The sequence below is a fragment of the Gigantopelta aegis genome, chromosome 2 (assembly GCF_016097555.1).
Source record: "Gigantopelta aegis isolate Gae_Host chromosome 2, Gae_host_genome, whole genome shotgun sequence".
Taxonomy (NCBI): Eukaryota; Metazoa; Mollusca; class Gastropoda; order Neomphalida; family Peltospiridae; genus Gigantopelta; species Gigantopelta aegis.
This window is the reverse complement of record NC_054700.1, coordinates 20,107,150-20,179,238: the sequence shown is the minus strand read 5'-3', so window position 1 is coordinate 20,179,238 and position 72,089 is coordinate 20,107,150. Positions and strand designations below refer to the sequence as shown.

Sequence of the window (72,089 nt, the reverse complement as noted above, 5' to 3'; positions counted from 1 at the left end):
GGTGACGTTGTCTAACGTTAACGTCAGCGAAGCGCTCCCCAGGACGTCTGTAGACACGAACCCGACCGTCGATGAACTGGAGACTAAACCTGGACTCATCAGTGAACATCACTCGACCCCACTGAACACGTTGCCACCGCAGATGAAGTGTGCACCAGTGACATCTGGCCGTTCTATGACGTGGTAGGAGTGGTGGTCAAACAGCCGGGCGATGGCAGCGTAGATTATTGGCTCTCAGACGATTGCGTATGGTTTGATCAGACACTCGAGTTCCAGTCGCAGTCCGCAGATTGTCACGTAATCGGCGTGCAGTGGTTGTGCGTTGACGTAGAGCCATATTGGTGATGTAGCGGTCCTCTCTATTTGTAGTGCTTCGGGGTCTTCCCGAACGTGGACGATTTCGAACAGAATTCGTTGCTTGGTACCGTTGCCACAGTCGGCCAACGACACTCTGACTGACACCAAGTCTCAGAGCAACATTTCTTTGCGTATTGCCATCCTGAAGCCAAGCAATAGCCCTTCCTCGATCTTCGATAGTCAGTTGAAGTCGTACCATTGTCGAATTTGGAGTGTGCACCGTACACGAACGCAAGCTCCAGTTATACGGAAATTCAGCATTGGGAACATTGAATACACGTGCAAAGCGTTGAAAAAGCAAGTTATGGGCACTTAGCAGACCTTTCGCTTTCGCCCTAATTTACGTGCAAATGTAAGCATGTTTTCGCCATTAGAACTAGTTGACAGTGTCAATGACCACTTTTGTCAAATTCAATACCATGCGTGACATTATGGTCTAGCTAATATAACTGACATTCAGAAAATAATGTCGAAAATATCGTCTGACCCTTAAATTCTTTTGAGTAGTATACAATAGAGCATACATTATGTCAATATTTGTATGTGCTTGAATCCTAAAAGTAATATGACTTGTCATTGTGAGAGCCCGGTCTATTTAAGAAAAACATTTGGTACTGCATGCAACGAACCATTTGGCAACAGACAAGAATGGTGTCTGTATATATAAATAGGAATTGTAGTAACATTAATGTTGTATGGTTTGCTATTTTATGTGCACCATAATTATAATAATATACATGTTTTGGTGAATTTTCTTGAAAAACAAATATCTATTTTGAAATGTTTTTAATTGAAGCAAAGTTTCCAACATGTAATTTGTATCTGTAGATATGGACTATGGACACGTTAAGAATTTATTAGCAATATCAATACACACTTACTTCAATCACTATCGGTAATTCTCGATGATGAATTTATCAGTATCCCAACTCGTGTAAACCAAACAGTCGACACGCTGAACAAGCTATTTTTATACTCGGCCAACTCAACATTCGGCCACGATCTGGATTTTCGCCGATTAATAACCGACCCTGGTTTAAGCGGCCCTCACATATCAGCCGGCATCCGCGCGATTTTTCTAATCGCAGGAGTCGCTGGGGGATTTAGGTTGGACTATACCAATTCAAATCCCATAGGCGACCATGTTAACGTTTGTGTTTAAAAACACTATATGCAATATATCAACCAAACTATGACCCATAAATATCAGTACTACAACCCCTACCTCAAAGTATTAACTGCAGAAAATGGTACCTTTCATGGCTCATTTTCGGTATAACCAGATGTTTCTACAACACCCCTAGTTTCGCACAAAATTTTATTATTTGTTTTACAAGTACCCCATGCATGTTCCAAGCACAAGACTACTTGACACGGTGGTACCACATCAAATAAAATTGCATATATTTTTAGCCCAGATGAAACTAATTTTTTTTACAACCAACACACTCACATTTATAACCAATCACAGGACTTGTGGTGTTAATTTTTCTATCAAAAGTTGGGTGCACTTCGAACTTTGAACCAGCCGGATGATATTTGGTTTAGTACAGCCATTAAAGCTGTGACGGCACATGCTCTTATTTTTTTCGCCTGTGGCGATGTTAATTGTTTCAGAGGGCTGTGTGCACTTTGTTACGTAATACCTCCGCGCGACCGTACCCTCTAATACACACTTAGACCAGGTGTGAAGGCCATGTGGCCAGTAGTTACGTAATACCTCCGATAGTACGGTTTATGACCGGGGTATTTCTGGCGAACTGGCGACAGTATGTCTGGTCATCTAAGAAAATATATCGACTCTGGGAGTGGTGGAAATTCACATGATAAGATTCGGTCGCGCGTACTGTCTCCGGACCAGTCTGGGATTTTATAATAAATAGCTAGGATTTTAGATTTATCGAGGAGAAACATATTGGAAGGCTTCCAGGGAACGTTAGTCCGTTTGAACTTGGTAAATATTATTTCTGCTCTGTTGTATAACCTTGATGTGATTGATGTGACTTTAAATATTTTAATACTGTATTATACCCATATTATTTAGACAGTGTTTCCGGTAAACTGACGAAGTAAATTGTAGGCTTCACTGTGCTAAAATTATTAAAGCTTAGCCAGTTACCCTAGAGGACCTAGGTAAACTGTAGGTTATTGTCTTTATTGTGATAGGTACCAGTATTAAGTCTGTATTACAAGGTTACTGAATGAGTAGTTAAGGGTTAATTAAAAATTAACCAGTTAGGAATAGAGTTGTAATTCCTTTATTAATTAAGTTCCCCTGGAAGCGTTTCTCAATTATCACACGTGTGGGTGTTGTGTCACGGTGAAGTGATTAGAATATTGTGTAAACTAGACACCTAGTGATTAACTAATTAAGTGATTAGTTCTGGGTTGTTATTATTATTGTTTTTCTTAATTAATTAACTGCGGCAAATATATTTGTCAGCTTAAGGCTAATACAGATTCCAAAGTGTATTGTGTTTTGTTGTGTTTTCTAGTGAACTAAACGTGCTATATTACATATACTTTATATAAGATCTTATCTCTGATATACCTAGAACCGAGCCACGCGGGTATTGGACTGCCTGTTACAGAGAGATCTAATAGATATACAGTTAGGAGAGATATTTGGATAATCGTGTTTTATTCAGTTACGGGTATTATAGGATCCCCGTGACAAAAGCCCATATAGATTGGATGCGGTGTGTGCGTGCGATCCGGCTAAAAAAAAAAAATTCGAATGAGAGCGTCTAGACTAGATGCGTGCGTCTGCAAAATGCATATGGCCAGTCGCAATGAAATAATCGTATATGGTGTATATGCTGAAAACGCAAACCGCAGACGCAAGAGTCTGACCGCACGAATATGTAGTATATACGAGCCTTTCAGAGGTAGGATCGCATGACAATTGAACTTCTAAAGGCAGAGTGCAACACGGCTAGCGTTAAATAAAAATAAACGAAGTCCCCTTTTCTTTCCGCTTTACCACCGAGTTAAAGGTTTATTTTGTTTAACGACACCACTAGAGCACATTGATTTTTCAGTCATAGGCTATTGGATGTCAAACATTTGTAAAGTTTGACATATAGTCTCGAGAGAAAACCCGCTAAATTTTTCCATTAGTAGCAAGGGATCTTTTATATGCACCATCACACAGACAGGATAGCACATACCACGACATTTGTTATACCAGTCGTGGTGCACTGGCTGGGGCGAGAAATAGTCTTTGCCACTGAACTACACCCTGGTCAGCGCATGTGGATCTACCTGGCTTATAGCCATTTGTGAGCGGCACGGGTGGGAGTGGGGCGAAATATCCCAGTGGTAACACACAAAATTAGAAGATAACTGGTCTTCGTGGCGTCGTGGTTAAACCATCGGACATAAGGCTGGTAGGTACTGGGTTCGCAGCCCGGTACCAGGATCCCACCCAGAGAGGTTTTAATGAGTTTCAATGGGTAGGTGTAAGACCATTACACCATCTTCTCTCGCACTAACCACTAACAACTAACCCACTGTCCTGAACAGACAGCCCAGATAGCTGAGGTGTGTGCTCAAGACAGCGTTCTTGAACCTTAATTGGATATAAGAACGAAAATAAGTTGAATGAATGAATTAGAAGATTTTTTAATTCACAGCACTTGTTTTCCGCCCACTCCTTCGTCACCCTCTTTCAGCTAGGTATATGTAGTCAGTAACCACCCCCACCCCCAGCCCCCCAAAAAAGAAAGAAAGAAAAAAGAACAACAACAAAACACAATTGTTACTAGAAAGATCAAGAATCCATAATCTATTAAACAACACAATTGGTATCTTCAACAACGAATTGGAAGTTCGTACTTGTTAGACTTAAAAGACGTGTGTGTTTCCGGGAACCCGACCCTACCTAAAAATTTAAAGGGCCTACCCTAATTTTGTTTCAATATTTTATTATTTTTGTTTTAGAATATTTGTTTTATTATTGTGTAAGTGAAATGAGTATACATAAAACTTCGGCATGTTCCTGAAAACACAAATGTTTTTATGCCCTAACGAGTAATAAACTTTTCAGTTTGAATTAGCACAATATATAATTGATCACAGTATGATATAGAATCACATTTATACATATAACAACATATATGCTCTCTCTCTCTCTCTCTCTCTCTCTCTCTCTCTCTCTCTCTCTTCTCTCTCTCTCTCTCTCTCTCTCTCTGTCTTTGTGTGTGTGTAAGTGTGTGTGCGTCTGTCTCCGTCTTTCTCATTATCTGTCTGTAAGTCTATCTATGTCTCTCTGTCTCTCGCTCTCTCTCTCTCTCTCTCTCTCTGTGTGTCTGTCTTCCTCTGTCTGTCTCAAATCTCTCTCTCTCTCCGCTCTCTCCTCTCCTCTCTCTCTCTCTCTCTCTCTCTGTGTGTGTGTGTGTGTGTGCATGTGTGCGTCTGTCTGTCTCTGTCTTTCTCATCTGTCTGTCTCTATGTCTCTCGCTCTCTGTCTGTCCTAAAGAAACATATTCTCCCCCCCCTCCTCTCTCTCTCTCTCTCTCTCTCTCTCTCTCTCTCTCTCTCTCTCTCTCTCTCTCTCTCTCTCTCTCTCTCTCTCTCTGTCTCTGCTTCTTTCTCCATCTCTCACACAGTCGTAGAGTTCCTAAAATGTTACACATACTCGCTCGCTCACTCGAACACGTTTTCATACATAAATACATAGTATATATTATGTATACACATAAACATCATAACAAAAAGAACTGATCTGATGGCTGCTGCGTCAATCAGACGATTCTACAAGACAATGCCGACTGTGAGCACTGTGATCCACTGCGATGGCGTCGTGCAGACACAGACACGACAACTACAACGACAGACTTGACGAGACATGTCCAGTTTAAAACATCCATCGGCTTGGACAGCGTCTTAAACCAACCACATGAACAGAATACGAAACCGAACCCAAGTCCGAAGTAAAGCGATTGGAAACCGATCGCTAATATAATCGGTTTTGCTACGGACCACAGGTACCCCCAAGAAGAGCCAAAGTCGTGTTGTGGGTTCATGAAGTCGTGTTGTAGTTTCATGAAGTCCTGTTGAGGGTTTATAAAGTCGTGTTGTTGGTTCATCGAGTCGTATTGCCGTATAAAGTCGTGTTGAAGGTTCCTAGCTTCGTGGTGGATGTTCATTTCTTGCGACGGCGATCGTCTGAGGATTAACAATGCCACAACGAGCACAATCACCAGACACAGAACCAGACTCTGCGGAATCAACGACTTCAGTCCTGCCCAGACGACACTGTCGTCCATTTGTGCTGGGAAACACTCCTCTGGCGACGGTTCGACAGACCTGCGATTTCGCATTCGAACGGAAATGACGACATAAGAAAACAAAGCATTCCAGATGATGGAGAACACATACAATTTGTTGAAGTCGACACTTTTCCCAATTTCATTGCACTTTCCGAGACGAATGATTTGTTTAATGCTGTGTTGGACAAGAATCAGGCTTGATGTTGTTATGCAGATTTTGAAAATGAAAAACAGTGTGACGTAGGTGGTGTGACAGGCGGCTAGAGCCAACGACGACCGCGAATACAATTCCGCTATCAGGGGATATACAAGAACACTTGTGGTTGGCTCAATGACAGCGAGTGGGAGGATTCCTGTCCATGTGGACTTCCACATTGTGGTTGATTTGTTTGGAACCAACAGTCCTAAGCTTTAGGTTTGGCAGACGATTCGTGGAGAGTCAGGGTGACGATTCTGAAAGAACACGTGACATGAATTTGAAAAGAAAAGAATGTTGCACTGACGACAACCCTGCATATTGTTTTAATCAGTTGAATTTAGAAAAACTCACAGCGATGTTATCTAAATGTCGGAAATAAAGGAATTTATTTAACGTTAAAGTTAAAGTTTGTTTTTGTTTAACGACACCCTTAGAACATATTGATTTATTAATCATCGGCTATTGGATGTCAAACATTTGATAATTTTGACATATAGTCGTAGAGGAATCCTGCTGCATTTTTCTATTAGTAGCAAGGGATCTTTTATATACTTTCACAGAGACAAAATAGCACATACAACGGCCTTTGATATACCAGTCGTGGTGCACTGGGTGGTCCGAGATATAACCCAAATGGGCCCACCGACGGGGTTCGATCCTAGACTGACCGGTCATCAGACAAGCGCTTTACGTCTGGGCTGCGTGCTGCCCCGTCACAAGATTAGATTGATCAGCAGTTTTTGTATGAAATGAATTTTTTTTTAAAACAATCCAGCAAATTTTTATTTCATATATACATATTTTCATTCTTATATCCAATTAAGGTTCAAGCACGCTGTCCTTGGCACGCACCTGAGGTACTTAAGGTAGTGGCTAGTTGTTAGTGGTTAGAGAGAGAGAAGTCAGTTTAGTGGCCATGTACCTACCTATTAATTATACGTCGTCCAAGATGCGAACCCAGTACCTACCATCCTTAAGTCCAATGGCTTGACCACTACACCACCGAATTCTGTACATGATTTAATTAGTGGATAAAAGGATGACAAAAGGATGTTGACCCACACTCAAGCGACTACTAGTATAAGGATGGAAATGAAAAAGAATCATGTTTGTTTAGCGTGACCAAACGAAACTGCTTAAAGGGACATTCCTGAGTTTGCTGCATTGTAAGATGTTTCCTACTAATAACATTTTTCTACGATTAAACTTACATATTAAATATATTTTCTTGTTTAGAATATCAGTGTCTGTATATTCAATGTGTTTCTGGTCGTCTTAATATCTATAAGAAGCCCAAACTAGATTTTGTCTTCAAATATTTTCGTACGTACGAAAAAACAATATTTTAGGAAATAAAATGAAATTTACCCTAGTACAAATATTAAAACGATCATAAACACGTTTACTATACAGCCACTAATACTGTAGGCAGAAAAATATATTTGATATGTAATTACAATCGTTAAAAAGTCTCTGTTAGTCGATAACATCTTAAAAATTGCAGCAAACTCAGGAATGTCACTTTAATAAGTAGCTATTAGAAAAGATGAGGAACATGTGTTTAGCGTTACGACTGGACTGTCTAAATTGGCGCCTAGTGGGAAAGGAAACAACCGGCCTCGGTAATGTCGTAGTTAAGTCATCGTATATAAGGCTGGTAGGTACTGGGTTCGTACTGCACCGACTTCTCTCTCACTAACCATTTACAACTTACCACTAACCCTCTGTCCTGGACAAACAGAACAGATAGCTGGGGAGGTGTGCCCAGGACAGCGTGCTTGAACCGTGGTTGAATATAAGCACGAAAATAAGTTAAGTTGAAATGAATGAATGAATGAATGAATGAATGGAAAGGAAACAAATGTGTGTTTAACAACACGCCAGCGCATTGTTTAATCAATGACCGATAAGAAATTAATATATATATATATATATATATTTATCATATAATATCTTACATTTTCAGTGCAATCAAAGTATGTGATATTTTTCAGATCACATACTTTAAGAATTTGATAACTTTGCAAATTAGATGTAAATTAGTCGAGGTCTCGGCACTAGGTTTATTGACATTTAAGCAAACGTACTTGGGTGACACTCCATGATTGACGTATGCATTCATAGTCATCAAATAAAAACATTTCAATGGCAATTTGACACTGAAAGCTGTCCAGCGTTCAGAAAACAAAAAAACGTTATGCATAACTTTATTTTGATGTAAGGACATCCAAAATGACGTCATTTGAGTTTGACGTCATTTCCATTCAAAAATACACCGCGCCACATATTCTTACGTCATTTAAATATCTAGTAATGGCGGACTGGAATTAAAGTTTCGGTAACTCGCCAGTGGCTCGCATAATACGATTTGTATTCCAAATATATGATATTGACGATACCGAAAAACACTCTGGTAATAACCCCTATATATATATATATGTGTATATATATATATATATATATATATATATATATATATATATATATATATATATATGTATGTGTATATGTGTATATGTGTATATGTATATGTATATGTATATGTATATATATGTATATGTATATATATATATATATATATATATATATATATATATATATACACACATGTATATACATACATACATAAATATATATTTCTGTTATGGAAACATTATGTTTATTTTACGAGGTTCCAGCACACTTTGATTATCAAAAGCATATAACATTGTGTAATTAGGGACTTTATAGGAGAGTTATCGTATGGGTTTTTTAGGCGCCCAGACATATTATTTAGTCAGACACTCTATCAGTCACATAGACAGTTACAAAAGGATATGAATGTTTGCTATAGGAAAGGAATTTACATTTCTTTTATATACCAAATTGTATACAGTCAAACTTCAATCTCTCAAACTTCGATTCCTCAAACTGAAGCGCCAGTCCCGACCGAATTGCTATACAAACTAGTATTAACGGCCTTCGAAAACTCAAACTTCGAAAACTCGATTATATTCTGACGCGACATTTCTTTTAACACATTCCCCCACCAACTGTATTATACGGATGCTAGGGTAAATACAATGTTACCTGAAAACCGGGAAATGTTAACCACATACTCAATCATCACACACCACCCAACCATTAACACCATTCGTTTATACCGGCCTCGGTGGTGTCGTGGTTAGGCCATCGGTCAACAGGCTGGTAGGTACTGGGTTCGGATCCCAGTCGAGGCATGGAATTTTTAATCCAGATACCGACTCCAAACCCTGAGTGAGTGCTTCGCAAGGCTCAATGGGTAGGTGTAAACCACTTGCACCGACCAGTGATCCCTTGCTGCTAATCGGAAAGAGTAGCCCATGAAGTGGCTACAGTGGGTTTCCTCTCAAAATCTGTGTGGTCCTTAACCATATGTCTGACGCCATATAACCGTAAATAAAATGTCTTGAGTGCGTCGTTAAATAAAACATTTCTTTCTTTTTCCATTCGTTTACAAAATATTTAAAATTCTGAATATTTTTTACCTTTCCTTGCATTTTTAAACCGATTATTCCCATCTGTTTTAGACCTGGCCTATTACTAAGTTATGTTACAGCTACTAACGCATAAACGAGGTGTTGTGTCGTGCACTAAAATTGTATAATTTTAAAAACTATATTTGTTTGTCAACAAAAGGCGACGTTAGATACACAATAGATGAAAACAGGAGTTGTGAAGGCTTCCGGGAGCCTTACACGAGCGACGTGACTAAAACTGTATTTGTAAGTGTCGTCACGTACTCCGGAAACAAAAAAATTACGCGCGTCTCATCGTCATCATCATCATCATCGTCATCATCATTATCATCATCATCATCATTTTCATCATCATCGTCGTTATCGTTAGCATGCACACACATACACACACACACACTATCACACTAATCAATAAAACAACACATTCTGGGAAGACTGTAAATGTCGTTACGTTACAACTAGGGCCTCTGTTTACGAAGCGATATTAGTGCTAAAATCACCTAAGTCACTAAGTTCTATTATTAGTTCTATTATTGAACTAAGTACCGCTGGAACCGGTAGTGTGTGTGTGTGTGTGTGTGTGTGTGTGTGTGTGTGTGTGTGTGTGTGTGTGTGTGCGCACGCGTGCGTGCGTGTGTGTGTATGTGTGTGTGTGTGTGTGTGTTGTGGGAGGCCCAGGGTCTGTGACCCATACGTTATACCCATACAACTGTTACCATATAATAGGGTATTTTCTAGCCAGACAAATGCAGGGGGATTCTAACCTAACTAGGTATTTCTGGGGAGGGGGGGGGAGGGGGGAGGGGGGAGGGGGAGAGAGGGTCACTTTACTTGTGAATAACTTCCCTCATACCACCTCCTATAATTACAGACATGCATGTTTAGGACAGCGTCATAGGCGTACGGGCTCCCATTTTTGTAATGGGTGGGGAATGGGGGCAAGCTGGTGTTCGCCCGAATTAAATGAAAATGCCCGAATCTGAATATCAACATTCTTATTAGCATTACTGCCAAACAACTGTATACGGTTACAAAAGAATCACTAAAGGCCTACTACTGCCTCAATTTGCTTCAGCACTGGAGTTCTTCCTCTCCCTGCCCCTTCGCCTGCCCCACGTCCCCCTCCCTCCGTCTCGTACGCTTATATGGAGAGCGAGCTTAAATCTTTCTGGATATTCTACGAAAATGACTAACAGAGCTCAAATTACGCCAACTTCAGAATCAAGGAAAACCGATATTATTTCAACGAGGAGTAACCAGCAATATTCCGCCGTTGTCATGAAACCATTTTAAAGCCGCGGCGCGATCGATAAAGCATGGGTCTGTCAGAAGGAAAGCAAGATATTCTATCCGAGAAAAACGAGAGAGATATTGTATAAATGAGCTAATATTGCACCGTACCTTTCGTGTCCTGGTATTTTGCGATGGAATCCGACGCACGTGCAGAACTTTGACCCGTTATGAGATGTGAAATTCTTGTCAAACTAAGGCAGTTTTATTCCCTCAGCGCGCCTGTGAAAAACGCTTCCATTGATTTCTGTTAGCAGAAACGTCACGTGATCAGCAATTGCCATCATAGTCTGCGAATCGTTTCTGGAAAAGCGATGTCTGCGGTGTCATCTCTTTCCATGATTTAATAATAATACTACTGATTAAAATATTACGTGCTAGACACACCGCTGTATCTAGGGCACAATAATACATCTGATGGTCTGCTCTGGCTAGATAGAAGAAAAAGGTACTTCTAAATTATAAGGGTATTTTTTAAGGTTATTTTTCTTTTCAGGGGTAGCCCACGAAACACTCTGTCGTCGTGTCATTTATTCTAAGAGTATTAGAAAAGAAACCTGCTACATGCCTATCTCCGTATTCGAGGGATCCGAAACGGGAAGTAACTCTAATGTAACCTTTGGATATACACTACAACGTATTTTTCATTTTTATTTCAACTTATTTTCGTGTTTATATCTAATTAAGGTTCTAGCACAGTAGGTTAATTGTTAGTTGGTATGTGGTCAGTGAGAGAGAAGAGGGTGTAATGTTACACCTACCCAATGAGTCGTTAAAACTCTGGGTGGAAGCTGGTACCAGGCAGCGAAACCTGTACCCACCAGCTTTATGGCCGATGGCTTAGCCACGATGCCACCGAGGCCGATCTGACATTCAGTCCTTAAAGGAGGGGACAATATACCTCTTTCACATTCACACTGCGCCTGTGCGCGAGGAGTACCGTCCCTTGCCGAATTGGACGGTATCGAGGCTATATACAATTTGGGGGGCATGATCGACAGTTGTCATGAGCGTCGTCAGTAGCTTCGTAGGAGCTGTAAATCTCTAGCGACTAACGTACATATTTCGTATAAGATGGTAAAATGGCTGCGAAAAATGGTCTACTAAAGTTTACATCGAAATGGCTTTAGACCAAAAGTAGTGAAACATTAACTTAGACGAAGTCTCTGGAGCCGCCTGTCTAGGGTATTTTAACAACGCAAAATTAAAAGATTCATACAATAAAATTAACTTTAGTGGAATGTGTTTACTACTTTTAATAAATTAGAATTATAGTTAAATATTCACGTGGGTTTCCAGTGATGTTTAATTCTCCACATGTATCAGTATTTAAAATTTAATAAACTATGCCTCCACTTCCCCCTAAAACCCCCAACAAAACCCCTAACTAACATAGATGTTTATCACAGCTCTATTTTCCCCTTATTGTTTCATTAAAAAAAAGACAGTCGTACAACTACTAATCAATGTTACATGTCTATCCACAAATTATTTATTTATGTATTTATTAATTTATTTACTTATTTATTTATCTTATTTTATTTATTATTTTATTTTATTTTATTTTCACTATCATTTATATCAAATACATACAACTTCACTTGAAATAATATCTAATATTTATGAAGTTTTAAAACATATATGAGTCGTGACACGCGAAAACCTACAACTTAGCATGATGCCAGAAACCGAGTTATATGTATATAACCCCTTGCCAAACAATAAGATGACGCCGGTTACACTCGAGAATAATACACAAACTTTGGTGCGAAATGTACGTTAACAAGTTGCATTAAGTTGTGGTATGCATGTAAAATGGACTGGTCACAGAGCCACGACAAGAAACCGTTTGTTTTTAATCGTACCAATGTATTTATAATAAATGATACATGGCATACTTCTCATACACACAGGATAGCATACACGACGTCCTTTGATGGGTCATTGGTTGGGACGGGAAATAATCAAACTGGCCCACTGAGGAGGATCGAACCTTCAGCAAATGGAACCTCAGACAGACGTTCTTGCTACGTTATCCTGGACATTTGGGACTTTTAGATGTAAAATCAGATTTTGTTTTTCATTTGAGCGGAACCCTCAATCCTGCGTGGGGGATCGTCCGATCTCAACGACCCCCCCCCCCCCCCGCCCCACCCGGCTACGGGCCTAACATGGTACTTAATATGTTTGCTTTAAACATTCAAACGAAGTACCTTATGACTGCGCATAATAAACCCTCGTGAGTTTATAATAAAGAGACCATCCTGAGTTTGTAGCTATATTATCAAGCTGTCGGCTAGTCTAATTTGATTATAAATAAAACGTACATCTTTCTTAGGTTAAATAATCTTGCTTCGAATTTAAATAGCTGTATATGCAATACTGTTACATTTCTGACCATTCTCAGGTCGGTAGCAACCAAGAAGTCGGAGGGACTATAGCCCCCCTTTTATAAACCTGGTTTAAAATATGGCTTTTGACCCCCACCTCCTCTACAGATTGTGCCCCCTCCCCTCCTCCAACTCCAGATATCGTTCCTACGGGCTTGATTGTAATGTTTTATATACCATAGCTCAAATTTTATATGTATCATTTAATTTTATTCCAAATACCGAACAAAATTTTTAATAACTTGGTGAAAAGAAATCCCGACAAGAATCCTGAATGTATTTATCTATATAACGCTTTATAAATATTTAAATCATGTTAAATACAATAAATATCTGCATATATACACGCGCGCACACATTAATATTATTTCAGCCCATATCCGATGTTTATTGCGTACGAATCCGAACCGATGGTTTGTCGGGCGTTAACAACCAAATATTTTTTATTTCGTGATAAGCAATAATTAACAAATGTCTCCAATAAGTCTTGTTGGATGTCCACAGAATTTTCGGGTTCCCTACTGATAGAATAATTAATCATGGAGATATTCACATTCCTATTGCGTGGCCTCCCATTGTCTAGCCCCCCCCCCTCCCCCCCAACCCCCAACTTGTCCACAGGTCTATTTTTGCAAGATCTCGCGTGAGTTCGCGGTTTGCGTCCTCGAGTTACCCCGCAAAGGGCACATGCGCAGTGGAATGTGGTAGAGGTCTATTAAGGCATTTGGCCTGGTATACATATTTAACGATGTATAATGCACATTATTGCGTAATATCAACAAGTATAATCGTATAGTTAATTAATAAAACGGTTAAATGTGACGGCTATTATATATAACGGGCGCAGCCATTTAGTACCATCCCAGTGAATACGCCCTCTGGCGAGCTGGTGGTTACATAATACCTAACGTGTCACGTCAGGAATTAGTCTTCGAACTGAAGAAACAAAACATACCTGATTTTTGCGGATGCATCGCAAATTTCTGTAATAATATCCATCCTAGTAAGCCAGCACCAATTATATATTATTTTTCAATACAAAATAAACCACCATTGTCAAAGTGTTGAAATAACTGTATTATGTTTCGTACATTAATTAACCCACGTACTGAAACAATAATCGGAGTGTTTTCTTGGTTAATTGGTCTTTTCTTTCCGTGGCCTGTACCTGTGGTTCCTGATTGGCAGGTGTATATTTAGACGGTCCCCAGACACTGTGTCCAGGACACACTAAAAAGACGTGCCTTGTTTATGAAGATCACAGGGTATTGTGTGATAACAGCACGGATACATCTCAAATCGCAGTGGACATTACCAACGGTACGCGGTAACTTCGGACTTCGGTCATCTCGGCCCGGTAATCTCGACCTAGTAATCTCAGCCCATTGTTACTGGATGCATAGAAATAGCACTGCTTTTATCAGTTACAAATACTAGGGGTATAAATAAAACAAATAAAACGTGGAAAAATTAACCATTTTTTATATCTTTTATTTGTGTCACATATACATTTATGAACCATTTATAATATAATAAAAGCTTTATAAATGAATGAATGTGCCTGCATGAGGTTTGTATGTATTTAGTTACGTGACGGACACTCTTGGGGTGTGTTTATGGTAGGCCGTTTCTGTCAGATTAACAATTGTTATTGCTATTTTTTAATGTCTGTTGTATTGGTCCATTGATTCTGGAACATGCAGTTAGCAGCTGTAGTGCACTACGTGTCCCATCTACGTATTCTCCCCAGTACCTAAATATTTTCTTTTGTAGATTCCTGTATTTGTTTTTCTTGGTGGCATTTCAGTTTGGATTCGCTAATTAAACGCACTTGCATATGAACCTGTTGGGCCTCTTCGAACAGCAGGGTGATTAGCATATAGAATGGCATATGCGGGCGACCGCGTTTGTTCATTCTATTATGCCACCCGTCGACGTCGTTGTTAGTTCGGATGCTGAGTCCGTAGACACTCCATGATTGTGGTGGCCAAATAACGCTGGTTATCCAAGTTTTCCTGAAATATTCAAACAGATATTTTCGGCTATCTGTAGTCGCCTCTGTCTGCATATGTCTAAATAGAGGAGAGATGTGATTTTCTGGTACAAAACACAGAGCCATCAGTTTTCTTATGAGTTTGAAAGTTCCGTCATCGGTTTGATAGGCGTGTTGTAGTCCAACATGTTGTACGTGGTGGTATACAGCCTGGGTGAAGTGGAACGCACAGCTTTTGGTTTCTACGTCCGGCATTACTGTTTTCACGGCCCTCCACATAGCTTCTTCGTAGTCAATGACAACACGCTGAACTTGAGGTGATGATGGCAATATGTCCAGGATGCTACGAAACACAGAGATGTAATCCTGCTTGGAACGATGGGACATCATGCAGATCGCAAGTGGTACCTGTTTTGTGCAGTCATTGTGTTTCACAAAGGTATGAATAGTGAACATTTGATTAAATGGCATTCTTACAACTTTTGAAAGTGGCATCCATATACCATCTTTTTGCCTTCGCCAAGAGCTGAAATTGTTCATCAATGGCAAAGATGATATGTCGTGCATTGTCAAGGGTGGTGTCTTTTCGTAGAAAGTCATGTGGGATGTGTTCATCATTTAGGATAAAATCCAAATCAGCAGGATCTTTTGGTCTCAGTTTCTGGCGATAGTTGTTTGCGTTTCTAGCAATGTAGTCGATTTGTTGGAGTGCAGAACAAGGTTCAGTGTCTGGCAAGTAGTTTTGTACCAGGTCTTGGACTATAGACCCAGCAGACTTGAAGGGGTTATTCTGGGCCTCTTCTTTAGCAGCGCTTACGACGGTGGCAGCAATGTCAGCACCAGGCTGAGGTGGGTGTAGATGTTCGCGCAGGCCTAGTTTAAACTCTCCACCAAACTAGCAAACGGTAGCCGGAAATAGCATAGTCTTATTGCGGACAGAGCAGCGCCATGTCGTAGAGGCACGGTGTTTTTTCTTGACTGTGTATGAATAACCGCGATTGTCAAATAGTTTGTCTTTACCGCGGATGGAAGTTTCGTGAACTATTTTGTAGCTAACTTCTGCAATTTCAGCTGATGATACATCTAACGGGGCTGGATCAATTATGAATGATTCGTTCAGGTCTTGCGGTAAGATATCTGACCTATCTCTTTGGTTAAGTAGAGGTGAAACAAGCACGGACGATTCGTTGATATCTGATGGTATGAGAGACATCGGTGGCGTGGGGGACCTCTTTGGAGTGAGGGACCTCGGTGGTGTGGGAGACCTCGGCGGCGTGGGAGACCTTAGTGGCGTGACAGACATCGGTGACGTGGGAGACACCGGTGGTGTAAAACAAAAGATACTATATCCATCTGTCAGCTGAAAAAAGAGAGTATATGTTTGGTCGGATGTTGTACTTTTTAACCTCGGTATACATTTTTTTCCCCCGTACGTACGAAATTATTTCAAGACAAGATCCAGTTTGGGCTTATTTGAATATTAAGAAGACCAGAAACACATAGAATATACAGACACTGATATTCTGAACAAGAAAATATATTTCATATGCAAGATTTTTCTTGGAAAAATCTTACTAGTAGGAAACATCTTACAATGCAGCAGACTCAGGACTGTGCCTTTAATAATACACTGTGGGCAAATCCACGAAAAGGTCAACTTCCTACTTAATTTAGGAATTGTGGTTTATACTTCAATAATTGGTACCATATAAAAATTATCACATTGAGATTTAATAATCTATAAAGCTTTTTAAAAATACATATTTCATTGTTAAAGTTTGTAATGGAACATGGGGTACCCCATAAGGAAAGCCGTATGAAGTACATATCATTTATATTAAAACGAAATAAACGAAGTAAGCTGTCGCATAATTGTTATACGTACGTCAACAGTTTGACATGCACGCTGAAATCCAATGTATTTTTAAAGTTACATTCTCTGGTTACCATATTACAACATCATGTACAAATATGAAATACAAGCTCAAATGCACTTAAAAAACTCGTGTGTGTTCGCTATGAAAGGAGATCGTCAAAAGCATACGCTCGATTCGTTGCCTGTGCCGCCATAACTCGGCAAAGCACAAACGACAGCCTGTTGTCAGTTTCAGTTAACACGTGCGTTTGCCGATTTCAAATTGTAGGGTTCGTCTCAATTAAATTAAAAGAGAAATCTTGCGCTGTACGAAGAACGTTCGGTTGAAGATACGGTACTAGAGTCTTTCTTTAAAACCGGTTTGATCTTGACAACGTATTATCAACAGTCGTACCTTCCTATTTCAGAATTATATAATGTTAGTAGAACTTTCAAAGTTTAGTTTGTATACTAGTAACACATTAATCAAGTATATATTTTTTAAATGAAATATACTAAAGTAGACAATGAACTTCTTTATTTTACGTGTTAAAATCGACAAATTCAAATAAATATTCTTTCGTTTGGAAAGGGTAAAGATAGTGGGGGGTTGTTTAACGACATCAAAGTTAGAGCATATTGATTTAATAATCATCCGATGCCATACAACCGTAAATAAAATGTGTTGAGTGCGTCCAGTGGTAAGGCGTTCGATTGATGCGCGGTCGGTTTGGGATCCATCCCCGTTGATGGACCCATTGGGTTATTTTTCGTTCCAGTCAGTGCACCACAATTGGTATACCAAAGGCCGTGGTATGTGCTATTCTCTCTATGAGATGGCACATATAAAAGATCCGTTGCTACTAATGGGAAAATTTAGCGGGTTTCCTCTCTAAGACTATACGTAAAAATTACCAAATTACCCTAGCAGGATGGAGTCCAGACTGTAGTCAATGACGTTTGAAGATGGCTTGAGTCATGTAAAAATGCTTGCAGCAGGAATGGGATTCGACCCCTGAAACTCTCACACGCCTTTCCTTTTAAACTTTCATAACCAACAATCAACTAAAAGAAAGAAATGTTTTATTTAACGACGCACTCAACACATTTTATTTACGGTTATATGGCGTCAGACATATGGTTAAGGACCACACAGATTTGGAGAGGAAACCCGCTGTCGCCACATAGGCTACTCTTTTACGACAGGCAGCAAGGGAAGCGCAAATAAAAGATCCCTTGCTGCTAATCGGAAGAGTAGCCCATGTAGTGGCGACAGCGGGTTTCCTCTCAAAATCTGTGTGGTCCTTAACCATATGTCTGACGCCATATAACCTTTAATAAAATGTGTTCAGTGCGTCGTTAAATAAAACATTTCTTTCTTTCTTTCTTTCATCTGACGAAACCCGCTAATGTTTTAGGTTAGCAGAAAGGGATCTTTTATATGTACCTTCCCACAGACAGGAAAGCACATACCACGACCTTTGACCAGTTGTGGTGGACTAGTTGGAACGAGAAAACACCCAATCATTTAAATGGATCCGCCGATATAGTTCGATCCTGCGACGGAAACACCTTAGGCGAACACTCAACCGACTGATCTAAATCCCGCCCTATTGAGTTCCAGAAGATTCCAGCCAAAGAAAATAAAGGAAGAGGGCACTCTTTTCAATGGAACCAATTTTGCCACGTATATAACACGAGACTGACTGAGGGGCGGGCCGTAGCACGGTCGGTCTAGGATCGATCCCCATCGGTGGACCCATTGAGCTATTTCTCGTTCCAGCCAGTGCTCCACAACTGATTTAACAAAGGCCTTGGTATGTACTATCCTGTCTGTGGAATGGTGCATATAAAAGAAAATAGTAGCCCATGACAGCGGGTTTCCTCTCTCAATATCGGTGTGGTCCTTAACCATAACTCTGACGCCATATAACCGTAATAATATGTGTTGAGTGCGTCGTTAAATAAAACAGTTCCTTCCTTCCTTTTCAATGGAACCAATTTTGCCACGTATATGACACGAGACTGACTGCAATTTGTTTTAGCGGGATCCTCACAGTCGTGGTAAAACTGTGGGGTCGCTACATGACTTCATAATAGTTATACAGTAGTAGTAAGCATGTCAAATGTATAAACACATAGATTACCTCCCTTATATACATGTAGAGTGCATACCACCGAGTCAAATCAGGGATGTCTGTCTAAGAAAGTGAGTTTGTGGTTAGATACGTCGGTGGAGTGGCCTTACACCTACCTACTGAGCCGTTAAAACTCGCCCTGAGTGGGAGGTGCTACCAGGTTGAGAACCCAGTACCTACCAGCCTTATGTCCAACAGCTTAATCACTACACAACGGATACAGTCACTCTGTATTGAAGCCAGCACCGGTTAGTTTTAATGCTCATACATACTGCATGTGACGCGTATGTGCGGTCTGACTGTTGCGTCTGGTGCGTCTTAAGGCTCATACATACTACAAGCGGCGCATGTGTGCGGTCTGACTGTTGCGTCTGATGCGTCATATACGATTATTTAATTGCGGCTGGCCGCATGCGTTTTCGACGCTCTGATTAGACCAAATGTAAAGCGTTCGCTTGATGTGCGGTCGGTCTAGGATCGATCCCCGTCGGTGGCCCATTGGGCTATTTCTTGTTCTAGCCAGTGCTCCACAACTGGTGTGACAAAGGCCGTGGTATGTGCTATCTTGTCTGTGGGATGTTGCATATAAAAGATCCCTTGCTGCTAATCAGAAAGAGTAGCCCATGAAGTGTGGTCCTTAGCCATATGTCCGACGCCATATAACCGTAAATAAAATGTGTTGAGTGCGTCGTTAATAATAACATTTCCTTCCTTCTTCCTTCTTCTCATATGTGTATTTCTTTTCTCTTTTTTGTTGTTAGCCTGACCGCACGCAAGCGCCGCATCCAATCTATATGGGCCTTTGTAATCGATGGCTTAATGAGCGAGCCATTAGCGCCGGTTACCGCACGTACAACTGTAAATACTAATGAGGGCTCATTTCTAATCTGTGTCTGCGAGTGGTTATATCATTACTTATTGAACAGCTGTGCTGTGCACATGATCAGCGCCTCGACAAGACGCAACATGTCAAGCAGAATCCTTCAAGGGATTTATGTCTGCTGTAAACGTAGTTCCAGTCCAGTGGATGCTCTGTTCACAACGCTTCCCCTAAAACTAAAATTACTTATGATATTAGCTACTATATTGTCAACGGTTCATTAATGCCCGCGTGCATTACACTCTGTTCGAAATGACCGGCCTCGGTGGCGTCGTGGTTAGGCCACCGGTCTACAGGCTGGTAGGTACTGGGTTCAGATCCCTGTCGAGGCATGGGATTTTTAATCCAGATACCGACTCCAAACCCTGAGTGAGTGCTCCGCAAGGCTCAATGGGTAGGTGTAAACCACTTGCACCGACAAGTGATTCATAACTGGTTCAACAAAGGCCATGGTTTGTGCTATCCTGCCTGTGGGAAGCGAAAATAAAAGATCCCTTGCTGCTAATCGGAAAGAGTAGCCCATGTAGTGGCAACACCGGGTTTCCTCTCAAAATATGTGTGGTCCTTAACCATAGAGTAGCCTATGTGGCGACAGCGGGTTTCCTCTAAAAACAGTGTCAGAATGACCATATGTTTGATGTCCAATAGCCGATGATAAGATACAAAATCAATGTGCTCTAGAGGCGTCGTTAAATAAAACAAACTTTACTTTACTGTTCGAAATGTGTATGCTGTTGTTTTGTGCCGATGGACATCATTGATAACAAGCCACTATGTATAGTTACCATTAGCACAGCCAGGATTTTATACTGGTGGCATCCACATTGGCGGTGGTGTTGTGGGTGGGGTGGGAGGATGGATCCACACTGCACACTAGTCGTGTTATGGGCTAGCTTCGCAACCCTGGGTACCATTTCTTTGAACTATTACGACATACAGTAGTTATACGGAATGGTACCTCATCTTGCGATGATGATTATGGGGCGATAGAAAACAGACAGACCCACCCCCTCCCCAACCGAACAAATGTGTGATGGGGGTTGGGGGTGACACCTATGGTCCCACTCTCGTATCGTCATATTTACCGTCAGCATTTAGACACTGAAACTGTAAAACGTATTTAATTGTGTAAGTGTTTTAATAATATTTCATCTCTGTCACATAAATCTGTATAAATTACCTTCAATCCTGTAGGAAACGGGACGTAGACCAGTAGTAAAGCACTCGGCTGATGCGCGGTCTGTCTAGGATCGATCCCCGTCAGTGGGCCCGTGCACAGCGACTGGTATATCAAAAGTCGTGGTATTTGCTATCCTGTCTGTATTATGGTGCACAAAAGATCCCTCGCTACAGAAGGAAATATGAAGCAAATTTCCTCTTTAAGACTATATGTCAGAACTACCACATGTTTGAAATCCAATTGCCGATGATTAATAAATCAATGTGCTCTAGTGGTGTCGTTAAACAAAAACGTTAATTTTTCAAACCTGTACGCCATATTGTAGTACACATATGTGGTTGTGAACATGGTTAATGATGCTGTTATATTAACATCTAGGTTACAGTAATTTACACAGGATATGGAAATATATGGAAGGTTATTAGCATTAATTTCTGCTTCAATTCTGCTTTGCTCAACAGCGAAACATAATTAAGCGCCAACCTAGGTGGTTTTGTAGTTCAGTTATCGACCACAAGGATAAACAATATTTATTTGTTTCCTAGCTCAACTGTCCTTTAAGCAAAGTAAAAAAAAAGCGTTTTTCTTAAGTTTAACAACATCACTAGAGCACATAGATTTATTAATCGTGGACTACTGGATGTCAAAGGGTTTTTTAATATTTGTTACTCATACGCTTCAGAGAAAACCCACTACATTTTCCATTAGCAACAAAGAAGAAAAGAAGGAGAGAAGGAAGGAAATGTTTTATTTAACGACTCACTCAACACATTTTATTTACGGTTATATGGCGTCGGACATGTGGTTAAGGACCACACAGATATTGAGAGAGGAAACCCGCTGTCGCCACTTCATGGGCTACTCTTTTCGATTAGCAGCAAGGGATCTTTTATATGCACCATCCCACAGACAGGATAATACATACTACGGTCTTTGTTACACCAGTTATGCAGCACTAGCTGGAACGATAACGCATAATTATAATATAAAAAACAGGAGATGACTTCTGAATGTCAGACCGGCCTCGGTGGCGTCGTGGTTAGGCCATCGGTCAACAGGCTGGTAGGTACTGGGTTCGGATCCTAGTCGAGGCATCGGATTTTTAATCCAGATACCGACTCCAAACCCTGAGTGAGTGCTCCGCAAGGATCAATGGGTAAGTGTAAACCACTTGCACCGACCAGTGATCCATAACTGGTTCAACAAAGGCCATGGTTTGTGCTATCTGCCTGTGGGAAGCGCAAATAAAAGATCCCTCGCTGCTAATCGGAAAGAGTAGCCCATGAAGTGGCGACAGCGGGTTTCCTCTTAAAATATGTGTGGTCCTTAACCATATGTATGACGCCATATAACCGAAAATAAACTGTGTTGAGTGCGTCGTTAAATAAAACATTTCTTTCTTTTTTCTTTCTGAATGTCAGTTGTACAGTGTATATCCAAAAGTTAAACGAGAGTTACTTCCCGTTTCGGATCCCTCGAATGCGGAAATAGGAACCGGCTTCGGTGGCGCAGTGGTTAAGCCACTGGATTACCGGCTGGTAGGTACAGGGTTCGCAGCCAGGTATCGGCTTCCACCCAAAGCGAGTTCTTAAAGGGACATACCCTAGTTTTTAAACACTAAGGCATATGTTTTACTATTAGAGCCGTTTTTAATAACTGAAATCATACTTTACTTTGCATTTCCGTACATTCGAAGTGTTTTTGGTCATCCTGGTCTTTTTAGTATCACAGAAAGCATTTCTCATATTTTTAAAAACACACGTACGTCTGAGAAGTAACGGTTATGGAGTCGAGTTTTAGTCTATTTTTAGAGGGTATTTCACCATTTCAAAGTCACAGACTCGTGTTTCACTCAATTGTAACTTTATCCAAATGTGTTACAGGTTTGTAGATTAACTAAACTTAGTGTTAATTTTCACGGGTTGAAACTAGGGTATGTCCCTTTAAAGGATTCTATGGGTAGGTGTAAGGCCACTACACCCTCTTCTCACTCACTAACCACTAGCCAACTAACAACTAACCCACTGTCCTGGACAGACAGCCCAGATAGCTGAGGTGTGTGCCCAGGACAGCGTGCTTGAACCTTAATTGGATATAAGCACGAAAATAAGTTTAAATGAAATAAAACGAGAAATAGCTCAATGGCCCCACCGACGGGAATCGATCCTAGATCGATCGCGCACCAGGCGAGCGCTGTACCACTAAGCTATGTCCCGCACCTAGCAGCAAGGGTCTTTTATATACACTTACCCACGTAACAGACAGGACAGCAGATACCAGATACATTTGATACACCAGTCATGGTGCACTGGTTGGGACGGGAAAAACAATCAGAGATTTGGTCCACTGAGATGATTCGATCCTACGACAACCATCTCATGCGAGTACTCTACCGACTGAGCTAAATCTCACCCTCAGTAAGGAGAATAAGGCCACTGCATAGACCATTCCCGGGGCGGAATTTAGCTCAGTCGGTTGAGTGCTCGCTTGAAATACTTGCGTCGCAGGATCGAACCACATCGGTGGATCCATTTAACTGATATTTTTTTCACGTTCCATCCAATGCACCACAATTGGTCCAAGATCCGTGGTATGTTCTTTCCTGTCTGTGGGAAAGTGCATATAAACGATCCCTTGCTACTAATGGGAAAATGTAGCGGGTTTCCTCTGAAGACTACGTGTTAGAAGTCTAAAACTATGTGTCAAAAAAATACCTAATGTTTTACACCCAGTAGCTGATGATTAATTAATCAATACGACTGGACACTAAAATATAATCCACCTTTTCCCTTTCTACTTACATTAACACCTTTTAATCTACTACTATGACATGTTTTTTGTGTTTGTTTTTTTCTTATTTTATTTTCTTCTTATTATTATTGTTTTATAAACACATAGTTTTATGCAGGTTGATGTTATGGTTAATATGGAGATATCATTCATCAATCTCCACTTTCAAATTCTTAACATTTCCATTATGGTGGAGGTGGTGGACGGGACGGCCTAGGGCAATGAATTAAAATGGAGCAGACCTTCCCGTCTACTCTCCTCCGACATAAATACCAGATTAACCAGACATATTTTATTGTCCATATTCTACTTTTTACCTAATCATTTGTAGAAACCCTTTTTAACCCTTTGTATAAACACTTTTTAACTTCCTTGTAAATAAAGTTTATTTAACCATTAATTAGTATTTTTATCTAATCAAATGTATAAACGTTTTTAAATTTTTTATTTTTTATTTTTGTTATTTTGTTATTTTATTTTTTACTAACACTCTCCCCACCCCTCTCGTTGTGAGCACAGTTTCTGGCCCTAGTCAGAAATCGTGCTCGCAACGAGCGTGCTTGAACATTAAATTGATATAAGCACGTTAATTCCCGACATCTGACCTGACAGTCATTTGTGGGCATACATACATACCTACCTAGGGAGACACCACAGCATCGTAGAGGTCTAAAGTTAACGAGCTACTCTCGATTCACTAATATCAAAATCTATATTAGCTCGGCCATTTACCTTTCGACCGACCGTTCAAAATTGCGCCAAATTCCCTCAATCAAAATTGCGCACCCTTTTCTCTTTGGCATTTAACTGCTCCATTCAAATTCCATAGCACCACCACCATCCCCACCCGCCTGCTACCGATTTGATCGGGCTGCTGGTGCTCCCTTGCACCTGCCAGTGCAGGCGGTCCCTCCTCTCCCCTCCCCCCACCTTTTCTGTCATGGACGGAGGAGCCGGCCAAGGCCGGCTCTTGTGCCCACGACAGGCGTGCGCTACAACAACTTGTTCTGAATGTGCACGTAAAACCCTATGACATGACATGACGGTACGAAGTGAGTCCGGTATAGACAGAGTCCACTGTATATATATGTATATATATATATATATATATAATATCTTACCTTTTCAGCGGAATCGAATTATGAAATATTTTTCAGATCACATACTTTAAGAATTTGATAAGTTTGCAAATTCGATGCAAATGAATCGAGGTCACGGCACTAGGTTTATTGACATTTAAGCAAACATACTTGGGTGACATTCCATAATTGACGTATGCATTCATAGCCATCAAATAAAAACAAACACCGGCCTCGGTGGCGTCGTGGCAGGCCATCGGTCTACAGGCTGGTAGGTACTGGGTTCGGATCCCAGTCGAGGCATGGGATTTTTAATCCAGATACCGACTCCAAACCTTGAGTGAGTGCTCCGCAAGGCTCAATGGGTAGGTGTAAACCACTTGCACCGACCAATGATCCATAACTGGTTCAACAAAGGCCATGGTTTGTGCTATCCTGCCTGCGGGAAGCGCAAATAAAAGATCCCTTGCTGCCTATCGGAAGAGTAGCCCATGTAGTGGCGACAGCGGGTTTCCTCTCAAAACCTGTGTGGTCCTGAACCATATATCTGACGCCATATAACCGTAAATAAAATGTGTTGAGTGTGTCGTTAAATAAAACACTTCTTTCTTTCAAATAAAAACATTTCAATAACGATGAACAACTGAGTACTAACCTACTGTCCTGAACAGTCAAGTAAATGAGGTGTGTGTGTGTGTGTGTGTGTGTGTGTGTGTGTGTGTGTGTGTGTGTGTGTGTGTGTGTGCCCAGGACAGCGTGCTTTAACCTTAATTGGATATAAAATACAAACTTTAAGCATTAATCATTCGCTACCCTTTGCAGAACTCTATAAATCTGTGTGAGTTGTATTTATTAGAAGAATTTAACATGCATTACATTACGTTTTTGGAGAACGGTGTGTGTTATGGGATGCGTTACGAAACGTTACGAGGGAGGGTAGGGGATGTTTGTCACATAACGTTACGTAACGTTTTCAAATCAATTGTCAACATATTTGAAGTTCGAATTCGCGAATATCCAGAGAAATATCCGGGAAATAATACGTCACTAATGCGTCAGTACATCAGTACGTCGGAGATTATAGCCTCTTAAAACGTCAGACATCATTGAAATGATTTTAAAATTAAAGTTTGTTTTGTTTAACGACACCACTAGAGCACAATGATTTATTAATCATCGGCTATTGGATGTCAAACCTTTGGTAATTTTGACACATAGTCTTATACAGGAAACCCGCTACATGTTTCCATTAGTAGCAAGGGATTTTTATATGCACAATTCCACAAACAGGATAGTACATACCACGGCCTTTGATATGCCAGTCGTCATGCACTGGGTGGAACGAGAAATAGTCCAATGTCCCACTGACGGGGATCGATACTAGACTGACTGCGCATCAGGCGAGCGCTGTACCACTGGGCAACGTCCACCTCCTAACGGTCTCACCTACTGCGTCACCGTTACGTTTATATCATCTCCACCCCACCCTGGCGTCATGCTGTGCTCTACCACTGGGTTACGCCCCGCCCGAAATTGTTTTATGTCAGGAACACAGACATTTTGTCTTTTATTTTGGTCCATTTTCAGGAAACAATTGGACATACATGTAGATCTGACAACAGTACCGAGCTTGGTTTAGATTTACATGGTGCATTTTTAATTACCCACCCCCAATCCCGTTCTGATTTAAATTGATATTTTAGTGCTTAATTATTGTTGGCAGTTTGTTCGTGAAACTTACTTCGCTGCGCGCCTTCAACATTCACACTGTCACCCGATATCATATTTACACACAATGCAAATTAGCCACCACCACTATAGTCCAAGAGTCAGACCAATTAAGTCCATCATGCTGTTTTAAGATCCAGATACATACCACTATCAGAAAAGCATAGTTAAGTTTAGTGTCCTCGGATGGTACCAATTGGTCAAATTTTGGGTCTCGGCTCATAGACTATTACTTCAGATTAGTTCAACATTTTAATTCAATGTAGTCGTTTTAATTTAGTTTTGAAATTATATCCACTTGGAACGAGAGGAGGAAAGAATGAATGAAGGAAGGATTGTTTTATTTAACTACGCAATGCTTTTTAATTACGGTAATATGGCGTCAAACATATCGTTCAAGGTCCAGAGATAGTGAGAGAGGAAACCCTCTATGCGACACAACTGGCTACTTTCTTCAGTTAGCAGCAAGGGATCCGTTATATGTGTGTAATCCAACATACAGAACAGTACAACATACCACGGCCTTTGTTACACAAGTTGTGGAGTACTGGCTGGAACGGAAAATAGCCCAATGGGTGCACATTCGGGGATCGACACTAGACCAACTGCTCATCAGGCAAACGCTCTACTACTGGGCTAAGTCCCGCCTATCCAGTTACGATCCAAAGCACGCTACCCTGGGCACACATCTCAGTAGTCAGGAATGTCTGACCAGGACAGAGGTTTGTGATTAGTTACTAAAGTTAAAGTGTGTTTTCTTTAACGACACCTCTAAAGCACATTGATTTATTAGCCATCGGGCATTGGATGTCAAACATTTTGTAATTCTGACAGTCTTAGCGAGAAAACCCGCTACATTTTTCCACCAGTAGCAAGTGATATTTTATATGCACCATCCAACAGACTGGATAGCACATATCATGGCGCTTGATATACCAGTTATGGTGCACTGGCTGGGAAACAAAAATACGGCCCATCGACGGGGATCGATCCATGACCGACCACGCATCAGGCGAGCGCTTTACTACTGGACTACAACCTGCCTCTGATTAGTTACTAATTTACTAATTCAGGACGGGATTTGTCTCAATCGGCAAAACGCTTGACTGACGTGCTTGCGTCGTAGGATCGAACCTTCTCGGCGGACTCATTGCGTTTTCTCCGTCCTACGTGCCCTACGACAGACATATGAAATGGAATGGCACGTACAGTCCTGCCTGTGAAAAAGTGCATATAAAAGATATGTTGCTTATACCATCTCAACCCTACACTAACGTCATGTCTAAATAAACTTCCCAGTTAAGTATCTGAAAGGTAATTAGTTCATACATTTATACTTAGTTTTGTGCAAGTGTTGTGCAGTTAAGGTTCAGTCATGCTGTCCTGAGCACATGCCTCAGCTATCTGGGCTGTCTGACAGTAGGTTAGTCGTTAGTTGTTAGTGGTTAATGAGAGTGAGTCCGTGTAGTGGCATTAAAACTCACTTTGGGTGATAGCCAGTACCAGGATGCGAATCCAGTACCTATCAGCCTTAAAAGCCAATGGCTTAATCACTACACCGTCGCGGTGAATTTGTGTGAGTTGCCATGATCGCGCTGAGACAGAAACAAAAGTTTGTTTTGTTTGACGACACCACTAGAGAACAGTGAATAATCGTCGGCTATCGAATGTCTAACATTTGGTAATTTTGACATATAGTCTTGGAGAGGAAACCTGCTTCATTTCTCCATTAGTAGCAAGGGGTCTTTTATGGACCATCCCATAAACATGATAGCACATACCACGGTCTTTGATATGCCACTCGTGGTGCACTGGCTAGAACGAGAAATAGCCCAATGGATCCATCATCGGGGGATCGACCCCAAACCGACCGCGCATCAAGTGAGCGCTTTACCACTGGGCTACGTCTCGCCCCGAGACGGAAACACGTAAATGGAAGATCACGCAACAGTTTTGTAATAAAGTGTCGAATTGTAATAAAAAAAGTTTTTTTAAAATTTAATTCTAATCTACTCTAACTTAATCTTGGGGCCTAAATATGTACCACCAGACCAAATTTGGTTTATTTGTTCATTAGTTTGTCGATCCACAGACTTGGGAAATTACCCATATTGTTGTAAGTGCATTAAGTGCGTTTTTGGAGCAAAAGTGCTAAAGTGCCGTTTTGTAATAAACTTCATTTTCCATATGCTATGTTGCTTATTAACACCTCAAAATCACTGTCAATGCTAAACAGGACATGGGCAACAAATTCCCATTCCAACTTTTATCAGTTTTAAGAAACTAACGGAAATATTTCAGTTTATTACAAAACGACACACGGGTACACACACACACACACACACTCTCTCTCTCTCTCTCTCTCTCTCTCTCTCTCTCTCTCTCTCTCTCTCTCTCTCTCTCACACACAAACACATACACACACGGACACACACACACACACACACACACACACACACACACACACATTCCTGTCCCATCAACGTAATGAGGCAACATTTGTTAGAAAATAAAGGATTCCCATGTCCCCTGTGCCAGTGCAAAAATATCAGTGTATTTAATAGTGAAACATGACACACACACGTAGAAACATCTTTAAAAGAAATGACAAAAAGCCATCGCCATGGTAAGAATGCCAGTGCCTACAGCTATGAAGTGACAGACTCAACACATGTTAAGTTTCCCTTGAAGAGGTTTTTTAGCGGCAGCAAGACCAAAGACTGGCTAACAGTTTATTTAGCAAACACCACACTAACTCATTTTGAATTAGGTGACAAAAGCTGTGTTGTGTCTACAAGAAAAGGTGTTCAGTCAAATCGCATTGATGTATATCAGTTGTGTAGCAATCTTGAAGAAGAAGACACTGTGCTAATCGTCCATGCACTGCATTCTTCTCGACTAGGCAACACAGTGCACATCATGTCACCTGATAATGATGTTTTTGTTCTGGCTGTAAGAAGACAACCACAACTTGGATACGGTGTATGCATGATAGTGGGGACAGGTTACAAACGGGCAAATGTGGCACAAAGCTTGCCAGGATTCCATGCTTTTACAGGGTCAGACACTACTGGAAGGTTTGCAGGAAAGGGTAAGTTGACATGCTGGAATGCTTTCCTCAAAACACGACGAAATGTTCTTGAATCTTTCAAGCAGCTTGGTAAAGAAAACACCTCATTTGAAAATGCGTTTAGTGGACTGGAAAAGTCTGTGTGTCAGCTGTACTACCCACGCTCAAATGTAGTTGGCATTGAAAAGATCAGATGGCAACTCTTCAAAAACCAAACAAAAAAACCCTCAAGCAGAGGCAGAAAATCTTACTCCTACACGTGCTATTTTGAATTTTCATATTCAGAGAGCTCACTACCAAGCAATGGTATGGCGTAATGACTCGATAGCGAATCGAGTCATACCTTCACCTCTGGAATATGGTTGGACACTAAAAGATGAACATTACATTCCAATGACATCAGACTTGCCACCAGCACCCACAGCCATTTTAGAAGTGGTCAAATGTGGTTGTAGTGCCAGCAAATGTGCTACAACATCATGTTCTTGCAGGAAACACAACGTAGCATGCACATAAATATATGAATGTGAAGCAGACGATGCAGGCTGTGGAAACATTTCAAAGGAAGCTTTCCTGGATGATGGGGAGTCAGATGATGATACAATTATTGACTGAATAAGGTGCAAATTATTCAATATAACTAACCCACAATCAAAGTAAATAGGTGATATGTTGGCTTAGAAATACTGGTTAATATTAACCTAACAATTCAATGCAAAAAGATTCATTTCGATGAAGCACATTTTTTTCACAAATTTATTTATTTAAAAACATTTTGATAACCCTATATCCAATATCCATAAGTAATATGGTCTTTTTGATAGACTACTCATCATAAGCAATCTTTGGATACCTTACATGCCTATGTTCTGATAAGTGTTTGAGACATATTTTCGCTCACATTGTGTCCTGACCTTGAACTTTATTATACAAAATGGCACCATATGTGTTTTTAAATCTACAACCTATAACCTTAACAATCATCATTGGTTCAAAAAATTAACATGAAATTCCCACGGATTTACATATGTCCCTACACTATATGTGATACTGACGATACCGAAACAAAGAAGAGAAATAATCTCCTTATTATAAACTCTCAAGCTTAATACGTCTTTGTAATACTTTAATTCCAGTCAGCCATTACTCGATATTCAAATGAAGTTTGAATATTTGGTGCCGTATCTTTTCAAAAGGAATATCCTTACATTAAATAAACTAGTACCTAACATTTTTGTTTGTTCTCAGAACGGTGGGCAGCTTTCAGCGTAAAATTGCTCTATTAAGCGTTTTTGTTTTATGATTATGAATGCATACGTCAATTCTGTAGTGTCGCCGTAGCACGTTTACTTACATGTCAATAAACGTGCTTCTGAGAGCTGCTTAATTTACATCTAATTTGTAATAGTATATATATATATATATATATATATATGTGTGTGTGTGTGTGTGCGTGCATACATACATAAAAACATATATATATATATATATATATATATATATATATATATATATATATATATATATGGTGTATAGTGTCCTGTCTACAGGACAGTGCACATGAAATATCCATTTTTGCTATTCCATAGAAGTAACCAGTGACATTGTAGAAGGTTTCCTTTCTATAGCCGTAATTTACAAATGGCACATTTTGGCAAAATAATTGATGATTTTATGATTCTCTAACCAGTGCCTCGTCTGTAGGCCGCCCCCAAGGCCCGAGGAAGTTTCCTTTACTTCCCTTCTTGTAGAAAGAGGACTGCCATTTCCGAGACTAGTTTACTGAATCTATGAATCACTGTCAAAACAGTGATGATATCAACTGTTTCCAGTATATATATATACCGTTACACCTTTTGTTACAACTTAAAGTTTCACGCTATGAGCGATCATCAGGTAACGTGTAACTGCCCTGTCGTTACGTCAGTGACATCACAACAGGTGCAGTGGATACAGGCTATTCCTTTTCGGCTTAGCTTAGGTGGCTGTGTTAATCCATGTGGGTGGGTGTCGGCATTGTTTGCAAAGAAAACAAATGAACTGAAAACCAACGGATTACCCTTCCAACCCTCCAATATTAAAAACAAAAAAGCAAACCATAACACATTAGAAACAAAAGAACAAGAAATACATATTGAAAACCCGTCATGTGGATTCTGCTTTTAAAAGGAAATGGAATCAGATAGAACAAACTGCATATGGGATGGTGCACACAAAAGATCCCTTTCTGCTAATGTAATGCAGTTGGGACATTTTGGGCCGTCTTGATACATATGTTTTAGAATTGGAACATCTTGGGCCGGTGCTCGGCCCAAAATGTCACAATTGGGACATCATGGGCCGAGCACCAAACGAGTGGGATTTTCGTTCCGTTTTAATCCGTTCCTTTGAAATGGACTACAATGAAGGGTCGATCCTTTTGGTGAAGCTATTAAAGGGACATTCCTGAGTTTGCTGCAATTTTAAAGATGATATCGCCTAACAGAGACTTTTTGACGACTGTAATTACATATCAAATATATTTTTCTGCATAAAATATTAGTAGCTGTAAATTATACGTGTTTCTGATCGTTATAATATTTGTCCTAGGTTAAATTTCATTTTATTTCCTAAAAAAAAATATTTTTTCGTACGTACGAAATTATTTGAAGACGAAATCCAGTTTGTGCTTCTTACAAATATTAAGACGACCAGAAACACATTAAATATACAGACACTGATATTCTAAATAAGAAAATATATTTTAATCGTAGAAATATTTTATTAGTCGGAAACATCTTACAATGCAGCAAACTCGGGAATGTCCCTTTAAACTTTCCTATTTCAACATATATGCATGCATACATACATACATACATACATACATACATACATACATACATCATAGACAAATGAAAAAAAACTAACAAGTAAAATATCTAGAAGCCGGGTCTCAATCACAAATTTGGAACTTTTATCTACTCCCAACAATCCACATTTACTGATATTAAAAGACCACGCAGTCGACCAATCATGTCAGACTGTGGTCCAGAATCATACAATATTTCGGGATATATAGACTTTCATTTAAAACTATCAAAAACAAAAATCCCCAAAGATTCATATTTTGTTACCCTTGATATTGACTCCACGTATACCAGGATAGGCATTGATGCGGGCATTGATTCGGTTAAAATAGCACTTGATAAGAATCCAGAAAGACCTGATACAAACTTTATTGAGTTGTTAGAATTAAGCCTAAAAGGAAATGATTTTGAATTTGATGAAGAAATGTATCAACAAGTGTGTTGTTGTGCAATGGGTAAACGTTTTAGTAAACATTTAGCATCTATGTCGTTGAATAAGAAGAGTCTGCATTAAAGAAATCAATCAAAACTCCTCTTTTATATCTCAGATATATGAACGATATACTTATTATTTTACCACACGTAAAACAAGAATTTTGGAACTTTTTATAACTATTAAACAAGCAAGATGACAGTATCAAGCGTAAGGCAACAATATCAGATAAGTTAGTTTATTCTGTTTGGATGTGACAATTTACAAAGGAATGCCGTCTGAAACATCAGGTTACCTTGACAACAAAGTTTTTTTTGTTTCAAACCCACACACACAAGTTCTCAATTGCAAGTCATTCCATACTTTTAAAGGCATTATTAAATATCGGAATATCAGATTTCACAGAAATTCGGGTAAGAAAAATTATCTCAACAAGGCTTGTTCACTTTTATTTAGTGCTTTAAAAATTCTGCACATTTTCTAAGAAACAAATAATTCTGAAACTGTGAAAATAGAAAATCCCCTTATTTCAACCGAAACCTATGCACCATACAAACTTCAACATTACAAACCACCCCATACGACCACTGGGTCTTCTGCTAATTGCAACAAAACTAGATGTAGACTTCACACCTTAATTAAAACGCAGTCGATCTTCATAAGTCAGCAGACCAAATTTGTATATCAAATACGTACAGATTAGAACTATAATTTAAAAACAAAAATGTATAATTAATTACCTGTAATTTAAGCAAAAGAATAATACAATATATGTAGAACAAACCCAAACTCAACTGCGAATTAAAGCAGTTTGTCACAAGTATGATGATATTTGTCAACACCTCGGTTGCCAATCATTTCAATCTACCTGACCATTCACTAGATGAAAACTTTGAATAATTCCAAATGAACAACTCCCGTTATGTGGTTCAAAAGATGAAACAGACCTCTTGAGACTTGAACGAGAGGTCTTCTGCATTCGTACATTACCAACAAAACAACCCCAATAACACAAAAACAAAAACAAAAGAAAAAACCTCACTAAAACATTTGGAGTCAATGTCGAGTCTGATAAATCCGTAGAGAGAGACAAGATATTGGCAAAATTAACACAAAATAATTTATTTTTTTCAACTTGCAAACTGTTATGAGAAAAAAGTCCATTACGGCTCGTCCAGTTATTGCAGACCCAAGAAACCCAAGTCTCAGGGATGTTGTAGTCTCCACCGAACTATCTGCCTAAGCCTGTAACCCTCTAATTCAGTCCATTGGCCGGCGATTTGTTTGTTTGATATCACCTTTTCCTAATTCATTTCTGAAAACAAATGAATATTATTTGGCTAATGAACAAAACATAGTACTAACCAAACACTTTAAAACAAGAATGATCGGAAGACAGTTATATTTTGGATATAACAACGGTCAACTTAAAATCTATTTCTAAGCCCTGATGCAAAATTAGAAATTATTAATTTTTAGAAATACAGCAATACATGCATACATACATACATACATACATACATACATACATACCTTTGGATTTCAAATAAATCAGTATTTTGGGCTGGGACATTGAATTAATTATTCAAAAATACATATTTCAAGTAATGTCATATAACATAACAAAACATGTTTTAAATACATTCCTAAGTATGTATACGCAGAGATATAAGAACACATAAAATGGCACATTTGCATTTGCGTATACCTGGTTGATGTGTTGTGTGCGTGCATACATACATAAAAACATATATATATATATATATATATATATATATATATATATATATATATATGGTGTATAGTGTCCTGTCTACAGGACAGTGCACATGAAATATCCATTTTTGCTATTCCATAGAAGTAACCAGTGACATTGTAGAAGGTTTCCTTTCTATAGCCGTAATTTACAAATGGCACATTTTGGCAAAAATAATTGATGATTTTATGATTCTCTAACCAGTGCCTCGTCTGTAGGCCGCTCCCAAGGCCCAAGGAAGTTTCCTTTACTTCCCTTCTTGTAGAAAGAGGACTGCCATTTCCGAGACTAGTTTACTGAATCTATGAATCACTGTCAAAAACAGTGATGATATCAACTGTTTCCCAGTATATATATATACCGTTACACCTTTTGTTACAACTTAAAGTTTCACGCTATGAGCGATCATCAGGTAACGTGTAACTGCCCTGTCGTTACGTCAGTGACATCACAACAGGTGCAGTGGATACAGGCTATTCCTTTTCGGCTTAGCTTAGGTGGCTGTGTTAATCCATGTGGGTGGGTGTCGGCATTGTTTGCAAAGAAAACAAATGAACTGAAAACCAACGGATTACCCTTCCAACCCTCCAATATTAAAAACAAAAAGCAAACCATAACACATTAGAAACAAAAGAACAAGAAATACATATTGAAAACCCGTCATGTGGATTCTGCTTTTAAAAGGAAATGGAATCAGATAGAACAAACTGCATATGGGATGGTGCACACAAAAGATCCCATTCTGCTAATGTAATGCAGTTGGGACATTTTGGGCCGTCTTGATACATATGTTTTAGAATTGGAACATCTTGGGCCGGTGCTCGGCCCAAAATGTCACAATTGGGACATCATGGGCCGAGCACCAAACGAGTGGGATTTTCGTTCCGTTTTAATCCGTTCCTTTGAAATGGACTACAATGAAGGGGTCGATCCTTTTGGTGAAGCTATTAAAGGGACATTCCTGAGTTTGCTGCAATTTTAAAGATGATATCGCCTAACAGAGACTTTTTGACGACTGTAATTACATATCAAATATATTTTTCTGCATAAAATATTAGTAGCTGTAAATTATACGTGTTTCTGATCGTTATAATATTTGTCCTAGGTTAAATTTCATTTTATTTCCTAAAAAAAAATATTTTTTCGTACGTACGAAATTATTTGAAGACGAAATCCAGTTTGGCTTCTTACAAATATTAAGACGACCAGAAACACATTAAATATACAGACACTGATATTCTAAATAAGAAAATATATTTTAATCGTAGAAATATTTTATTAGTCGGAAACATCTTACAATGCAGCAAACTCGGGAATGTCCCTTTAAACTTTCCTATTTCAACATATATGCATGCATACATACATACATACATACATACATACATACATACATACATCATAGACAAATGAAAAAAAACTAACAAGTAAAATATCTAGAAGCCGGGTCTCAATCACAATTTGGAACTTTTTATCTACTCCCAACAATCCACATTTACTGATATTAAAAGACCACGCAGTCGACCAATCATGTCAGACTGTGGTCCAGAATCATACAATATTTCGGGATATATAGACTTTCATTTAAAACTATCAAAAACAAAAATCCCCAAAGATTCATATTTTGTTACCCTTGATATTGACTCCACGCATACCAGGATAGGCATTGATGCGGGCATTGATTCGGTTAAAATAGCACTTGATAAGAATCCAGAAAGATTCAAACTTTATTGAGTTGTTAGAATTAAGCCTTAAAGGAAATGATTTTGAATTTGATGAAGAAATGTATCAACAAGTGTGTTGTTGTGCAATGGGTAAACGTTTTAGTAAACATTTAGCATCTATGTCGTTGAATAAGAAGAGTCTGCATTAAAGAAATCAATCAAAACTCCTCTTTTATATCTCAGATATATGAACGATATACTTATTATTTTACCACACGTAAAACAAGAATTTTGGAACTTTTTATAACTATTAAACAAGCAAGATGACAGTATCAAGCGTAAGGCAACAATATCAGATAAGTTAGTTTATTCTGTTTTTTGGATGTGACAATTTACAAAGGAATGCCGTCTGAAACATCAGGTTACCTTGACAACAAAGTGGGTTTTTTTTTTTCAAACCCACACACACAAGTTCTCAATTGCAAGTCATTCCATACTTTTAAAGGCATTATTAAATATCGGAATATCAGATTTCACAGAAATTCGGGTAAGAAAATTATCTCAACAAGGCTTGTTCACTTTTATTTAGTGCTTTAAAAATTCTGCACATTTTCTAAGAAACAAATAATTCTGAACTGTGAAAATAGAAAATCCCCTTATTTCAACCGAAACCTATGCACCATACAAACTTCAACATTACAAACCACCCCATACGACCACTGGGTCTTCTGCTAATTGCAACAAAACTAGATGTAGACTTCACACCTTAATTAAAACGCAGTCGATCTTCATAAGTCAGCAGACCAAATTTGTATATCAAATACGTACAGATTAGAACTATAATTTAAAAACAAAAATGTATAATTAATCACCTGTAATTGAAGCAAAAGAATAGTACAATATATGTAGAGCAAACCCAAACTCAACTGCGAAATAAAGCAGTTTGTCACAAGTATGATGATATTTGTCAACACCTCGGTTGCCAATCATTTCAATCTACCTGACCATTCACTAGATGAAAACTTTGAAATAATTCCAAATGAACAACTCCCGTTATGTGGTTCAAAAGATGAAACAGACCTCTTGAGACTTGAACGAGAGGTCTTCTGCATTCGTACATTACCAACAAAACAACCCCAACAACACAAAAACAAAAACAAAAGAAAAAACCTCACTAAAACATTTGGAGTCAATGTCGAGTCTGATAAATCCGTAGAGAGAGACAAGATATTGGCAAAATTAACACAAAATAATTTATTTTTTTCAACTTGCAAACTGTTATGAGAAAAAAGCCCATTACGGCTCGTCCAGTTATTGCAGACCCCAAGAAACCCAAGTCTCAGGGATGTTGTAGTCTCCACCGAACTATCTGCCTAAGCCTGTAACCCTCTAATTCAGTCCATTGGCCGGCGATTTGTTTGTTTGATATCACCTTTTCCTAATTCATTTCTGAAAACAAATGAATATTATTTGGCTAATGAACAAAACATAGTACTAACCAAACACTTTAAAACAAGAATGATCGGAAGACAGTTATATTTTGGATATAACAACGGTCAACTTAAAATCTATTTCTAAGCCCTGATGCAAAATTAGAAATTATTAATTTTTAGAAATACAGCAATACATGCATACATACATACATACATACATACATACATACATACATACATACCTTTGGATTTCAAATAAATCAGTATTTTGGGCTGGGACATTGAATTAATTATTCAAAAATACATATTTCAAGTAATGTCATATAACATAACAAAACATGTTTTAAATACATTCCTAAGTATGTATACGCAGAGATATAAGAACACATAAAATGGCACATTTGCATTTGCGTATACCTGGTTGATAGAAACACCAATGAAAAGTTGATGGGTTTCAAAGTACACATGTAAACTTCTTCATATTCTTGTAACACACTGATGTGTGTGTGTGTGTGTGTGTGTGTGTGATGTATGTGTGTGTGTGTGTGTGTGTGTATGTATGTGTGTGTTTCTCTGTGTGTGTGTGTGTGTGTGTGTTTCTGTCTGCGTGTGTGTGTGTGCGTTTATCTGTGTGTGTGTGTGTGTGTGTGTGTGTGTGTGTTTCTGTGTGTGTTTCTGTGTGTGCGTGCGTCTCTCTCTCTCTCTCTCTCTCTCTCTCTCTCTCTCTCTCTCTGTATGTGTGTGTGTGTGTGTGTGTGTGGTGTTTGTGCATGCACGCACCAACGAGTAATATGTGTTTCTATGCATATCTGGATGGATGTGTGTGTGTGTGTTGTTTGTGTGTTTGTGTCTGTGTGTGTTTGTGTTTGTGTGTGTGTGTGTGTGTGTGTTTGTGTCTGTGTGAGTGTGAGTGTGTGAGTGTGAGTGTGTGTGTATGTGTGTGTGTATGTGTGTATTTGTATGTGTGTTTGTATGTGTGTGTGTCTGTGTGTGCGCGTGTGCGCGCATGTGTGTGTGTATCTGTGTGTGTATCTGTGTGTGTGTGTTTGTGTGTGTTATAGATATGCATATATCTTGGTATACAGTGTCGTTTTGAAATAAACTGAAATAATTCCGTTTGTTTGTTAAACCTGATGACAGTTGGAATGGGAATTTGTTGCCCCTGTCCTGTTGAATATTGACAGTGATTTTGAGATGTTAATAAGCAACATAACATATGGAAAATGAAGTTTATTACAAAACGGCACTTTAGCGCTATTGCTCCAAAAACACCCTTGACGCACTTACAACAATATGGGTAATTTCCCAAGTCTGTGGATCGACAAACTAATGAAAAAATATGCCAAATTTGGTCTGGTGGTACATATTTCGGCCCCAAGATTAAGTTAGAGTAGATTAGAATTAAAACAATTTTTATTTATTTATTTATTACAATTCGACACTTTATGACAAAACGACAGTGCTGGTGCAAAGTGGAGTCAAAGCATTAATTTTTAAATGTTATAAGGCACAATTAATGTGCTATTCACAAAGTCAGGTCACTCTTTAATGCCAAAACAATACTATAATAATGATGATGATGATAATAATAATAATAATAATGATAATACTTTATTGCAGTATATTTACCTGCCTTTGCACATTCACAATATATATAGTGAATACCATTAAACACGCATTAGCCAGTTTTCAGTTTTCATTTCCAATTGATATCGCATGTGTGAGGTTGCTATAAAACACACAATAAAACTAGCCGTTGTATACAATATTTGTGATATTCATTGCCTACAAGAAATACATTCAGTTATACAAAAACAATTAAAATTTAATTTAATAAATGTTTTTTTTTCTTTCTCATATTCTTTTTGCAATTACAAACCTGACTGATGCGTGTTTAATGGAGTTCAGTATATGAACATTAAATTAAATATAATGATATATGAACATAAACGCATACGAAGATTACTATTCATAAACTATGTTCTAATGATTTATTTAACTAGACATCTAAAAGATGATCACACAGGTAAATATCGTCGTGTTTTTAGAAGTTTTAGTTCTGTAACATATAGGCTCTACTATTATTCATTTGTTGAAATTCTTCAACATTTCTAAATATCGAGCAGAAGTATAATTGTACAAACCAATTATTTTTAACACACCAGAGTATATTCTAAAATACTGTGGAATATATTTTTCTTTCTTATTTTATCATATATTAAACAGGTTAGTACAACATTATATTCAACTTCCGTGCTATTGCCAGATACACACCATTTTGCTTCAATAAGGCTACTCAAAGCAGAAAACACGAAACCGGTTTTACCACCAACAGACCAAACGATGTTATTTTGTTATGAATTCTTGTCGTGAATTTTTTCTTCGATTGAAAAACAGAACAACTACTGAGAATATTCGTCTGAAGAAAATAGCTGCATTTGTGTAGCCATGGTATTATACTGAGGGGGCACACACATCGGGTCGGGGGCGGGGGTGATTGAATTGGGGGTCGGTGGGTGGCAGTCTTTCTACAGTCGGGGCACGAAGGTTGAAGTGGTTGTAAATCTTGTTCGCATCGGCTATACTCTTTTCATACAAATGTATTTTTTTTTTTTTATTCTACTCTATAAATAAAGGTAAAACATATGGCGTGTGCCCCCCCCCCCCCCCCCACACTACAGGCGTGACTCCCCAACTAGAGATCCCCACTCCAGATATTGTTCCTACGGACCTGTTCATTTATTTTAAAAAGAACTGTCCTTCTCAAATTAAACATAGCCAATGTACATAGCGTCCATATTTTGGTGGAGTGTAATCAGCTGAAGCCGATGACAAACTATATATATTTGGTAACAGAAACATTTTGCAATCTTTTATATTCTAACAAGAATTAATTTTTAAAAAAGTTTGGTTTCTATGCAAAATTGTAAAATATTATACTTACCTTGAAATTTGTTTTGTATTGTATTTTATTCTCTCCATAGCTATATACACTTTTTTTTTACATAATTATACAAATTTTAATTTTAATATTTAATGTGTATTTTTGTGCTGAGGTTTCGATTTAATTTATTTATTCAAGCTTGATCAAAACTTTTAAATATCATAACACGTTTAAATTAAATTTGATATTACTTTACCATAGATCTCCCAATTATAATTATTAGACATGTTGGTAACCCATTTTGCTTTTGCGTAACATAATATCTTAAATTTAATATGTGAAACGAAACCAAATCGTGCTAGCAATTTTCTGAGGCCTAGAGATAATCTGGTAGTATTTTATGCTATTTAACCTAATTATATAAATGTAAATTAAATGTGATATTATTTTACAATATAAACTCGAAATATATAAATGTTAGGTAATCTAGTTTTATTTGTGTTATATTCTTGAAACCGTACAGACTGTGATATGCAATAGATTTATCGCGCGTTCTAACTGTTACTGGTTACGTACACTACTTCCACAAATGCACGCGGTTTGATCATTTCTTGAACCGCTGGTCAGTTTGCCGGCGATGTCACGACGTTTGGGATTTTGTTATTTGGGAAGTATCTTTATGCTATAAAATTGCATACGACGATTTAGTCGCTGCTAAAATATGTAATATGTCGAGTAAGTGGCCATATAGAATTAAAATAATTTATTTTTCATGTGTTATTTAAAAAAATAAAATAAATGTCAATAATACTTTAGTGAATATTTTATCCATGTACTTCACCAATTCCACTTGCAACGATCATGCCATCTAATATCTTGAATGACGTAACACTAACCAATCTGAAGTTAGGCATATAACATGCATGATGTAATAATACCAAATCTCTTTTCAAGTTTCACTGAAACACTTAACTTGCAGAATCTGAACGTGTCCAAAAAACGTTTCCACAATTTGACTGCTCGTGTGAATCACAGGCAATTGTTTGTCCTACAAGACTGTCGTTATTATGCACAACGTCTCATCTTTTTATTAATTTTTGCATAAAGCACCGAGTTCAAACACGATCTTTGTCATTGCACAACATTTATACTCAAATCTCTTTATGAAGAATTAGAATTAGTCACTTACAATTTTTTTCCCGTTAGTGTATATAGAGTTATCTCCCTTGAATTACTTCTGCGTTCGACTACTTTGTGCAGCGCTGAACTATAGTAGAGTCGGAAATAGAATAAAAATGATTTTCGTCGACTATTTCTTACATATTAAACAGACAAGTAAATATTATGTAAATATCTATTTAATGATAGTCTACCTAATTTAGCATTTACTTGTTTGGGCTCTCATTGATGTACAAGGTGGTGTTTACTCTTGAAATTAAAAGAAATATGTCTGTAAACAGGTGATTTGTGCACTTTATTAGAACAGACTATAACAAATGTTGGTCAACATGTGTCAATTTCATTGCGGTTACAATATGTGAGGGACCGTTTCTGATGACAGTTTACCCCTATTCCTCTCCAAAACTAAATATTTGTAGACATCTATAAGTAACTTTTGAGCAAAACTGTCAAGAACCATTTTGAGTTTGTGATCTATTATACCGGTATTAAAGGTGCTATCTCAGTTGCATAATGACAGCTATTGCAAATTTTTGCTTTAACATTTAAAAACTACACCTTTAACTATATGCCCTTAAATAATTATAGGAAATAATTGTATCTACTAGTAGAAAATACATTTGTATTGGAGAATCTTTATCACAAACAGATGTTCACATAGAACTATGATATAGCACCTTTACGTGGTTGCAAGATTGTGTAAATTTCTAATGTACTTATATTGAATTTAAATTCACTAAATATGTTGGTCATAATTAATAATTTATGCTGCAATTCAAAATACTCAGTTAACTTGCAGTTTTTAATTAAACGTTTATTTAAGGGTAAATGAAATTGACACATATCCATCAAAATGTGTTATAGTCTGTTCCAATAAAGGTCACAAATCTATTTACTGACATTTTAATTTTTATTTCAAGAGTAAACACCACCTTGTACATCAATGAGAGCCAAAACAACTAAAGTAGGTAGAGTATCATTAAATAGGTATTTGCAAAATATTTACTTGTCAGTTTAATATGAAAGAAATAAATGACGAAAATCATTTTTATTCTATTTCAGTCTCTGAAAACCTTTCTAACTGGTGGACCATCTAATTCTGTCTATATTAGGTCCATATACTCGCTTCTTAATTCTCGAATAACTTGGGATCTCCTAGTTAACTCATCTGAACTCCCACAAAGTGTGTTTGAAACAGTGTCAATGAGTAATCTTTTACAAAATGGTCTGCAGATGAAACCATAACCGTTACTTCTCAGACGCACGTGCGTTTTAAAAATATGAAAAATGCATATTGTGTTAGAAACACCAGGATGACCAGAAACACTTCGGTTGTACGGAAATGGATAATCTAAACAATAAAATATAAGTAATGTTTGATTTCAGTAATCACGAACGGCTCTTGTAGTGAACTATATATATGCCTTAGCGTTTAAAAAACTAGGGTCTATCCCTTTAATAAGTAACAGTGAATTATAGCAACAATTCGCGAAATGTGTGTTGTCATTTCTTGTGAACTCGATTTTAAAAACATATCCCGCAGCTGTCATAGCCATTATCATAGCCCCTGGCCCCATTACACCTCTTGTGTACTCACCACCACCGTTTATATTTGCCTGTTTTTCCACAACACAACTCATAGTCAGTGTGGGTAGTCCCTTTCCCCAATGTGTGTGGCACCCAGTATAAAATTCTGGCTTTTTGCCCGCAATTTATATATTGCTGGTTATAAATTAGTGTTTCTTTCTTTTCCTACTCTCCGATATGGTAGAACTCGTTTTTAATGAGAATGATCTGTGTTGTGATAGTTTAGATAACATAAACGGCCTCTATAACATACTAGTATATATACTCAAGCTATGGTTTACTATATTGACAAAACACAAACGTCTGTACTTCACGTGCATCATGACGTCCTGGTTGGCTGCTGGACTCGAGTCCACTGGGTGCGATCGATCCTGTGATTCATTGCAACTCGAAAACTCCTTACAATCATTGCTGAATGCAACCATTAATTTTAACTTTCTCATTCATAGCATATTTGAAACCAAATCTGAAATTCTAGCCGTCAGACTTCAACTACTGGCTTGAGTAGCAACGACTATTTGTGTAACGACTGGCTTGAATAGCAACGACAATCTGTGTAACGACTGGCTTGAATAGCAACGACTATCTGTGTAACGACTGGCTTGAATAGCAACGACTATCTGTGTAACGACTGGCTTGAATAGCAACGACTATTTGTGTAACGACTGGCTTGAATAGCAACGACTATCTGTGTAACGACTGGCTTGAATAGCAATGACTATCTGTCTAACGACTGGCTTGAATAGCAACGACTATCTGTGTAACGACTGGCTTGAATAGCAACGACTATCTCTCTAACGACTGGCTTGAATAGCAACGACTGTTTAACGACTGGCTTGAATAGCAACGACTATCTGTTTAACGACTGGCTTGAATAGCAACCACTATCTGTGTAACGACTGGCTTGAATAGCAACGACTATCTGTGTAACGACTGGCTTGACTAACAACTACTATCTCTGTAACGACTGGCTTGACTAACAACTACTATCTCTGTAACGACTGGCTTGAATAGCAACGAATATCTGTGTAACTACTACTCGGCGTGTGTTTAGCTATCAGTACCGCTTATGGTAGTCGAAAGTGAGGAAACCTGCTGCCGCAGTTTGAAACAATTGATTTTTTTCAACATAATTTAAATTATGTACTTTTCCATAGGCAAGGCAGTACATACCACGGCATTTGATACACTAGCTGTGTGGCATTCACTAAACAAATACCTAAAACATGATTAGCGAAGTGTAATATATAGATGTTGTTTGAACAGTTTAAAGAGAAATATATACATCTTTTACTCATTGGACATTTATTAATAATTTCTAGCTTAACGAGTGCACCACGACTGGTATAACTATGGCCATGGTATGTGCTATCTTGTCTATGGGATTGTGCACATAAAAGATTCCTTGCTACTAATGGAAAGATGTGTTGGGTTTTCCTTGCTAAGACTATATGTACAAGTCTCACTTCCATTCCCACGTGTGATGATGTATCGGTGATAACCAAGTCTTTGCTCTCAACCACAAACTTACGGTGATGTCGTTCTCTATTGGTGACACTCGGAAAATCACCGAAAACTTTGTAACTGTAAAACCATTTCTGAAAGGCTGTTTCTCAAAGTTTGGACCAGTCGACACTTTTTCAAAGCAACACTGACCAACAGCTAAATCATAGTTCAGACATTTATGTGATTTTTGAATTGTTATTCGTTTTCTAATTTACTAGCCTATGGCGGAATATCCGTCGTTCTGTTTGTCACAGCGTTGTGGGCGGCCATTACGTTAGAAAGTACAACATTCCACTACTTTGCAATGGCCGCGATGTTTGATTGTTTTTTTTGTTTTTTTTTGTTTGTTTGTTTTTGTTTTTGTTTTTAATTCAGTGAGCATGTTCCACAGGATTAACTTCCGGTCTGTACACAGGCATACAGTTACTTTCAACATTCCAATTCGTGGAAACATTCTTGTATTCAGAGGTAAACGCTGAAATGCTGTTCATATGCCAGTGTTTTGGAGGACCAAAAATTGAATTTTTTAAAAATATGATTGAGTACATTCCATGCAGTTGTGGTTGTTTATGAAACAATTTCAAGACATACGACTGGCTGCTCCTAGGTAATAACCAGGTCACCAAAGTGTCGATTTGTAAAAAAAAATTTAAATTTAATTCTAATCTATTCTAACTTAATCTTGGGGCGGAAATATGTATCACCAGACCAAATTTGGCATATTTTTATCCACAGACTTGAGAAATTACCCATATTGTTATAAGTGCGTTAAAGGTGTTTTTGGAGCAATAGCGCTAAAGTGTCGTTTTGTAATAAACTTTATTTTCCATATGTTGCTTATTAACATCTCAAAATCTCTGTCAATGCTCAACAGGACATGGAAAACAAATTCCCATTCCAACTTTTATCAGTTTTAACAAACAAACGGAATTATTTCAAATATATTTTTCTGCATAAAATATTAGTGGCTGTATATTAAACGTGTTTCTGATCGTTATAATAGTTGTATTAGGTTAAATTTCATTTTATTTCCTAAAAAACGTTTGGGCTTCTTAAGAAGACCAGAAACACATTGAATATACAGACACTAATATTCTAAACAAGAAAATATATTTAAAATGTAAGTTTAATCGTAGAAATATTTTATTAGTCGGAAACATCTTACAATGCAGCAAACTCGGGAATGTCTCTATAAACCCAGGTTGGTCTAATACGCGAGAAAAAAGGTTTACCCGAGTGCATTTGTCCTGAATATGTACGTATTTCGTACTTACAACAAAATAATGAGTACTAATACACCGTATGATTAGCTTTATGGGTGTGTATGTAAAGATGTTGCCATTAAATATCTTGTTATGTTTAAACACTTAATTGTGCGAATATGCTCGACTATTAAAAAAAAAAGATCGAAATATTTTTAAAGGTTTCTTTTTGTTTAACGACACCACTAAAGCACATTGATTTATTAGTCATAGGCTATTGGATGTCAAACCATTTGGTAATTTTGACACATAGTCTTAGAGAGGAAACCCGCTATATTTTTCCATTAATAGCAAAGGATCTTTTATATCCACCATACCACAGGCAGAATAACACATACCACAGCCTTTGATATACCAGTCGTGGTGCACTGGCTGGAACGAGAAATAGCCCAATGGGCCCACCGACGGGGATCGATCCCAAACCGCCCATGCATCAAGCGAGCGCTTTACCACTGGACTACGTCCCGCCCCGAAGTATTTAAATGATATTGTGTATTTGATGCGCCTGTGAACATGTTCATTAATGAATGAAATTAGGTAATATAAACTATATTGAATCGGGGGCGGAATTTAGCTCAGTCAGTTTAGTGCTCGCCTGAGGTACTTGCGTCGCAGGATCGAACCACCTCGGTAGACTGGATTTTTGTCACGTTTCAACCAGTGCATCACAACTAAATTGTGTTCCCCTTTGAATGATATATGTATTATATTTTAATATAAACTATATATACTATGAATTGTACGTGCACGGCTAATAAAGTATATATGGAAAGACCCCTTGCTGTTAATGGATCAATGTAGTGGGTTTCCTCTGATGACTACAAGTCAGAATCACCCAATGTTTGACATCCAATAACCGATGATTAATGAATCAATCTGCTCTAGTTGTGTCGTTAAACAAAAAGAACAAACACACTTTCCATTTCATAAGAACGTGTCAGAATTACCAAATGTTTGACATGCAATAACCGATGATTAATAAATCAATTATTGTGATCTAGTGGTGTCGTTAAGTAAAACAAATTTTAAACTATATCCAATCAAGCATTTCGCCGCGCATGACGCCATCCGCTTGATGTAGGATGAATACCTTGAAAATATAATAAGGGTACACTGAAAATTATAACACTGGATATATACCTGGGTATTACATTGCATCCCTTCCTTAGCCTAAAACCTGTTTTTGCTAGTACAATACATTGAGTAAATACCAGCGTTTCTCATGGTCCTAAATATAGCCACCATGTTAATGTATTTTAACATGATCAAGTAAGACAGACCCGGAACATACGGGTTACAGAAGAGCAGTGGTAAATACCCTGGGTGTTTTGAACTGGATCAGTGATGTGTAGTTTCTCTTATTTCATCAGACTGTAGCTTCTTCTGGTCGCGTGTCATGATATTTTTTTTCGTTTTTGCATTTTTTATTATATTATATTATATTATATCACATCGCATCGCATCGCATCGCATCGCATCACATCACATCGCATCGCATCACATCACATCACATCACATCACATTTCATTTCAAGTTATGTTTCGTGCTTATATCCTAGTAAGGTTCAAGCACGCTGTCATGGGCACACACCTCAGCTTCACATTTCATTTCAAGTTATTTTTCTTGCTTATATCCTAGTAAGGTTCAAGCACGCTGTCCTGGGCACACACCTCTGGGCTGTCTGTCCAGGACAGTGGGTTAGTTGTTAGTTGGTTAGTAGTTAGTGTGAGAGAAGAGGGTATAGTGGCCTTACACCTACCCATTGAGCCCTTAAGAACTCGCTCTGGGTTGGATCCGGTACCGCGCTGCGAGCCCTGTACCTACCAGCCTGAAGTCTGATGGCTTAACCACTGCGCCAACGAGGCCGGTATCACATCACATCACATGCACGTTGGTATATATGTGACTGATGTTGGAGGTGAAAGCTGCACCAGAAGCTGTGGTAGAACTGATCAGATGCAATTGTGGGGTCAGTAAGTGTTCAGATAGATGTACCTTAATTTAATGTAAGCGACACAACCTTCAATGTACAGAGCGTTGCAAACGTGAAACTGATGAGGACTGCTGCAATGTGCATACTATTACAGCTGAAGTAGATGCCTAATATGTCATTATGCATTACAATTTACAGTTGGTATGTTCCTTTATTTCATTAGTTTGTCATTAGCATTGCAATATTATCATTATTTGACCTAAAAAGACCGGCCTCGGTGGCGTCGTGGTTAGGCCATCGGTCTACAGGCTGGTAGGTACTGAGTTCGGATCCCAGTCGAGGCATGGGATTTTTAATCCAGATACCGACTCTAAACCCTGAGTGAGTGCTCCGCAAAGCTAAATGGTAGGTGTAAACCACTTGCACCGACCAGTGATCCATAACTGGTTAAAAAAAGGCCATGATTTGTGTTATCCTGCCTGTGGGAAGCGCAAATAAAAGATCCCTTGCTGCTAATCGGAAAGAGTAGCCCATGTAGTGGCAACAGCGGGTTTCCCCTCAAAATTTGTGTGGTCCTTGACCATATGTCTGACGCCATATAACCGTAAATAAAATGTGTTGAGTGCGTCATTAAATAAAACATTTTTTTCTTTCTTTATTTATTTGACCTAAAAATGTACTAATGAACACAAAAGTTGCATTTGTATGTAGACTAGGAGAAAAAGTATTTGCCAAATCATTACCTTGGTGGACATTTTGAATTTCCATATGGCTGCCATTTTGACTATAAATCTAAAGAATTAGATTCATTGACCACTGAAATATACATCTAGACAACAAAATTGTGCTTCTCCATTAAGATATAAGACAAATGTATTAAAATGGCGGCCATATTGAATTTCAAGATTGTTTTCATGGTTCAGTGACTATATAAATGAAAACCATCCAATGCATGGAATACAGAAATGTACATTGACCAAAAAGTATGCTTCCACGTTAACCGGGAGTTGAGATATTTGAAAACAAAATATATTAAAGTGGTAGCCATTTTGAATTTCAAGATGGCTGCCAAGATCAGACAACAATTTTCTGAGCTCATAGATGTAAACTGACACCAAAATTATTTTTGGAATGACGTCCATTATGAATTTCAAGATTGTTGCCATGTGAGATGAATAATAATATTTTTTATTTTAATTCACTAACATAATATGTTTAAATAGACCCCAAAAATATGTTTCTATGATAAATGGGAGTGGAGATTAATAAAGAAATTATATGAAAATGACGGCCATGTTGAATTTCAAGATGGCTGACATGATAGTGGTCAGAAAAAATGCTACCAATGGATTTCTAGTTCAAGTAGGTCATGGGAACATATGGCCAAAATTTTATTAACTTTCAAAAAATGAACATAACTCCCTAGACTAATTCCATCACATTTCCATTACAAAATTTATCTTTTCTAGTTTGTTTGAGATGATCGCATTCCATCAAAATGCTAGATACCATCACAGCACACCTATATAATAGAGCTCAAAATGAGGTGGATGGTCATTCTTTTCAGGAGACAGCTAAATCACCATTGTGCAAGGTCGCCGATTGCTGATGAGTGTTTACAATTATTGAGTGCCATGTGTGATGAGATGTTTTTCCAGTACAGACAGGAAACTTGCATTAGATTATCTTTTCCAAGCATACAAAGTCTGCTGCATGGGTAACATGCGGCCATGTGATGAATCTCTTCGGTGCTAACCAAAGGAGTTTATCATACTATGATGTGTCTAGTCATTTCAAACAGTGCCCCACGGGAGGTAGATCAAGGTCTATGCTATATGATGTTCTGTCGGTGGGAGAAAGCGCATGGTGACCTCTAGTTGCTGTTCGTTAGGACTGGTCTCAACCACCACAACTGCCGTGCTTCATACATACTAAATGACTAATTTAACAGTGTACTGAGGTATTCGTAAAATAAAAACAACAAAACAAACAAGTTTAGACAGCCATGGAACAAATATAAACTATAACCTATGTACACAAGTTTATTTTAAGACATACTGGTATGAAGAACATTATGAGTAAGTTAAAGCTAACAAAGTATCCATTAATGCTATGACCTTGAGATATTTTGTCAACTAATAGTTCCAGAACCCTGTATTTTTATAGTATACTTTATTTCGAGATACACAATGCACTTCCTGAATCGTGTACCTGTTTTCTATTGGCCCTTTGTACTCAAAAGCGGTGCGCTTACAACACCTAGCACAAATCCTTGCTAATTTACTTCTTGGTTTGTGCAACCCAGAGTGATTTGACTGTTTACACCAGACCAAGATGGGCACGAACGTTGTGACGCTTCTTTTTCTGGCTACGTTTGTCACCGTGTGCTATGGATGGTCGGGGTAAGTTGTGCTTTATTGACACTCCACGGTTTAAATTATCATCTGTAAGTTCAAGTCGTTGGCTTGAGTAAACGCTATAGACATCCCTGTCTAGGCATATTCTCTTGGACTACCAAAACTTTTTTTTTCCGGAGAACAGGTGTGCCTTGTAATTAATTAATTGATTGATTGATTGCAAACGAGCATTTATCTTGTGCGTAATATATACTTCAAATATTAAGTAAGTGCAACACAAATTAACAGGAGAACAGGTAATATTTTATTAAATACACTTCCGAAATCGCTCACCCGACATCATTATTCTTATTCTAACTTTTGGTTTGGTTTGTTTTGTGGTTTTCTATTTCGTTGTTGTTTTATAATTCATCTTTTACTGATTAATTATATATTTTTGTATTTATTTTAATTTTGTTTGGGTTTTTTTTTCTTGATACATTTTAGTTAAAAATATTTTATAACTTTTAATATAAAGTAATTCATAGTAAGTTGTATTTATATTATCCAATTAATAATCACAAGACATCAGGTCTGGTGCTTATACAACTTTTATAATCTAGAGTCAAGACGCTAATGGAGTCTGAAACACTAATGCCATAACAATGCCATACATATTGTATGTGTGTGACGTCATTAGAGATTGAGTCTGGACTTTAAAGTTGTACATGCAAGGGCCCTGATGCTAGAGATACGTCATAATATTTTGAGATCGCCTGAAAGTATGTTCTACAGAATACTATATCCAATAACAGAAGGTACCAACACAAAGCTCTGCTCTAACCATACTGTTCGAATAGAACAAATCATCAGGATTCAGTGAAATTACAATAAAGTCCGAGTACTTTAGAAAATATCATAGGTTATAGATAGACACAGTTTCAGTCAGACATAGTTTCGTGTGTATTTGTCAACTACATGACATGTGTGTGTGTGTGCGTGTGTGTGTGCGTGTGCGTGTTGTTGGTATTCTTGTTGTTTCCAACCAGTGCACCACAACTAGCCAAAGGCCGTAGTATGTGCTTTCCTGTCTGTGGGAAAGTACACATAAAATATCCCTTGCAAATGTAGCGTGTTTCCTCTGATGACTAGGTGTTTGAAATCCAATAGCCGATGATTAATTAATCAATGTTCTCTAGTGGTGTCGTTAAACAGAACACATTTTAAACAAACGTTTTGTTGTTTGTGGTAGTGGTGGTAGGTGATTATGTGTGTTATGCATGGTTCACGTTATGGTTTCAAAAGTCCTGTACAAACGTCTTAGGGGTGGATCGATGTCTAGATCTGCGCAATAAAAGAAAATCCGTTGCCTTATTGTAATGTAGTTGGGTTTACGTATTGTATTATTATTTTTGAAGTGATTATTTCGTACCCACTGTTGTCGTGTACTGTAGAAGTCCATGAACTGATGGCGTCTGGTACAGGTTTCGTTTAATTTATTCAATGCACCAAGTCCGTTGCGTTAGGTTGTTTTCCCGTAGCTTGCTCGCGTTGTTCCCACAGTGAATACAATATAATACAGTCCCAGGTAGGTCTGCGGTTACGTATCCGGGGTGCTGGCTCCATTACACCATGACATAGCTATATCGAGCATAGATGTATATGATATAATCTTTGGGGTGGGACGTAGTCTAGTGATAAATCGCTCACCTGACGAGCCGTCGGTCTAGAAACGATCCCCGTTTGTGGGACCATTGGGCTATTTCTCGTTTCAGATTGGCATATCAAAGACATTGATATGTTATATCCTGTATGTGGGGTGTTGCATTTGAAAGATCCATGCAGCGGGTTTCCTCTCTAATACTATATGTCAGAATTACTAAATGTTTGACATCGGAAAGCCGATGATTAATTTTGATATAATTTTTCATTTTACGTACACTGAGCAGCAAAAGAAACGCGACTGTTAATTTAGTTTTCTTTAATTCAGTGAAAATTATTCAGTTTGAATTCCACTACATTTGAGTTTATTAAATTTGGTTTTGTGTTGTAAATGTTTTTTTGCTAGTTTTGGCTGTCTATTTACATAGTTGAATTTTTTCCATTAAAACAAAATATTTGAAACAATTTGCATACACAATGTATATATATATATATATATATATATATATATATATATATATATATATATATATATATATATATATATATATATATATATATATATATATATATATATATATATATATATATATATATATATATATATATATATATATATATATATATATATATATATATGTATATATGTATATATTGTTCTCCATAGTAGTAATTCAACAAGTGTCTGTTTATTCTCTTTTTATCACTTTTTCAATCAGACTATGTATTCAATACTAGCCACCCATGCTGTAGGTCTATATAAATGCCCCCCATGCTGTAGGTCTATATAAATGCCTAAATGCCTAACCCTAACGAGACGGACAAGACATAGAGGGTGTAAGACCACTCGCTGACTTGTCTCTTACTAAACCCCCTCTTAGACAAGAAACAGAGGGGAGTAAGACCACTCACAGACTTGTCTCTTACTAAACCCCGTCCTAGACAGACAAGATATAGAGGGGTGTAAGACCACTCGCTGACTTGTCTCTCACTAAACCCCGTCCTAGACAGACAAGATATAGAGGGGTGTAAGACCACTCACAGACTTGTCTCTTACTAAACCCCGTCCTAGACAGACAAGATATAGAGGGCTGTAAGGCCACTCGCTGACTTGTTTCTTACTAAACCCCGTCTTAGACAAGACATAGAGGGGTGTAAGACCACTCACAGACTTGTCTCTCACTAAACCCCGTCCTAGACAGATAACACATACAGGGGTTTGATACCACTCGCTGACTTGTCTCTCACTAAACCCCGTCCTAGACAGACACGACAGAGGGGTGTAAGGCCACTCACTGACTTGTCTCTTACTAAACCCCGTCCTAGACAGACTAGATATAGAGGGGTGTTAGACCACTCGCTGACTTGTTTCTCACTAAACTCCGTCCTAGACAGACAACACATACAGGGGTTTGATACCACTCGCTGACTTGTCTCTCACTAAACCCGGTCCTAGATAGACGCGACAGAGGGGTGTAAGACCACTCGCTGACTTGTCTGTCACTAAACCCCGTCCTAGATAGACAAGACATAGAGGGGTGTTAGACCACACACTGACTTGTCTCTTACTAAACCCGGTCCTAAATGGACGCGACAGAGGGGTGTAAGACCACTCGCTGACTTGTCTCTCACTAAACCCCGTCCTAGATGGACACGACAGAGGGGTGTAAGACCACTCGCTGACTTGTCTCTCACTAAACCCCGTCCTAGATGGACACGACAGAGGGGTGTAAGACCACTCGCTGACTTGTCTCTCACTAAACCCCGTCCTAGATGGACACGACAGAGGGGTGTAAGACCACTCGCTGACTTGTCTCGTACTAAACCCCGTCCTAGATGGACACGACAGAGGGGTGTAAGACCACTCGCTGACTTGTCTCTCACTAAACCCCGTCCTAGATGGACACGACAGAGGGATGTAAGACCACTCACTGACTTGTCTCTCACTAAACCCGATCCTAGATGGACACGACAGAGGGATGTAAAACCATTCGCCAACTTGTCTCTCACTAAACCCTGTCCTAGATGGCTGGGTTATATGTATGTGGTCGGGTCAGTGGGATTGAACCTTGAATGAACTATTCTGAGTTTGCTGCCATTGTGAGATATTTCCGACAAATAGATTTAAATTACATACTAAATTACTTGTGTTTTTTAGAATTTTATTGTGTGTGTATATCCGTTGTGCTTCTAGTGTAGTAACTCAAACTTCAAGTATTATGAGATGACATCCAGTTTGGGTTACTATGCAAACATTAGGCGGACCAAAACACATTAGAGCCATTCTAAACACGAAAATGTGTGTGTGTGTGTGTGTGTGTGTGTGTGTGTGTGTGTGTGTGTGTCCACTTAATATATATCGAGTTTGCCAAACGTAAATAAACCGAGCTCCGCCAAAGTTAAGAAACATATGTATGTTAGTTAGTGATGAATGCAGTGGAATGACATTACAATAACTCAGTCTTTACGGAAAGTTATATTTTGTCCAGTAATTAAGAACACGTTTCAGTATAGTCAAGTGATATATTGCATACTAAAAATGTGTTTGTTTTCTTTAACGACACCACTAGGTCGCATACTACACAGTTTGGTAATGGAGCACCATCCACCAACAATAGAGACATATTTCAGAAAATTAAAATTTTGATTAAACTAAAACTAAAAATAATAAATTAAACTCCACCTAGAGTTAGTGATTGGATTGCTCTGGTAGAATAATCCTCTGGAGCACACGTCATCAACCAATAGAGAAATATTTCTGTTTAATTAATATAACTAGAAATTTAACATTTGAAATTTAAAAGTCTTCTCCTAGAGTTTTGATTTGATAGTTTAGAACCTCAGTTCACAATTACGTGTGAATTAATATTTTCTTTAAAATATATGTATTTATAAATTGTATTTTGAAAAGTTTGAATTTTTATTAATTTAAAAAATATAAATAACAAATTAACTTTAAGAATTTTAAAGTATGTTGTCTCCTGGAGGTTTGATTGGATAGTTCAAGAACTCGATAAAATAATTATCAGGGACAGTCGTCACAAACGTTAGTGAGATATTTGTTACTTTTTAAATTTATTGTGAATTGTTGTTAAATTTTAAAATTCTAAATATAAATTTCCATTGAAACGTCTCGAGGTTTGATAGGATTGTTCTGAAACTCAATATAACTATTCTCAGGGTAAGCCTTTGCAAACTAATAGAGATATATTTTGTGAATTTAATAATTTTGAATTAATATTATTTGAGTAGTAGTAATAATAGTAGTATTAGTAGTGGTAGTAATAATAGTAGTAGTAGTAGTAGTAGTAGTAAACTTTTGCTAGTTTTAGAGTTTTGAACGGATAGCTCTCAAATGTTGTACTATGATTCACACGGGGAATTTTTACAAACTAGTAAATAGATATTTTAGAAATAGTTATTTTTTTTAACATAGAAGTTTTAAAGTTTATCTTCACCTACAGTTTTGAGTTGATAGTTCTGAAACTGAGTACATGTATACTTAATCTCTGAGACAGTCTTCACTGTCTAATACTGGACATGTTGATTTTGTGAATTTCTATTAAATTTAGAAATTCTAAATAGATATTTAATATTGAAAATTTAACAATCAATCTTGTCTTAATTTTTTATTAAATTGGATATAAAATTTAAATTGGACGTTTCAAAATTCTTCTAGAGTTGTGACCGGATAGATCTAAAAACTGATACTAAACCGAAACATTTTTCTTTTTGAATGGAAATGACGTCAAAGTTAAGCAACGTCATTTTGGATATCTAAACTATCATATAACGTTGCGGTTTTTTGTGTGTTTTTGTTTCGTTTTGGTTTTCTAAGAATGCTGAACAACTTTCAATATAAACATTCTATTGAAGTGTTTTTGTTGGATGCCTATGGATGCACACTTTAGTTATGGAATCCCACCGTAGTACGTTTATATAAATGTCACCGTGACCGAATTAATTTAGACGTATTTTGCATCTACTTTGCAAAGTTATCAAATTATGAAAGTTTGTGATCTGAAAAACATAACATACTTTGATTACAGTGGGTATGCTACTTATTATGGCATAGCATAGCATAGCATAGCATAGCATAGCATAGCATAGCATAGCATAGCATAGCATGGCATGGCATGGCATGGCATGGCATGGCATGGCATGGCATGGCATAGCATAGCATAGCATAGCATAGCATAGCATAGCACAGTATATAGTCATGTCATGTCATGCCATGCCATGCCATGCCATGCCATGCCATGCCATGCTATGCTATACTATATATAAAGGTTATTACCAGAGTGTTTTTCAGTATCGTCAGTAACATATATTAGGAATAAAAATTGTATTATGCGAGCCTCTGATATATGATACTGATAATACCGAAACACACTAGGGTAATAATCTCTTTATCATATAATCTCAGTCTTAATACAATGTTTTTTAAGCTGTACATGCAACTTTAATTCCAGTCTGCCATTACTAGATATTCAAATGGCATAAGAATATGTTACGCAGTGTTTATTTGTTTTTGTGGGTTTTTTTTAATGGAAATGACGTCAAACTTGAATATCGTCATTTTGGATATATTTACATAACAATAAACTAGTGCTTAACGTGTTTTGTTTTCTGAACGCTGGCCAGCTTTCATTGTACCTTTGCTATTTAGATGTTTTTGAATGATGACCATGAATACATACGTCTATTATGTAGTGTCACCGTAGTACATTTCCTTAAATGTCAATAACAGTGCCGTAACCTCGATTAATTTACATCTAATTTGTAAAGTTATCAAATTCTGAAAGTATGTGATCTGAAATATATCACATACTTTAATTACACTGGATATGCTAGCTAATATATATGATATATGATATGATATGATATGATATGATATGATATGATATGATATGATATATGATATAATATGATATGATATGATATGATATTATGTATATACTATTATCCTGTTCAATTATTTAGACCCAAAGTTTTTTGCAAATGTTACATTTATTTCCTATTCGATATTTGTTTTTTTTGCATTTACATGAAAACAAACCCAAACCCCGACAGGTTTTATATACAAATCATCATATAAAATGCACGAAGTTGACTTAATTCCACTTTTTAAAAATCTCTGTGTGTTCGGAATGCACGTTATTTCTCCTATAAATAACTAAGGTCATTTGCATATCAAAAGATTGGGATCTGAGGCTACGTGAAGGCCATTATAGCTTGTTTCACTAAATCAAGGTTATTATTGTTTTGCAGTGTGTAACAGCATTGTCTAATCTTTCCATTAAACATAGATGTAAACAAACAGAAAATGTAACCCTTTCTTGTAGGTGCATTATATTTAATCAATTTAGCTAATGTATTATGTATTTTTATTTTATTATATCAATTATATATTAGCATACCATACCTAACCTAACACAACTGAAGTGTAGCACAGTAATAAACACAAATCACCTCACACACCGCAGGAATGTGCTTTCCAAATTTATAAATAAATGTAATGCAGGGCCGGACCCAGAAGACCGGGGGGGGGGGGGGGGGGGGGGGGGGGGGGATAAAATGTCAAAGGCCACCAACATCAAATAATAATAAAAATGTTATTTAATTTGCCTCTAAATTGGGAACTCATATATATATATATAGTATTTATGGTGGTGCTAGGGGCTGGGGTTTGGGGGTGGGGTGTTACATTTGTAATGCGAAAAACCAAAGGGCTATTGTTCGGACTCGTATGGGTTCAACCACTTTTTCATCCCGCAGACACAGCCCTGAATGTCCAAAATACGATAGCATTGCTTGGTCAATAACATCATTATTTCGATCTATGACTGCACGTGCTATTGTAGCAATGTGTAAACCACGTAAAATACAAGTTAGGTAGGGTATATAAATTCATTGAAAATGTATTAGTCGACATTCTTGTTATTGTTATTTGAGGAAAAATATGGGTAAATCGAAAAACACTTCAGTTGATGTAAAATCGTGTATTAAGAACGTTTTCGATTATTGTGAAGATGAATATCAGCGCGGTAGACCTAGGTATGCTTCTTATCGAATTGTCGATCGAGTTGCCGCTGCACTTAAAGTTTCGGTTTCAACAGTAAAAAGAACTGTGAAAAATCTAAGCTCTACGAATCCGAGCACAGAAATCACTGTTAAAAAACGCGACCGAAAACTCATCGATTTATTTGATAAAGATGTTATTAGACGACGAGTATACAGATTTTATAGAGAGGGCGAATTACCTACATTACATAAGATTAACGTGGCTTTAAGGGAGGAATGTGGAATCAACATATCCATATCAACTTTACGAAGAACACTCCATGACCTCGATTTTAAATACCAACATATGTCTACAACCGGAAAAGTGATTTTTGAGGACGCCAATATATCAGACAGGAGACTGTCTTATCTCCATGCAATATCCAGTTTACGAGAACAGGGGTATTTAATCGTGTATCAAGATGAGACCTGGGTGAATGTCAACCACACAACATCCCACCACTGGACAGATATCCACCCGGGCACAAGTACCGCCAATCACCTGCCGAAATCAGACGCTGCTGATAGAGTTCCTAAACTCTGTTCGGTGACTGGGAAGGGAAAAAGACTTATTATTTGTCATGCTGGCTGTGATAAATATGGATTGATAGATGGCTGTGAATTGATCTTTGAGGCTAAAAAACACAGACGGAGACTATCATGGTGAGATGAATCATGACAATTTCATCAAATGGTTTGAAGAACAACTTATGCCTTCTCTACCAGAACCTTCTGTTATCGTCATGGATAACGCAAGCTACCACAACAAATTAACTGAGATTACACGATGTCCTGCACTAAACGCTAAAAAGGAAGAAATTCAGTCGTGGCTACGAAACAAAAATATACCTTTTGAGAGTAACATGACAAAGCCAGTTCTTTATGAAATTGTGAAAAGTAACAAATGTGCACAGCAATTTGTTACTGATGATATTGCTGAACGCCATGGGCACTTGTGTCTAAGACTGCCGCCAAGACATTCTGAACTCAATCCGATAGAACTGATCTGGAGTCAAGTCAAAGGGCACATAGCTCGTCATAATGATGGTAAAATGACCACGGTGCGGAGAGAACTTGCACATGCATTGAACTCTGTCACACCTACACGCTTATCTGACGCAATTAAACATGTAATAAAGATCGAAGAAGATTTTAGAAAACAAAATAGTTTTATAAGAAATAAAATACCCCCTGTGATAGTCCCCCTTAACGAAGATAGTGATGAAGAAATGAGTTTGTCGACTGATTAAGTTATTTCTCCTTACCCATCAGGAGTATTACTTTAATGTATGCATGAACTCTTTAACACCAAAAACAATTTATTTCCATATCATTCACTATCAAACAACATAACAACCTATAAACTAATCGACTAGAAATGCATATAGACTACACATACATACGAGAGAAATGTTTATTTAACGACACACTCAACGCATTTGATATACGTTTATGTGGCGTCAGACAAAACGGTTAAGGAGCATTATGACAGTGAGAAAGAAACTCGCTACCGCCACATGGGCCACTGTTTCCGATAAGCAATTTTGATAAGCAATAAGGGACGTTTTATATGCACCATCCCATAGACAGGATAGCACATACCACAACCTTTATACATCAGTTGTGGTGCACAGGCTGGAACTAGACACAACCCAATGGGTCCACCATGTGGGATCGATCAGTCGACCTACCATGAGCGAACGCTTTACCTCTGAGCTACGTCCCGCTCCATATACAAAAGAAGCCTTAAGTGGGGTTGGGGTTGTGCAGAGGGTCACACCTCCACCAATCGCATGCATACCATATTCTTCTCTCTCTCTCTCCCTATAACCATATAACCATAGATTAAAATATGTTGAGTGCGTCGTTACATAAATGACGTCTCTCTCTCTCTCTCTCTCTCTCTCTCTCTCTCTCTCTCTCTCTCTCTCTCTCTCTCTCTCTGTATGTATGTCTCTCCCTTCAGCGCGCGTGCTTGTGTATTCCACAATATAATTATAATATTTGATACATATTGTTTTTTCAAACTGAGGTTTTGTCACTTGAACTCCCCACCTGAATCCGAGCCTGCTTCATGTTTACAGATATTTTCTTAAATATAGGTCATACTACGATTTGAGCGGATAGGACGATAGAATCGAACATTAGTTTGAAACGCACTATAGAATGATGCTTTTGATATGCAAATGACCTTAGTTATTTATAGGAGAAATAACGTGCATTCCGAACACACAGAGATTTTTAAAAAGTGGAATTAAGTCAACTTCGTGCATTTTATATGATGATTTGTATATAAAACCTGTCGGGGTTTGGGTTTGTTTTCATGTAAATGCAAAGAAAACAAATATCGAATAGGAAATAAACGTAACATTTGCAAAAAACTTTGGGTCAAAATAATTGAACAGGATAATAGTATGTGTGTGTATGTATGTATGTATGCATCTATGTATATATAATTCACTTAGTAGTATACGAAGAGATGTTTCGTTCTGAATTTTATACGTTTCGTATCATTTCATTTTTGCAGGCATGTGTGTTATCGGAGAGAAAGTGATTTTGTCACAGTAAGAGTATGTGCATACAAGACGTGGTTTGGGTAAGTAATTTGTTTAGTTCAGCAGTTCTGAAGTCTAGATAAAAACAGGTATGGTAAAGAATGTTAGCCACATCCAAAGCCACCTACTTTTTATAATGCATTCCGTGAAAACAGCCCCACTATTTATGCTATATATATACAGAAACGACATCTTTTTTCACAATGTTTCTAAATACCCATTTCCTATATGCATATTATATAAATAGTGAAGAGCAAAATTTCCACAGTAATTCCGAACCCCATCCCCTCTATGATTACATACGTAAACATACGTAATGTTATTTCGTGATATTTGATTACAACGTGGAAAAACATGTTGTGTTTATTATAAAGTTAACATTAAAAATAACCTTACACTCGGATCATGTTCGTCGCCATGATATAAAGGGAGTGCATTGAAAGGCTCGGGTGTTGTATTATGAATGTCATCCTTGAGGATAATCATCACTTATAATCAAGTACAACAACTTGTCCAAATTCAAAATATCAATGAACTTTCTCTGTTTTCAAATTCAGTTAGCTAAGAGGTGTGTATTCGCAACAGTATTACTTGTTGAATTGGTATGCCAGCTACTTTAAAAATAACCAGAAGCCCTCTAAATTAGTTCTGATTATCACCACATTATTCTGGATATGTATTTTTAAAATGTACAAGGTACTAAACATGAAAGCTGTCCATTAAATACTTCAATAGTTGAAAACAATGAGGTACTATGAGTACTAATACGCCAAATCGTCGTTGCTTACCTTTATGAGCGCTTTGAAATGGTAAGCTTGTTTGTTTTACGTTCTACATCAGGTTAGATATTCCTAAAGTACTATTAACAATGCTAAACATAAATATACTCACACTTGCGTCATGATATAAATACATTTAGTTATTTTACACATCGATTAAATTAAGGATTTAAATGTAAGCCGATTGTTAAAGTAAAATATACGTTAGCTGAGATTTCATAAAGTTTAGCAACAACGTTTTTATTTTGTCTATGGATATACGATTTATTTTGTATTAGTGTATTATTTCCCTATTTTTATTGCAACTATGCATATGTAAAACAATATATATATATATATATATATATATATATATATATATATATATATATATATACTACTCAAAAGAATTTAAGGGTCAAAAATTTATAACCAAATAAGTTTCAGAGTGTATTAGATTGATGATGTAAACTACACCAAAAATTTAATTTATTGTTCCATATTTACAAAAACCCACAAACGTCACTGTATACAAGAAAGTCACATGACATGCTGTCAAAGTTGAAGGTTGTCAAACATGGATTTTACACATTAGAACATTCGTTTAATAGTGTGTGAATCCACCCCTGGCGCGAATACACTCGACACATCGTTGCCTCATGCTGTTGATCAGACGTCTGAAGAACTCTTGGGGAATGGCCTGCCACTCTGCCATAAGAAGTAGACCCAGATCATGAAGGTTGGCCGGAGGGGCATGGTAATCCCGAACTCTCCTGCCTAATTCGTCCCAGGCGTGCTCTATTGGGGCCAAGTCAGGCGAATATGCTGGCCAATCCATCCTGGCGATACCTTGTTGTCTGAGAAAGTCCGTTACCACCCTGGCGCGGTGGGGTCTGGCATTGTCATCCTGCAGAACTGCCCCGCCGCCAATCTGCTGAAGGCCTGGGAGAACCAACGGCCGGATAATCTCATTCAGATAGCGGATTCCATTCAGATTGCCATCCACCACACAGAGGGGGGTCCTGTGGTGGATAGAGATGCCGCCCCACACCATGACGCTGCCACCACCGAACCGGTGACGTTGTCTAACGTTAACGTCAGCGAAGCGCTCCCCAGGACGACTGTAGACACGAACCCGACCGTCATTGAACTGGAGACTAAACCTGGACTCATCAGTGAACATCACTCGACCCCACTGAACACGTTGCCACCGCAGATGAAGTGTGCACCAGTGACGTCTGGCCGTTCTGTGACGTGGTAGGAGTGGTGGTCGAACAGCCTGGCGATGGCAGCGTAGATTATTGGCTCTCAGACGATTGCGTATGGTTTGATCAGACACTCGAGTTCCAGTCGCAGTCCGCAGATTGTCACGTAATCGGCGTGCAGTGGTTGTGCGTTGACGTAGAGCCATATTGATATGTAGTAGCGGTCCTCTCTATTTGTAGTGCTTCGGGTCTTCCCGAAGTGGACGATTTCGAACAGAATTCGTTGCTTGGTACCGTTGCCACAGTCGGCCAACGACACTCTGACTGACACCAAGTCTCAGCGCAACATTTCTTTGCGTATTGCCATCCTGAAGCCAAGCAATAGCCCTTCCTCGATCTTCGATAGTCAGTTGACGTCGTACCATTGTCGAATTTGGAGTGTGCACCGTACACGAACGCAAGCTCCAATTATACGGAAATTCAGCATTGGGAACATGGAATACACATGCAAAGCGTGCAAATGAAGCGCTTTGTGAAAAAGCAAGTTATGGGCACTTAGCAGACCTTTCGCTTTCGCCCTAATTTACGTACAAATGTAAGCATGTTTTCGCCATTAGAACTAGTCGACAGTGTCAATGACAGTGGATTTTAATTCATTTATGGGTTGCTTAGACCCACTTTCGTCAAAATGGAACAATACCATGCGTTACATTATGGTCTAGCTAATATAAATTACATTCAGAAAATAATGTCGAAAATATCGTCTGACCCTTAAATTCTTTATATATATATATATATATATATATATATATATATATATATATATATATGTATATGTATATGTATATATATACTTAACTCCAAAAGAAACGCGAAAATTTTAAAATATTAAAAAACCCACATTTGAATAAACTATGTACAAATCGATTAAGTTGACCAATAGCCATCTTGTCAGCGTATCCAATTCCACATAACGCATGAAAAAAACGAGTACAGTGTGACGTCACGCACGTGCTGAAATTGATGACCAAAATCGATCTGGAATGCAAAACGGGTGGATCATGAAAGATGCGAATTGCACGTGAAACACTACCAGGCCTGGGTATAAAAGAAACGCCAGACAGCAATGTTCAACTCATTTTACGAGTAGCGATACAACGATGCCACGACTTAACGCTGATTCCAGACATAGAGCTTTGGGGAATTTGGAGGCCGGAATGGATGCCAGGCAGGTTGCACGTGCTTTCGGTGTCCATGTCTCGACAATCTACCGTCTCATAGACCGATTTCTACAGAACAACAACGTCGTCGACCGTCCACGTAGCGGCCGTCCCAGAGTGACGTCACAGCGCCAGGACCGTTACATCGTCCGAACTCACATGCGTGATCGGTTCGTACCAGCCACCACAACAGCCCGGCAGACAGTGGGAACCCACAACCGCCCCGTTTCCTACACCACGGTACGACGTCGTCTGATCGCCATCCATCTGAACTGTCGTCGACCGTACATTGGACAACGTCTCACACAGCGACACCGCCTTGCACGACACAACTGGGCTGTTCTGCATCGACAGTGGCGGAACCGACAGTGGCAGAACATCGTCTTCTCCGACGAAAGCCGCTACTGCTTAGATAGGGCCGACGGTCGTATGAGGGTGTGGAGGCGTCGAGGTGAGCGCTTCACAGATGCGTGTGTTATGGAGAGGGACCGTTGGGGAGGGCCTTCCGTCATGCTGTGGGGTGCCATATCCTGGGGACGTCGTGTACAACCTGTCATCTTCGACAACAACGGCCGAGGACGCGGCAGGGGCGTCACAGCACAGCGCTACATCGACGAAGTGCTCACGCCTGTGGTGGTGCCTTTTTTCGCGGGTCACCGTCAGATGGTTTACCAGCACGACAACGCCAGGCCACACATGGCACGGGCCACCCAGGCATTCCTGGCACAGCACAACATCATCACAATGGACTGGCCAGCTTTAAGCCCGGATCTGAACCCCATCGAGCACTTGTGGGACGAGGTTCAGCGCATGATGAACCAACGCCCTGCTCCCGTGGTGACACAGCAGCAGCTCCGCCAGGCCGTCGTGGACACCTACAACAACGTGCCCAGGGCCTTCATCAGGAACCTCTTCCTCTCCATGGGTAGGAGGTGTGCGGCGGTCATGGCCAGCAATGGCGGACACACCCGCTATTAGTGGACATGTTTGAGTGGCATGTGACGCCATTGAAGAAGCGCCATGGCCTTGACATTTCAAATGACAATGCGACCTCGATTTTTAACATGTCAATAACATGAAATCTCATCTTTACGAATTGTTTAAGTTTTTCATAGAAACGATTATTTTAAGAACTTTGGGACGTATTTCAATGAGTGCACTCAAAACCTCCAATCTACGTATTCGCGTTTCTTTTGGAGTTAAGTATATATATATATATATATATATATATATATATATATATATATATATATATATATATATATATATATATATATACACACACACATAGCCAGCGTGTATATAGTCACTTCTGAAAAAAGGTCAGAAACCAGGCATGAAGTAGCTAAAACGTGCTTTAGAATTAAACGTTAGTATGTTTTGTTAAATAAACATGTTGATTATATACATAGCAAGGAAATATATAGATCTACAGAAACCAAAATTTCCACCGGAACAAATATATTGTGGCTTCACGTGTTTTCCAATAGAATAAGCGAAGGAAATTAACAAAAAGCGAAATATACTGTCAAAAATTAAGAAATATGTATATAATAATTAATAAATATATCATTTCATGGTGGGGTTTTTTCGAGTAAGATTATATGTCAACTCGTGATGTGTGAAAACTGTATTTTCACTCATAGCATAGTGTATGAGAGCCCTCTCTAAAGCATATATACTTGTTTCATTCATAATTTTAGAATTTGAAAAAGTAGTTTATTTTTATCAGCCGGCATTCAAGCACCACTGTGACGAAACAATTGCGTTAAAACTTTCTCAATTTGGTACTAAAAAAGGACGTTCCAAATACATCATTGCCGCTCAAAAATATATTTGTAATAACACCAGTGTTTGTATGGGAAGAAGGCTATCAACTAAAGGATCGACTACGACTGGGGAAAGCCGATATTGGTTATTTCGCCCTTGTTTACTCTGCGAGTACCTTTACCCCAGGTCGTTTCAGTCGAGTCGTTTCGGCTCTGAATTATTTTTTAAAAATTAAGAAAATGTAGATATACTGGGATATTAACAAATATAAATCAGGATTTCCTATTATTCTGACAAGCTCAGGCAGGACCCTGCTATCGAAATACAGTGCTAATTGTGATTCCATTCGTATTAGTTTATACTCATTCTGTATGTGCAATTAACGTTCAATTCTAAATAACTGAAATATGAATACATTTTTACATTCAAATTCATTTTTCTATGCAGGATGTTCAATGTTTCTGTACAATACCTGTACAAAGTTCCAGTGCATGATAATACATCAATATAAATTAATATTATTATAGCTTTAAAAATATACTAACCATGATACCATTATTAGTAAGTTGTATGTTAGTGAGGTACTAAATCTATTTTTTATCTCAAGATATTTTTAGCTCTAATCCAGATGCCCCGCAGTTCACACATCACTCGTTGATATAAAAATCGTATTCAGAAGAAACTCACCTTGAAACAGCCTCTATAGATGAATTTTCCAAGAACAAAATATGCACATATCAATATTACTCATAAAACCCAGTGCCATCCAAATCTTTAAAAAACTGTTACTATTATGCACTAGTAATCAATATGCAGCTACCAGCCATTGCCACCCACGGGTCAGGAGGGTCAACTACATATGTACGGTGTGGTATGTATGCAGGCCTATGGTTTATATATTTATAATTACATTAGTTCATTGATCATCGTATTAAACGCTATGTTGAATGTGTTTTTTTTTATACCAGTTGTACTAATTGGACCTATAGAAGAGTAGAACGATATAGATACGTCCCGTACTGCTGTAGTGGTTGGAAAGGGACCCCAGGAAATCCAACAAACTGCGTTGTAGGTAAGACGGGTTTATATTAATTTACAAGTAATGAATAGGACACAAAAATATATTTAAAAAAACATTTATAGGGGTGTAAGAAATTTTATTAATACTATTACTATTGTAAGTAGCATTATGCCAAATAACATCTTACCAGTTCAAAAGTTCAAAACTTTAAAGATATTATGTACAACATATATATCTGAATCGTGTTACATATACATAGGAAGAAGTAAGGGAACGCATACATAGTAACAGCAAATATTGAAGGCAACCGATAGTATACCTACAATGAAAGTAATATGTTATCAGCTGTGTGTGCACTGTTTTTCATGTGATTTATTTTTTCGAAGTCCCTTAATACAAAGACGACTCAGGAATGTCCCTTTAACAATACAATACAGTATAATATACTGTATAATATAAATGTCTCTCTTCGCGTCACAAGTTACGTGGACCACCAGAAACGTGACGATAAAAATAAAGAATAATGCTATATAACTTCAAACAGAGAACGGTACAATGACCACTTGTTGAATAATTTGTTAATAATATGTTTTGCTAAAATTTATTCTTCTTCTATTTGCATATTTGTTTAACTTCGATCTTGAAATAGGTAATATGTATTTCATTCCTTTGCATTTTGGATTTATAAATAACAAATTTGGCTAAAAGTATTTTTAAAATAAAAAATGCTATCTGTTTTAATGTTTTCTTTGCGATCGATGGAGAGCTGTAGGTTAAATATATGAATACAAGACTTTAGTAGCTAGTTTGAAAAAATTTATTCCAAACATTCTGAACCCCATTACGTTAAAACAAGAGGTGTTTAATAGATTATTTGCTGTCATGACATTAAGTACACGACTTGCTGTCAGTTTGTAAACAAAAGTATATTGGTAGTCAGAGTTCTGTGTAATATTCTATATTGAAACCAACTTAATTTTACATCACGTGTTGTCTGAAATCGCTTTATTTTGGACGAACTGAGATCTGAAGGAAAATGATACTTCCACTTTCATATAACTGTTATTGGCACTTCCGGTATAATTTCGATCCTTTCGCCACAGAGCAAAGTTTTCGTTGAACCGGTGAATCGTCTAAAGGAATATTTGTCTCGAACTTTTTATTTTTCATTTTCTTAAGCTATGCTTTAAGTCCTGAAAGCCTTTCAAATTTATGTATGACAGACACTCAGAAACCATTTGTAGAACGTTCGTGATGGAAATGCAGATAACTTATGTACTTGAAAGTACATGTTATTCTAACATATCTGTTATTCTAACATATTCTTTTACCTTTAGAAGGTCTTACTTCTCTCCCAGCGCATATAGTGGGATTTACATTTAGTGTTTTTCACTTGCGAAATGCTCAGAGTACTAGACATGTCTCTTTGTGCATTTTTGCGTTTGGTTCACTTGAGCCGAACGTGGATACGACTGACTAGTGAATGATCTTTGTCAATGTTGCAGCCATCTGTCGTCCAAACTGCAGAAACGGAGGAGTCTGTGATAGGCCTGGTCACTGTAAATGTCCCTCTGGTCGTGACGGATACAGATGTGATGGACAATGAGACAAAAGGTAGACACAATAATAATTACTCCCACAGTCTGAACTGCCATTTCATATTGCAAGTGACAAGATGTGTGAATACACATTAGTAAAAATGTTAAGAGATACGCTATGATATCAGCCAGCATTACTAACATGTATTATTATACCAGTACTAATGTAACATAACCCCCTAATGTTTGGCAATAATAAAAAAATAAAAATAAAAAAATAAAAAATAATTTCCACCGAAAGTCTAAATTTTACGAATGTCGAATGAATTCCGTGTTTTGCATGCAAACTACCGTTAAACCACGTGGCTACATTCTAGAGAAATGTTCAGGTTACCTATGATTAGATGTATTCAAAGAAAACAATTTGAACCAAAAAAAACAACAACCCCAACACAAAAAAACCCGCTTGGCGTTGAGTATATATACTTAACAAAATAGAAAGTATACATATTAGAGAAATGTATTACAACATAATGTTGTACCTTATCGCAATAAAACCTTTAATTTAGGTCATTTACATGCAAAACAGACATTTTTAATTTACACATTTTAAAATAACATAAATTAATATAAAACTGAAATTGTGTACATTATATTTCGGTATTTATTTTTTTTTACAGAAACTTCAAAATGACTCTGGACCTGGATATCTAGCCAGAGTCCAAGTTAGATAAAAAGGGGCGTGGTGAAATGCATGGATCCCCTGGCACTTATATACAACGATATGAACTTTGAAAAACCGCAGTGTCTTGTGTATTTTTGTTAGTTTGTAGATTACGAAATGAAATCTCACTTATATTCTCAGTAATTGTTTTATTTTTATCCAGCAATACTATATATTGTCAGTTCTAACGTCCAATTTACTTGAAGTTATCCTATATTTAGCAAATGTACTAAATATAAGAAAGAAACCACCTAATTTGTAGAAATAAGTTATTCGTTTTATTAGAAGATTAAATATGTCAATTTGTAAACAATTCTCAAATGTTAGAATGGCAATATCAAAAGTACTTGACCCTCAAATAATTTTAGTTATATGTCTGTAAAACATTTCAGAGTATTAGGTGTGTCAATTCGGATGTCTGTTAAAGCTGATTTTATGCTTAGTAAATTTCTATAAACAGTTGTTAGTTATGTCAAATAAGACATTATCTTTGCTAAGTTGACTTTAGTTCCTGTTTTACATTGTATCCATTATTTTACTTCTTTCCATAGATTACGAACTTGGTCATACTTACAGAATGATATTGAGAGAGGAAACCCGCTGTCGCCACTTCATAGGCAGCAAGGGATCTTTTATATACACCATCCCACAGACAGGATAGTACATACCACGGCCTTTGTTACACCAGTTGTGGAGCAATGCCATGAACGAAAAATCGCCAATGGATCCACAGACGGGATCGATCCTAGACCGACCGCGTATCAAGCGAACGCTTTACCACTGGGCTACGTTCCGCCCCCTTTAAGTAGAATTGCCCTATATTAATAGCCGTGGTGTATGTTATTCTTTTTTAAGGCATATTAAATATAAAGACCCGTTGCTGAACATTTATTGAAATGATCCATAAACATATTAGTAATTTGAAGCATATATCACTAATTCTCGAAAAACTCATGATCTCCTATTTAGCTGACTGAACCCTCAAAAAGATTGTTTCGCACATGGCCAAAGAGTCCTTTTTTACAAGATGGTGTATGTATGAGTTTAATATGACAATTAAGCAACAACTCGCGAAATCCCCCCAGTCCAGTGTACTCGACTATAGAAATCACCCCCAACTGTCATAGCATGCGTTTTTTACCTTTTAAAAAGGATATCTTCCTGGTTGCAAACTACTGGGCTTGTTTTTTTTGTTTGGTTTTTTTGAAAGTCGTAGAACGGATTTATCGTGGGACCGTTATGTATGGTCTTGCAGGGCCGTAGCTAGCATGGGGGCAAGGAAAGCATTATAGAAACTTAAAGAAAATTATCTTTTTAACTGTTTAAGGAGTTTTAGACTATTAACTACTCAGTTGCCCCCCCCCCCCCCCCCCAAACAAAATATCCTAGCTACGGCCCTGTCTTGTTGTTGAGAAGTCTACATTATACAGTGCAGCTATAACATACTTAAAGCTATGAATTGCTCTAATACGAAAACACAATCATATTCTTTGTGTTGATCCGGACGTCCTTCATACTTGGAACCATGGGATGAGGTATTGAATAACACTGTAATGACGTCGGTGTACCTCAGACAAGAACAGGTGTAATTTATATACATTCGGGACGCTGCACAATGACAAAAGGAACATATACAGTCTGCAGTATACATAACAATTGTTGTCTTGGGGATTTAGACTCTGTTTGTTGAAAAATGCATATTGCTACTACAATACTGTTTTCCTTTACATTAAAATGAAAACACCTATAGTTCGAGGATCTCAGATACTGAACCTTATATGACCTCTTTCTTATGTTTGTTTTCATGTGTACATGAGACAAAACAAACAACCCAAAAAACCAACACAACACAACAAAAAACTAAACAAATTAAACAATAAACAAATAAAATAAGCAAAAGAAACACCCCCCCCACCCCCCCCCCCCCCACCCCGATACACACCCTACAAATAACAATACAAAACAAAACATGTCCAGATCGTTGACAAATTTGCGGCTAGCAAAGTCTATCCTTGAGAATACGACAATGGTTAAATTGTTTTTGTGCGTTTTGTTTTTTATTGTCATTTCACCACAGTTTTTGTTATTTTAGATACTGTGAATTGTAGACTACTTGACACAAATGTTTAAATTAACCTTTCTCGCTCACAGCTGCGAAACGGTCAGGACTCGTTCGCACTGGATGTGTCGCGTCGCGGCTATCAAATACAAAAATACCCCAATTCCAGTGACACCGTTCACACTAGATGTGTGCGGTCTGGATCGTATGTTCTATCGTTCGTGACACTGCCAATATTGTATTTGATTTGGTGTAGCCGTACCGCATTCAGCATTAATGTGAATGGACCCTAAAAGACGGATAATCATAGCATCAGAGAAATTATATTTCTTTTTGTTTTCGTAAAATCTTGGACGCTTCTCCACCTTAAAGCCATTTCAAATTGAAGAATGGTGGACACGGAAGAAATTCGAAAGGAAACGAAACGAAACCAATATACATATACTTAACGACACGTCAAGAGAGTTTAAACGGTTACGGCCCGGGAAGTATATAAACTTGTAACCTTAATTCTATGTAGTAGAACAACTTGGTGTTTACCAATTACGAATATCTACTTCCCGGCACTAGTTAATTGGCTCATTACATAATTGTCGGTGTGTGCAGTTAAAAGGAAAAAAGAAAGAAAAAAATGTTTTATTTAACGACGCACTCAACACATTTTTATTTACGGTTATATTGCGTCACATATGGTTAAGGACTAATCTGAGAGTGAAAAAGGAAAACTGCTGTCGCCACATGGGCTACTCTTTCCGATTATGCACCATTCCACAGATGTGATAGCACATACCACGACCGTTATAACGCAAGTGGTGGAGCACTGCTGACCCACTGCACCAGCTGGGGCCAGATTTTCGAAGCTATCTTAGAGCTAAGAATCATTAAATTGTCGTAACTGATGACGTCACAACGTAATTTGATATATAACGTCATCACTTAAAAGAGTTTTACGTAATCGTAGCGCTAAGAGAGCTTTGAA

The 72,089-nt window shown here is 38.0% G+C and overlaps 1 protein-coding gene across 1 annotated transcript; it reads left to right on the top strand.

The window, feature by feature from the left end:
• The first annotated feature begins 50,497 nt into the window (after positions 1-50,497).
• Positions 50,498-69,191, top strand: LOC121377361 (epidermal growth factor-like protein 7). Its single transcript, XM_041505336.1, has 5 exons — positions 50,498-50,601; positions 60,788-60,856; positions 66,737-66,840; positions 68,295-68,403; positions 69,008-69,191. Exons 1-4 carry the CDS (start codon positions 50,534-50,536, stop codon positions 68,393-68,395), a joined length of 342 nt encoding a protein of 113 aa, XP_041361270.1. The 5' UTR covers positions 50,498-50,533; the 3' UTR covers positions 68,396-68,403; positions 69,008-69,191.
• The last annotated feature ends 2,898 nt before the right edge of the window (positions 69,192-72,089 follow it).

What these genes read in the sequence shown, in the direction of transcription:
- LOC121377361 (XM_041505336.1), top strand. Translation starts at nt 50,534, where the DNA reads ATGGGCACGAACGTTGTGACGCTTCTTTTTCTGGCTACGTTTGTCACC. An exon ending in GTGTGCTATGGATGGTCGGG is followed by an intron (nt 50,602 to 60,787) that starts GTAAGTTGTGCT and finishes TCATTTTTGCAG; the next exon opens with GCATGTGTGTTATCGGAGAG. An exon ending in TCCAACAAACTGCGTTGTAG is followed by an intron (nt 66,841 to 68,294) that starts GTAAGACGGGTT and finishes TCAATGTTGCAG; the next exon opens with CCATCTGTCGTCCAAACTGC.